The sequence below is a fragment of the Lethenteron reissneri genome, chromosome 47 (assembly GCF_015708825.2).
Source record: "Lethenteron reissneri isolate LAM-NWPU_2019-01 chromosome 47, ASM1570882v1, whole genome shotgun sequence".
In the NCBI taxonomy this organism is placed as follows: Eukaryota; Metazoa; Chordata; class Hyperoartia; order Petromyzontiformes; family Petromyzontidae; genus Lethenteron; species Lethenteron reissneri.
Window position 1 is genome coordinate 3,861,394 of NC_083825.1, and position 58,208 is coordinate 3,919,601.

The 58,208-nt window shown below is 53.4% G+C and overlaps 3 protein-coding genes across 3 annotated transcripts in view; 2 read left to right on the plus strand and 1 right to left on the minus strand.

Moving 5' to 3' along the window:
• LOC133354431 (inorganic pyrophosphatase-like) overlaps positions 1–2,813 on the minus strand; it is a 7,628-nt gene extending 4,815 nt beyond the window's left edge. Inside the window, exon 1 of the mRNA XM_061571252.1 lies at positions 2,782–2,813. Coding sequence (XP_061427236.1) covers positions 2,782–2,813 — 32 coding nt within the window. The remainder of the gene's footprint in view (positions 1–2,781) is intronic.
• Positions 2,814–13,892: 11,079 nt separating this feature from the next.
• LOC133354344 (AF4/FMR2 family member lilli-like) lies at positions 13,893–44,012 on the plus strand. The gene is made up of 2 exons (XM_061571112.1): positions 13,893–14,028; positions 41,051–44,012. The coding sequence occupies exons 1-2, from the start codon at positions 14,008–14,010 to the stop codon at positions 44,009–44,011; spliced, it is 2,982 nt and encodes a 993-aa protein (XP_061427096.1). The 5' UTR covers positions 13,893–14,007; the 3' UTR covers position 44,012.
• A 21-nt stretch (positions 44,013–44,033) lies between these two features.
• Positions 44,034–57,931, plus strand: LOC133354339 (methylcytosine dioxygenase TET3-like). Its single transcript, XM_061571098.1, has 10 exons — positions 44,034–44,472; positions 48,228–48,318; positions 48,836–48,929; positions 49,911–50,119; positions 50,618–50,771; positions 51,400–51,489; positions 52,186–52,323; positions 52,757–52,909; positions 53,025–53,367; positions 54,021–57,931. Exons 1-10 carry the CDS (start codon positions 44,034–44,036, stop codon positions 55,691–55,693), a joined length of 3,384 nt encoding a protein of 1,127 aa, XP_061427082.1. The 3' UTR covers positions 55,694–57,931.
• Positions 57,932–58,208: the final 277 nt, after the last annotated feature.

Below are 58,208 nucleotides of genomic sequence, written 5' to 3' on the forward strand. Positions count from 1 at the left end.
GAAAGAACCAAGAAGATGAATCCCTGCAGTCACGAAAGCTTTAAATCGAAATACTACCAAGCAGTTCTCATTTATTTTGGAGGAACGATTTAACAATCTTTGTAAAACGCTCACATTAGGAAACGTTCTCGTGTTTACTAATAGGGTATTTTCCCCTTTTTTCTGGCAACAAAACTGACACCTTTTGCTCTAAAGAAAGCTGTCTCTGGTGTGGACCAATCAGTTTCAAGGACAATGCATACATTATCAGAGTATTGTTTTTTGTTTGCATTTGACTGCAAGTATTGTGGTTAATGTAAACATGATTCCTTGCAAAAGGTGTCAGTTTTGTTGCCAGAAAAAGGGGGAAACCCCTATTAGTATATTTTGGTACTGGCAAAGGAGGTCCCATGATGTTCTCGTGTTTGTTAGGACCAGTTTGCGCCCAGTATCTCAGAGGAGCTGAATATGCATAACTACCCCACAGATTAAGGATTGTACGTTTTTGTTGATATACATATGTAGGCTTTCACGACCCCAACATTAACTCACAATTACGTTTATTTTGGGTTAGATCGTGTAGCTGTAATGTCGCCGTGTAGGTATAATACTTAACGCTAAAGTAGGGCCACTGGAGCATTAATACGCCCGATTCATTGCGAACACAATAGCACGCCTTAATACAATTACCGATAGAATATAATCACCTTATTGCACTGATCAATAACCTCTCGATTATCAAAGTGGTTCATCTTGCAAGGCTTTTCCGATATCGGCATCTGCTGAATGACCCCACAGCAGGAAAAAATTTCACGCCTGATGATGATGGGTGTGATCTCCAGCGAAACGTCGGACAAAAATTTGTTAAAATTGTTGGACCTTTCAACATTTAGCACATTTGACGATTGGCTCTGTCGAGAGGTGGTTGGCTAATTAAATGACGCATCTGTAATCGAACCCCAAATACAATGTTGGTCATTAGGTTGTTCAGTAAAATATGTATCAGCTACTCGAGATTTAAAAGAAACGTTGCATTTTAACCCTGAAAATAAATTTGACTCGCATAGTGACCCGTGAAAGCGGATTAATTCACAGACCCAAATCTGAATCTATAGCGCTCACACTATCACCCCATCGCCATCCACTCATCGCCATCCTCCATCCCCACCCAATCACCCATCACCACCCCTATCACCAACATCACCACCCACATCACCACCCCCATCACCAACATCACCCCCATCACCACCCCCCTCCCTCCCATCACCACCCCCCTCCCTCCCATCACCACCCCCATCACCAACATCACGACCCCCATCACCACCCCCATCACCAACATCACCACCAACATCACCACCCCACCCCACCACCACCCCGACCACCCCCACCCCCAACATCACCACCCCCATCATCACCACCCCCATCACCACCACCCCCATCATCACCACCCCCATCACCACCACCCCCATCACCACCACCCCCACCCCCATCATCACCACCCCCATCACCAACCACCCCCATCACCACCACCCCACCCCCATCACCACCACCCCCATCATCACCACCACCAGCAGCCTCTGGGTGTCGCTGCGTTGGCGCGGCCGCCGCCGCCGCCTCTCTCCCGCAGCAGCAGCAGCAGCAGCTTGTGTAATAATAATAACAATAACAACATTAACAACTACTTGTCGTCAACGGTAAAGACGATGATGTTATTGGCGGTGTAAACAGCAGCTTGGAGGGGGGAGGGAGGAGGAGGCGGCGGGGGGAGGCGGCGGACCCGGGCGATGGAGGAAACGCGAACCCGCGCTGAAGCTGCGTCACACGCAGAGGAGACAGCGGCCCGGTCCCCTCTCATCCCCCCTTCCCATCACCCCGGTCCCCTCACCCTGGTCCCCTCTCATCCCCTTCCCATCACCGGGACCCTCACCCTGGACCCCTCACCCGGCTCCTCTAGCCCCAGACCCCTCATCCCAGACCCCTCACCCCAGACCCCTCATCCCAGACCCCTCATCCCAGACCCCTCATCCCAGACCCCTCACCCCAGACCCCTCACCCCGGACCCCTCAACCCAGACCCCTCACCCCAGACCCCTCATCCCAGACCCCTCATCCTAGACCCCTTATCCCAGACCCCTCATCCCAGACCCCTCATCCCAGACCCCTCATCCTAGACCCCTCACCAGGACCCTCACCCCGGACCCCTCAACCCAGACCCCTCACCCCAGACCCCTCATCCCAGACCCCTCATCCTAGACCCCTCATCCCAGACCCCTCATCCCAGACCCCTCATCCTAGACCCCTCACCAGGACACTCACCCCGGACCCCTCAACCCCGCTGCTCTAGCTCCAGACCCCCTCATCCCCCCGGACCCTCACTCTCGACCCCTCACCCTAGTCCCCTCACCAGGACCCTCACCCTAGTCCCCTCACCAGGACCCCTCACCCCGGACCCCTCACTAGGACCCCTCACCCCTCACCAGGACCCTCACCCCAGACCCCTCACCCCTCACCCTAGACCCCTCACCCCTCACCAGGACCCTCACCCCAGACCCCTCACCCTAGTCCCCTCACCCCTCATCCCGGACCCCTCACCAGGACCCCTAGACCCCTCACCCCAGACCCCTCTGCTGGGAGCAGCTGGATTCCGGGACCACGTGGACCCCCACGCATCTTGGACCCCCAACAACACCCCCAACAACAACACCCCCAACAAGGGGACCGAGTGGAGTGGGGGGCATCCACGTGGAGCGAGGGACCTGGGACGGGATGTGCAGGTTCGGTTCATTAACCACGTGGCGGTCACCTCGTGGTCACCACGTGTTCTGCCGTCACCATGCGCTCCTAACTCAACGGGTTCCATGGAGGTAGTAGTATCAATACTACAGGGGGGTTTATTTGAGGGCGGCTAAGATCGTGTAAATGTATAATTGTGTCGTTAAACTCGCCACCACCCGACACGTTAACGGGACGTGCCAATTCGTTACTAGCACAGCAACACATTTACAATCGTTATTTTTGTTTATTATTTAAGGCACCGTGCCTTAAGTTTTCGCAGTGATGTTGTTGCTGATGCTGTTGTTGTCTTTGTGTGTACTGTAATCCTAATTTAGTAAATTGCAGGTACACAAAACATGTTTTCCTATGTTACCAGGTAAGGCCCACTGAGATAATGTAGCAATATTGTTTTTGCCAGACGGTGACCTGGCCCACAATAATTGGTAGTTAAGCGAATTCGTGGCTTATCGCGTAGACATTTAGAACAGCCAAATCACTCTTCTTGGACGCGTGATGATGATGATTTTAAATGTGGAGGGGCACAAACCGGAGAGGACCCGGGGAAAAAATCCACGCGACCACGGTGACAGAGAGGCACCACAAACTCCAAATATACAGCAGCAGCAGGCGTCAGGGTCGGGATCGAACCCACGACTTCCTGTATACCAGGCGAGGTAGTTAACATCTCCTAGCCACCGTGATGATGATGAGAGAGAGAGAGACACGCAAACTCCAAATATACAGCAGGCGTCAGGGTCGGGATCGTACCCACGACCTCCTGCACACCAGGCGAGGTAGTTAACATCTCCTAGCCACCATGATGATGATGAGAGAGAGACACGCAAACTCCAAATATACAGCAGCAGGCGTCAGGGTCGGGATCGTACCCACGACTTCCCTACATACCAGGCGAGGTAGTTGACATCGAGACACCGTGGCGATTTTGTCAGCTAGCAATGGGACGATGTTTTGGCTATGTAGTTGTTGTTTTTACACTTTGGTATGGAGAACGGAGGACAAACCTATGCAGAGCTTGGGGGAGAACATTCAACAAACTCCACACTCACTGCAGAACCAGGAGTAGTACAATGTGAGCCCCATACAGTAAAGGCAGAACGAATCCACCTTTCCCATCATCTGTCCATGCTCATAAAAATACGAAGTTTTTTTACTCATCCCATTAGTCGCACACATTACGGCATTGGCCCTGAACACAAGCAAGGACGACTTTGTGGTGATGATCATCGTTGATGGTTCGGTTTAGCGTCCAAAAAAATCTGAAACTTCTGGAATTATGCACTCCCAATAACCACAGTGGTGTTTGTAAATAATACCTTTGCATGCCTGCCAACCCCTTATCTTATTACAGACCAGTTCATACCTTATTGGTCACCCCGTGCCCACTTATAAATCTCAACGTTAATCCTACAAAGTACCATCACAAGGGAGAAACACGAACAGACTCAACATTTTTTTGCCCGTATTGAAACGGCTGTACGCCCTTTGGAGCTGAAAACTAAATGTACCCTGTACAGGAATACAGGTAAGCCGTATGGGTTGACAGGTATGCTTTTGAAAAATATATTTGTTTCACGTGAAGAGATACGTGTGTAGGTTGGCTTTCGATTTAAAGCTTTCGTGACTGCAGGGATTCATCTTCTTGGTTCTTTCGGTAAAGTCACGTAGAAGGGAAATAATAAAATAATAAAAATAAAACAATGAAATACAATTCTCACGACGTTTCGGCCACAACGCAAGCAGCCGTCCTCGGGTGAAGAACAGGTCTGTCGGAAAGACCTGTTCTTAATGTTCAGACGCGTTTGAATGTTCAGATTCTGTCTTCTCGACAGACCTGTTCTTTACCTGAGGACGGCTGCTTGCGTTGTGGCCGAAACGTGAGAATTGTATTTTATGTTTTATTTTTATTATTTTATTATTTCCCTTCTACATGACTTTACCGAAAGAACCAATAAGATAGGTTGGCTTTGTCTGCTTTATCTTTTCCTTCTCAGGCCTGTGACCCCCTACCTAAGCCTGTGCTGTAAAAAAAAACACGTGGCGTCGAGAAAAATGGCCACCCCGAGTTCGAATTCAATTAGCACGGTCGGCTACGACGTACGGGCGTGAAAGAACTTCTACACACGTACAAAAGATGTACCCCAAATGTTGGCGTCGTTTTTGCAAAAAAATTCGTGTCTTTATAATCGGGAGAATAGTGTTGCTTTGGAGAAGGTGATTATGAACATGCCGCTTTAATTTGGGGGGTAGAGATGTCCTCGCTGACGAATATCTGAACAAGGGGCATTGGGGTCTCCTCCGAGGTCATTAAACGAGTACTTGTACCTGGGAGAGATAAAGGCGACCGGGCGTGGTGTTTCCCACCCGTTTCATGTGGAGTACCGCTTTTAATAGGTGCTCGCAAACAGCATTTGCTCCAACGGGGTCTGTTCAAGGCGATGCGGGGGTATATTTGTCTCTGTGTCAGAGGTCGCAATCGGGTACCCGATACCCGTACCCTACCCGATACCGGGCTACCCATACCCGGCCAGGTACGGGTAGCCGTTTGCGACCCTGGTGCGGCCGGGTACGGGTAGGCCGTGAGTCACTGGTGAGTCACCGTTTGTCACTCATTTCGGGTAGGGTACGGGTAGGGAACGGGTACGGCTGGGTACGGGTAAGGAATCAAAACCTGTTTGCGACCTCTGCTCTGTGTCGTGTGGATATACCACCAGGGGGCGATGCTGTTCCGCAATTCAACAGTGAGACTTCCTCTACGATATATCGCGATAGGACGATGTTTGTCCAGTTGAAATAGATGTTTTGTTTACCCGGGTGAGAACGTTAGGGACCAGGACAGGCGTACACCTCGGCTCACCCAAAATGAGAAAAACTAATGAAATACAGCAAATGACGGAAATAGCAATGGGAACAGAAACAACTTGGCACGAGAAAATGAAAATCTTGCACGAACAAAGTTTGCCAAACGCATTTGCAATCGTAATGGGAAACTGACGTCGTGGTAGTCGTCACGATGAAAGTTAATATCGTATCGTTAAAAAATTATGTCGTGGCAACTTGCAGAAGCGTCTCACGGAGTTGCGAGATTCTTTTTCAGGAGGATCCTGCCATGGTTTTTAAAACAAAAAACTTTTATTTTGCCAAGTTAGATCCATTGAGCTCTTCTTTAGAAGCCACCTGTCCACAAATTATAGCTCAACAAAATGGCTTGTCATGTGTTTCGCAGTAGGGGGGGCGATTTTTAATGTTTGTAAACCCAACCGTGTGATTTGCAGCTAATTTTTAAACACTGGAATGTGTGTTCGATGTTTGTTGAACTTATTTCGCACCCTACGTAGGCAACCTTGCGAATCAAGGTGCGGGGAAAGGGCAACAAACTTAAACGCAATGTCAGTTACATTTTTCGAGTGACCCTCCATTGCCTTTCACTCCTGGGAAACCTCATGATAATAAGTTGAATACAGGTAGTCCCTGAGTTACGATGATCCGACTTACGATATTTCGATCTTACGATGGCGATAGCGATACGACAAAATTGCCATCAACAACCTAACATCGTTAAAGTGTGCAGACGACGGACAGAATCTTGCGGAGTACAGTCCAATATGATACGTTCAATGCATGTATGATACGTAGCTTTAGCGATTTAATTTTAAGGTTTCCACGATACGATACGTTCAATGCATGTTAAAAGTTTTTATAGCAGATAGGATTGTTTCCTGAATAAACTTTCTATTAAATTGCGGTTCATATCGGTAGGCTAAAAATTTACCTTTTTTTTACTTTACATTTTACTGTGCAATACAGTTATGCAATTAATAAATACATACAGTATATAGTTTATACAGTACGGTACTGTAAATTGCTCTCTTTTGCTAAATTATCACTATTCTTTAAGACTCCTGGGTAGGCTAGGCCATCTTCGACTTACGATATTTTTGACTTACGATGGGGTCGTCGTAACGCATCTCCATTGTAAGTAGAGGACTGCCTGTAATAACATTTACTTACTCAGGAAGGCCTTGCCGAGTTCCAAGACTGTTTGCCAGGAGGACCCTGCCCTGGGATGTTTTGCCCGATTCCTTTTTAACGAGTGTTTAGTGTCTTGAAAGAGGAGTCCGGTAACACCCGGAGAAACCCCACCGCGTATCCGAGGGGACATCACTTCTAGGCCCGATGCAAACAAATTGATGAACCCACTTGCTGTACTGCAATATACTACCACCTCGCGGCCCAGTGGGTTAGGGAGTGCCGCGAATCTCTGCTGTCCACCGACCGTTTCCTTCACGGTGTGCTGGATTACTGGCATATGCCAGCTGAAGATATGCCACCCGGCGATGTGGTGGGTAAATCGGTAACAGCCGGAGATGGAGTTATGAGATCCGGTAGTTTACGCGAGTGAGAAAGAGTCGGGACATCCAATAGGTCTGGACATGGTGGAAGAGTAGGTTCACAATGGCTTCCACCATGGAGCTCTCGGTAACCAGCAGTGGCACGAGTAAGAAATTGCGGGGCTGAACCTTGACTCTACAGGTACAGTTCTGTGATAAATAATAATTTGATTTATTTTGATTTAAAGCTTTCGTGACTGCAGGGATTCATATTCTTGGTTCTTTCGGTAAAGTCACGTAGAAGGGAAACAATAAAATAAGAAAAATCTAATTGTTTTAGATTTTTATTTTATTTAATTGTTTTATAAAAATATAATTGTTTAATATTTTTATTATTTTATTGTTTCCCTTCTACGTGACTTTACCGAAAGAACCAAGAGCAGAATTGGATTCATGTCACGTCTTAATATTATGAGAATCATCTCTGCATACTGTACAGGAACAACTAGTTACATCAAACATTTCTGGATAAAACTCCTTAATTATCGCGGAGGCTTTGCCGCTGTGACCCAGCACGCGCACGGCAGTAAAACGTTACGAGTTGGATAGAATCCGACAACAAAAAAAACCCCACACGCTCTCGGTTAAACGCAATCAGAAATGCGGCTTTTTTTTTCTTCCAGTCTGTGGTTGCAGAGGCCGGAGCTGTGCGGGAGAGGAGCAGGACCAGGCAGGTTGCGTGCGGCTCACAAGCTCGACTGGCTGACGCTGCTCACAGGTGAGAGTTGGGGTGTCTGGTTCTCGTCACTCAGCCCCCCCCACCGCTCGCTACGCGCGTGCCTTTGCTGTGACCCGTGAACGCTCCGTTTGCGCAAAACGGGTTCGCGTAACTTACCCTTGGAGTTTAAAGCATGAATACGCTCGCCGCACTATTAAATGAACACTACCTTACAATGGGACATGATTTACGTGTGTATATGTATACCGTCTTCTGCGAATTACAAAGGTAACTTATTTCTTTAGAACTACTTTTTGCGTTTTGTTGTCCTTCCCCCGCACCTTTTGATTAGAACTGGTTTTTGTGTTTAGTGTGTTCTTCCCCCACACTTTTCAATTAGCACGGTTGGCTGCATACTCGTGAAATAATTTCTACATACATACAAAGTAAGATGTACCCCAAATGTTGGTGTAATTTTGCTAAATTACTGTCTTTTAATCGGGAGAATACAGTATTGCTTTGGAGAGCAGTTTTCTGGAAGATGATTATGAATGTGCCGCTTTTATTTCGGGCAGAGATGTCTTCTGGTAGATGATTCTGGACGGCCGTTGGCTTCTTCCGTCATCTAGGTGGTCATGTATCGCTATGCTATGAAGGAAGCGTGTTCCGGAAAAGTATTTTGAACACCTTGATCAAAGCTTCCGGAAGAATGCGTGTTATACGGCTTAAAAGTTGCACGCGCAACCTTTGCTTTAAAATACAGAGACTTAAAGCGTGACTTACAAACCAGAGAATACGTTCATGAGGCTGAAGTTTCCGGGAGGACTTACGTCTTTGGAGCTAATTTTAGTTTGTTTAATCCGGCTATTTTGTTCCATCTTGACTGATATTTAATACAGTTTGGAACAGAGCGTTGGCACTGTGAAATGAACTCTGCGAGCTCCGTTCATTCCTAACCACGGCTAACGTTACTGGCACGTCATATCTGACCTCCTGTGCGCCCTCTTTACCCGCACTAACCAGCATGGTGAAGTAAAGTCAAACAACCCCCGTAACCAACAATGCACAGGGAAACCTTAATCTCGCAGATGATTGACAAAGGACCATACATTGTAATACGATACAATTTGTATTTGTGCAACTTATAAATGTGACCATATCTTGAGATGCTGCAGAGGAACGGTGGGCATTGAATAGAGGCAGTCAGTCAAAGACGTAAGGAGAAAGGAATGTCTTTAGCCCAGACCTGAATCACAGCAGGGAGTCAACGGCACAGATGGCTGGAGAAAGTGAGTTCCAGATTATGGGGGCAGCAGAAGATAATGAGCGACCTCCCTCTGAGCAAAGGATGACTGGGGGTTTCGATAGAAAGCCCTGGGTTGCTGGACGGAGAATACGTAGAAGGGGTTTGGCAACATACGGCTTTTGAGCCACATGTGACTCTCTAAGCACTGCTTCATGACGTCAGTTATTAAGGACCGTCACGTAATTCACACGCATTGCGGCTCTTTTTTGCCGACTCCTGGACGAGAGAGGGAGATGAGTTTGTAGAGGAAGGAAGAGCGTGTGGAAGGGAGTTGAGAGAGATGAGAAGAGAGAGATAGGTAGGAGTGTCAAAATCACACGACTGTCGCTAGTCTTTAATTTGACATTCATGAAGAAGATGTGCACGTTGGCCTATTTATGTTCTTATGCAGTTGATGGTTGCTCCAGGGTCATCTAGGAATAATGTCAAAGCCAGGAGGAGTGCGATGTTTGGGTTTGGATTGAGGTGTTTGTGGACGTCCACGTTTGTTCATTTCTGTTTGCCGGCATTCTTCCGATTCTGGGTGAGATTCTAGGATGGTGTCAGTGCGATCCCAGAAGGGGGATCAGAACTTAAGTGAGCAGGGAGGTACATTCTTGAGGTCTTAGTTGATGATGGGTAGGTGGATGTCGTTGGCAAGAAAACATGTGAACTCCCTTTTGCAGTTTGCATGTCTCTGCGCATATTTGGTGACAGAATGTTCGTCAGAACAGGGAGCCAGGAGATTAGTGTCAGGTTCTTGCTTTGAATATCTGCAGAGTGTCTGTTTTGCCAATAAGGAATTATTTTGTTTTGGCAATGTTTAGCTAGAGTAGTTTGAACCGATCCAAGATGAAACAACATCAAGGCGGGGTGTGGGAGTAGCATGTCGATGTTGGGTTCATAGAGTGATTTTTTTATATTTGTAATTTATATAACACCGTGCATCAACATCTAATGGCAAAAATCTTTATGGAGAAAACAAAAAAAATGGAAATTACAGCAGATGTATCGCAACTCACGTGCCTGCACAAAGATTATAATTGTAATGTTTATACACTATGATTGGCCTAACTACCAAGTAATTATAAACATGCTACTCCTTGTCAGATTTTGGAAGCTAAGCAGATTTGGGGTCTGGTTGGTACTTGAATCGGTGATAGTCTGGGAATGCGAGGGTGGTGTGTGCTTGGACTGCAATATGGAGAGGGGGTAGTACAGCAATTGATGTTTTAATCCATCTGCGCAGAGCTTTGATTGTTACAACCTCTGCATCTTGAGAATCAGTGAGTCAGTCCATCGGTAGTTGGTGTGTGGTGGCGTAAGATGTTGGTATTTCTACCTCTTCCAATGCATATGGCCTGTGTGAAAGAGGAGGCCAAATTCCCTCTTGCAAGATATTTGGCCTATTGCAGGGCTCCAACTTTACCGTTTACTTTCATTCGCTTTCATGAGAATTGGCTCGACATCCCCAATGTATCACCCTCTTGAATTTTTTGTATTGAGACTGATGGTTTCCTGGATGAATGACGTTATCACCATGTGTTCGTTGATGACTCGTATAATCAACGCCCTTGTTTGCCTTGTGTCACGGTTTGTGGGTTTTCTGAGCTATAGCCTAGGCACTACATAGATATAAACTACAGGACGCCAGTCTGCAACCTCGCTCCCTCATCATAAACACGCCACGTGTGCGTGTGTTGCGTGCGCGTGTTGCGTGCGTGCGTGCGTGCGCGCGCACGCGCACGCGCGCGCGCTTGGTGAGCGACGGGTGTAGCGGCTAGCGCGCTGCGCAACTTTGAGTTCGATTCACGATCACGGCCAACACCAGTGACGAATAGCTGAACTGGTCCTGGGCCTTCCCTGGGTCGACTCAGCCTTTCGTGGGTTTCTGGTGCGGTGTGTAAAATAAATCGGCACCGGGGAGACAAAGGCGGCCGGGCGTGGTGCTGACCACTCACCGACTGGTGCGTTGTATCGGCCTTCATAGGTGCTCTTAAATATCACTTTTCCCAACAGTCTGTGCAGGCTATATGGGGGATCTTTGTCTTTTGGGATTCATATGTGATGTCTTGAGTTATGGGCCATCCCGTGCAGGGCCTGCCATGTGTGTATGTGCGATTGATAACCCCAAGGGGCCATCCCCACTGCATTGGGGTGAGGGGCTTGGGGGGGGGGGGATTGGGTTGTGGGAGCGTGTATCCCCTTTGCCTACGGCATACAAAATCCGGATTTTATCACACATGGCGTGTATGTGTTGGGACTTTGGTGCGTTTGGTCAATGGCAGTGCCGCAGAAGATGTTTTAAATTCATGGCAGAATAATCACGAGTACATCTTTGTTGTTCGCGCCGTTGTTATAGCGCAGGGTTTTCACGAAAGCACTACGCTTCACAGACGGGTATAGCTTATAGTAGCTTCACAGTAGGAGGCGATGTTGCAATGTGGTATTACCAAATGAGTGACCTTAGGGAGTTTGGCATGTAATTTTGACATTTTGCAAATTTCAATTCAAATGTAATTGCAAGACGAAAATTTTACGTCCGCTACAATGCAGCATTTATGGTTAATTCACCCGGGGTGTTAACCAGGGTGTCCGCTGGGCTCGCACCGCATGCCTCTGGGACAGGCGGCGAACGCGCGCTACAGCTCGGCAAGTGTGGATATAAAATTACTCTGAAAAAACGGAATTCATTTATTAGCCTGCGAACACTTTCGCTTCACCTGGGGAGCGAGAGCGGGTGCACCGCCGACGTATGTTGGTATCAAGCGCACTTCGGCGGGCGGCTTGCGCGCGATTGGTTCGCTCGTTTGGCATAGGGAGTGCGGTACCACGTGCCCGGGCACTCGCGTTGATGAATGAGCTGTTGCCGCGTGCTTGTTGCTTCGTGGGTCGGGCAGCGCTCGTGGAAGCAAGCGTGCGGCGCCTGTCCACGGGTAGCAACCCTTAAGCTCGGCCCAACATTTAATAAGTCTCGAGATTGCTTTGCAAAGACGACCAGACAACCCTTTACGGAGCTCTCTTCAGCATTTCCAGCCCTCTGCTCGAGGCAAAACAGACGAGTCAGTCCTGATCCTGTTGAGCACGGCTCTATCAGCGATGCGGTTTTTAGAGGGGGTGAGTCTCGTAAAAAGGTGATTAATTGAATAATGGGCCTACGGAGAATTTCGGCGATACGCATGTTTCAGAGGTGTTTGTGAAGGTGGGCCTTCAGCCTCATGAGTACCTCGTGCGGTGTGTAAAACATCACCACTGGGCAGACAAGAGCGGCCAGGGATGGTGCTGGCCACCCCCACCCCCTCCTGCGTCGTGCCGGCCTTCATAAGTGCTACTCGCTCACAACACTCGCCCCAAGAGCCTGTGAAGGCTACACGGGGGATCTCTGTCTTTGCCTGTGAAACAGACCTGGTTCGGGACACGCGCGCGTGTGGTCTGCTGCTTCCCACGCTTTCCGTCAAAGGTGGCCTCGTGGTCAGTGATGTCACCGAGGGTCTTTTTCTCAGATGTATTTTGTCGGACCGAAATATCCGCTGAGCTCAGCGTAGGCACTGGCTCGTGTACCGCTTATTGAGTGGATTGAGCCCTTCCAGCTCGCCGCTTGGAGAGAAAAAGAGAGGTAGCGAGTCTTCAATTACTACTTTTGCCTTTGCTTGTTTAGCTCCTGGGTCCAAACCACCACCCCTGGAGAGACACCGGCTTCGTTTGGCCAGCATAGCGAGGCACGGGCTCCACAATGCTCCGTGTTTACTGGAGTAGTACCTGCTGTGTAGGAGACACAGCGGGGGGCCAATGAATTGTTTGGCGTTTTTTGTGTACTGTTGTAAGTATTCATCCTCCCTAGGAATAATAATGATCACACATTTGAGGTCAATTCTGCTCCTTGTTTAATGAACAATGTTCCGCAGAGTTGAGCGTTTTGTGTTTTTCGAGACATTTTTTTTGTGAGTGGGGGGGGGGGGGCGCGATTAACACGCGGGAGCGAACGTCGGTGCCGGGAGATTGAGGGGCGTCCCCTTTAAACAACAAGTCACGATATTGTCTTTAGCATCCATGTGCCTCGCATGTGATCCGTGGCAGGTCTTATCCCCAGCACTGCGCCTGGGGGTTGCGTGGAGTGGTGTTTTGGGGGATGGTGCGCGGGTTGGGTGTGGGGTTAGGGGTGGAGGGATCTGTGCCTGGGGGTGGGGGGAGGGTCGGCTTGCGGTGTGGGTTATATGGAGGGTTTGACTGAGGAGGGGGAAGGGGGGAATGGAGGGGGATTGTCGGGTGGGTGGGGGGCAGTCGGCAGCCACCTCCTTTGTTTCCTAAAAAAGGTTTCGGGCAGAGACGGAGCCTGGGCTGTCGAGGCAGGGTAATTTGCAGTTTAGCAGGCGCGGGCAGAGCGAGAGCAGTGTGCTGGTGGAGCCACGAGTTGTTGGTTTCTGAGCGAACCGAATATCCTGGAAATACGTAGTCGTCGGAGCCGGAGCCGGGCGCTCGCATGCAAATGCGCGTGCTCGTCGCGAGTGCACGCGACCGTGGAATGCGTCGAGAATAAATTGTGAAGGGGGCCTGCTGTCGCTGCTGCTGCCACCGCTGCTGCTTGCGGGCTAGTTGTGGACAGCTGTGGGGTACGCGCGCGAGCGTGCGTGCGTCACCTCGCGCGCGTAACGCCCGCGAGAGAGTGAACGCGCGCACTGTGCGACCGGCTCGGAGACAGGGGGGGGGGGTGGAAGTAAGATGGCTGCTTTCTAGCACTGACGGGAGAGCAGGGGCAGAGAGAGAGTAGTGGGGGGGGGGGGAGCTGAGAAGAGAGAGAGAAAGAAGCGAAGAGACGGAGAGTAACACGGAGAGAGAGGCCACGGGAGGAGAGGCGCGCGGAGGAGCGAGCGAGAGGGAGGCGGCCGCGCCGAAGATCCTGACATGAGGCGGCGACGCGCAAAAGTAAGTGGGGGGGGGAATTCTTTCCTGCCGTTTTCGTCGTCGTTCGACAAAAGAGTCGCTGCCGGCCACCGCCGCCACTGTCTCGTCTCCACTGCTGGGCGATGGGATCGTTTTTTTTTGCTTGTGGGAGCCTTTGTGTTGAGAAAAATGCATTCCAACATGGCTGACCGAGTCGGCTGCACTGCAGGACAGTTGATTGTGTCGGGTGGGATTATTCCGCTCTCGTCGAGCAGTGGAAAGTCTCATTTGGCAAGGAGAGATGGGCCGCGTGGGCAGTGAATTCCAGTTCTCTGTCGAAATGACCACCGCGGCGGCTGCCGAGCGGAGCTCTGCGAACCGCTCTGCGCTCTTGGTGTGAACTGCCGTGCCGAACGTAACGTCGGTCTCCTCGTTTGGGGATTTTAAAGTCGCGTGATGCTGCACGGTTTAGTTGTTCACAGTTTCGTCTTTGTTGGCAGATTTTTGGTCGGGGCAGCATGGCGTGGTTTGTGTGGCACTTTTGGATGTGCGCGGTGTGACATAATGTGGGCATTGTGACAGTTGAATTCGTGTGACAGTTGAGTGACAAGTTGAGGCCGCACGAGTGTTGGTTCTGTGGGACACTTTCTCAGCCTGCGGCATACAGGGCTGCAGTTTGTGCCGCGTGATCTCCTTACCCTGCCTCCCCCACCGAGTGTTTGTCATTTGCCACTTATCCGACAGCTGCTGATGTTTGCACAGATGTTTTGAGCGTGCTTTTTGAATGCTCCTTTGCACTGACTTGGTAGAAAAGTCAATTTGAGCCGGTGCCTTCCGTCTCAAACTCAGATGGGTTGCGATTCCACGCCGTACGCTCGGTTAAAGACGCGACGTTTGACCATCGTGCGAGCCGCCACCGCGGTCTGTGAATGCCATAAACCCACGGGGCGCTTGGCTGGCTGCTAGGTCGTACTGCATGTTTATTATGTCCCCCGTGCTATCGCAAGAGGTGTGCCGGTAACCCACTTTCTCGATGGCTTCCGCACCACGCGCGCCGCAAAAGTTTCGTCCGCGCTCGCTCACTCGCTGGCGCACGTGGTTCCAGCTCCTTGCCGGAACGGCACTTGCGCAACGAGTGGGAAGTGCCGGGAGGAGCTGAGCCTCGTGGAAGTGAACCTCGGGGAGAGGGGACGGCACCGGCTGGCACGCTTCTCCGCATTCCCGCCGGTGGCTGCCGTTTTACTGAAGGGGTAATTGTGAAATTATTTAACGCGGTGATAATGGCCTCGCCCACGTCATCTGAGCCGTCCGAACGGCGTTTTTGGTGTTTTAAAGCTTGTTGTTGAAGGGAGTTGTCCAGAGGCACCGAGCGCCGTCGCGTGAGTGACGTGCGCGTGCTGTCACCCGCTGAAGCCCCCTGTGTGCGCGTGTTTTGTGGATACCCGGCGGCGAGGTTCACGTGCTCCCCGCAGCGCTGCGCAGGACGCGCCTCGGTGTATTCCCCTGTGCGAGATGATTTAACGCAAAAGCGCAAGGGGGCAAGCACTGGTTTTTCGTGGTGGGGGGCGGGAGAGTTCAGCTTGTGTTTTCTTTACAATCCAACTGCCATTGCTTTGTTTTTGACTGCCTTGCAAGTGTAAATGCGATTGCTGTTGGGTTCAAAAGGTCACCATGGCAAGATTAATATTTAATTTGGCTGACCCTGAGGTATGGGCCTCGGGTTTTGATAACTGGGAGGCAATAATAATGAGGATGAATTCTCGTCTTTTTCAAAGCAGCGTTTCGGAACGGTGCAGAAACTCCGCGCGCGTTCCTGTTTAACTTGCGTCCGCACCCATGGGTACGGCTGTAGGATGCTTGCGATTTGCGCATCACTAATTCATACACGCGTAGCCGTCGCACCAAGGGATCGTGTTTTATCCGACCTGTAACGGCGTTTACTTGGTCGTGATGCACGGATGCCGAGAGGTCGTTGGGGGGGGGGGGGGGGGACGACATGCGAACTTTGTGAAGCCCGGTTATCGCTTCGCCGCTCCTCTGCTATCGCATCTCGGGATGGACGCCGTCGCTTGTGAGAAGGGAGCTGAGGCTGGTTGGGAGCGGGGGAGGGGGCAGTCTGGCTATTGAATACATTTAAAGGAAGACGTGTTTATAAACGCGTTCAGGAGGCGTCGGCTCCGCATCGCAAGAAACCCTGTCGGTGTTTAAGGAGTGGGGGTGGTTTTCGGTGCCTCTGTTATTCTAACACCTGGTAAATGTGAATGGGGTGTCCTCTGGATGGAGGGAGGTCCTCCGTGTTGAGGCCGCAAGGAGGTGTGGGCTCGTATGGAAGAAGAGATTTATTTGTTGTTTGTGGGGGCTGGGCAGAGGCAAGCGGCAGCGGTGGTGGGAGGGAGGACAATGGGTGGGGCAGAGGGGGGGGTTGAGCTAAAACTGAAGCTGATTGCAGCTGCATGAATATGCAAGCCTCTTTGTGCTGTCCAGGGGAACGAGTAGTGTGGAGGAGCAGAGGCAGGGGGGTGGGGTTGTGGGCGGTGAGTAAGAAATATTTGTTTTGTTCAAGAAAGACAATCCGCCCTACCTCCTTTAATGATTCTGTAGGGGAGAGTTAGATATTAGACAGCAAACAAAGGCTGAGGTTTTTCTAGGCAAATGTAATTGGCAGCAACTCTGCTCCTTCTCTTCATCCTCCTGCCCCTACTTCAGGTTCGGGCGAATGTAGCACATCATTAAATTCGCAACATTCACACTTGTGTTTGTGTGTGTGCGTGTCGTGCCCAGTCAACTCCCTTACACCTGACAGCAGGCCCTTGCTGTTATTGTCCAGGCAGAGTGGATAGGAGGAGGCGGGGGGGGGGCGATTGGGTGGGGGAGCAAGAGAAACGATTGCGCTTCGACGTGCCACATCAGCCTCCCGTGTACGTCCGCACGAGTTGGCGTGCCTCGGGCCTCCGGATATTCTTAAAAGCCTCATAGGATGAATGTTTAGGTTTAGTGTCACGCGGTCGTGTATAGACGTCATGAGTGTGTGTGCGCGTATCGTACGAAAGTTTGGTGCGCGTGTCACGTGACGGTGTCTTTGGTGTGCGTGTCACGTGACGGTGTGTGTGTGTGTCACGTGACGGTGTGTTTGGTGCGCGTGTCATGTGGCAGTGCTTGGCACGTGGTCGTGGGTTTTGGTGCGTGTGTCACGTGACGGTGTGTTTGGTGCGCGTGTCACATGGCAGTGTTTGCGTGTCACGTGGCAGCATGTTGAGTGTCACGTGGCGGCGTGTTTGGTGCGCGTGTCACGTGACGGTGTGTGTCACGTGACGATGTGTTTGGTTCCTGCATGTCACGTGGCGGCGTGTTTGGTGCACGTGTCACGTGACGGTGCGTTTGGTGCGTGTGTGTCACGTGACGGTGTGTTTGGTCGTGTGCGTTTATGCATTTGCTGGGCGGACACTGGCGCTGCAGCTACCCCTTTTGGGGATGGGGGGGGAGGCTGGTTATCACCCGCCCGTGTCTCCGGCATCGAGCCGCGCGCGCACGCGAGACAAACTCTCACGCGCTCCCAGCGAGGGGCAACTCACCTGCGTGCCGCCGCTAGGAGATTTCCCTTCCTGCCTGGATTTTTCCTCGTCGAAACTGGAGGTTTCACCGCTCCATTCCCATCTTGTATTGATGGTTGACAGGTTCTAAAATATCAGATTGCGATGTCAAAACCCAACTCCAGGTGGTAATCCTGCACCTCCTTTCGTGAGTGAGCCTTGGATCTTGAGGCTCGGCGAACGGAGTTGACCATTGCGTGTGTTTCTTCTTGATGGTTATTTTGTTGTGGACGGTGGTGTAGTTGTTGGGGACAAGCTAACCTACGGTAAACACCACATTGACATTCGTGCATTCCCCCCCTCCCCTGTTGAGGACTCACGACTACCAGACACTGACTGTTTCGTCTCGTCCACGCTGCTTGCTCGCCCGCTCGCCCACTCATTCACCTGCTCGCTGACGGACTAACTCGCCCTCCCGCTCAATCGCCCAGTTTCTCACCAGACTGCAGGCCACACCAATTCTGTTTTTTCTTCTTTCTGCTTCTCTCCTCGCACAGGTTCGCTAGCAAGCTATTGCAGCGCCGCACCTTTACGTTCCTCAAACATCTTGCGCTGCTGGTTTGTGGAAGGGCCCAGCCTAGGACAGAACTAGTCGCAGTTCGTGCTGTGCTCTTAACCAGTTAGGCCAGACTTTGATAACAGCGTCAAAGCTCAACGTGTCTTCATACTCCGAACAAACGTGGTCAAGCGAAGCAGAGATCTTCTTTTCCTGCTTCGGGGCACAGGGGTCTAACGAAGTGGGCTCCGTGCCCACCCCTTTCAACCTGGCACTGCCCCGCTGTGTTTTACAGGTGCCAAGTAGCACGCTTTTGAAAGCTTCACCCGAAATCGCAATTGCTTAAACCTCATTTTGTTCCGGTGGTGGGGCAGCAAGGATTAAGGAGGTGGTGGTGGGACGTCTTGCTTTATTTTCGCTTGATTACCTGCCCAACGGATGCTACACCTTGGGTTTTTGGGAAGGGGGGGGGGGGGGGTCGTGACACGCACGGTTGGTTTCGTTTCAACTCTGGACCTGGGACACGAACGACTGCATGTCTAGAACCTGGCTGCACCGTGGCGAAAGCTCAAAGCTCAGGTGTCTCAGTCGGCTCCTCCGCATTGAAGTTTAACTGGACGCAACGTTTACTTCCTCTTTGAGTCGTTGGTTATGTCTATACGGACGGGGCGAAAGAATGACGAAAAACGCAAACGTGGAAGCGACGGCGGTTGCAAGTGGCAATGTCGACGGGCACGTGTAACCGAGAGTAGATCGGCTCTCCCGTGGAATCGGCATGTTTGGTGCAGCCGGCGCGGTCGGGGTCCGGCGCAGGGTTCCGCCGCCGTGCGGCACGGACGGGAGAGACCTACACGTGGTCTCCGGCACGTGGTGCGCGCGCACGTGGTGACGGTGTTTACAAACGCCCGGGTCTGCGCAAGCGCGTAACAAGCGCGCGTGGCACGTGAGCGCGCCACGTGGTTGAGCGCGAGACTTCTGGTGGGAGTTTGGCCGCCTTCGCTTTGTTGAGCGCCGCAACTTTTCGTTTCATCGACCCGTTTGGAGGAGCTTCCAGGAGTTTTTTGCGAAACCCGTCTCTCTCGGGCGTCAACAGCGGCGACAGACGGAGCGTCGCACTGTCAGTCCGACGCGTTAATGGCGCCGTTGTAAATGTTTTAACAGGCCTAGTCAGACTTTGTCTCTTATTTGACCATATATACATTCTTTGATGTTTAATCGGATGTTTTACATATAACCGCGAGACGGGGGCCGATCGCTGATGATGATGGGGCATGCGAATGCAAGGAGGTGGGAAGAGAGGAGAATGCAGGTCACTTTAGAGATGGAAGAGGATGAGAGTGCAGGTTACTGAGGAGGTGGAGATGGCATGTCATTGTGAGGAGAGGGGCAGTTCACCGTGGAGGTGGTGGAGAGTGCGGTTCACCGTTTCGGAAAGGGGTACATCACTGTGAGGATGAGGAGGAGCATAATGAGAAGGCAGGTCACAGTGAAGAGGAGGATGAGGGGCCAGTCACTGTGGAGGGAGAGAGGCAGGGGCTGCGCTGGCGGGGTGGGGAAGCGTTGGGATCTCTGGTGAGACCACCGCTCGTGACCGCTACCGGCGGTCGTGATTGCATTTGCGATGTCGTACCGGTGCGAGTTTTCGCGGAGTCTTGTTTTTCAAGCTGTTTACCGTTGACTTGTTTGTCCGCTTCGTTGAACGAGGGGGTTGTGTGGCGCATGTTGAAGGAAGGGTCTTTGCCTCGAATAACATCTTGCAGTTCGCAAGCGTTGATTCGAGCAAGCCTGGCTGCTGATGAGATGCTGTGTCGAAAAAGGGCGTTAATGTTTTGTGCAAAGTAAAAGACTTGTCATTTTGAGGCGGATATACAGATGTGTGAAGGAGACGTATTTCCCAGCAAACATGGAACGTTGGGCCATCGTTGGCCCAACGGTTCCACGCCGCATGCCAACGTTGGCGAGTTACCTTGGTTTGACTGATTGTTTAAAGCCTCCGATTCAATTCGGAAGTGTTCTTATTGGGTCCTGTATATACGCTCCTCACAACCTTACGATGGAAGAGCCGCCTGTGTTTTCTTTGAGAGCTTCCCTGCCTTTCGATGGGGCCGTGGGGGGTGAGGGCTTATTAACTTGGCCGTTAAACTCTGAACAAGAGCAGCCACTGTTGCACAGAGTAGTAGTGGCGGCCATCCACCTTTGCCACGCGGAGTCGGTGGTGTGAGGCCAGGCGCTCGCACGAAGATTGCAGTTGGGAAGACTGCGATCCAGACTTCCAGACCCCCTTTTATCTTCGCAGAGTCCCACAGAGCCCCCGCCTCCCCCCACGCCGGCGCATTTGTGGAGGTGCGACACCAACGCTGTGAGCGAGCGGCGCGGTTTAGCGCTGTCTGTTAAATTACCCTCCCGTGCCGGCACTTTAAAAACACAATCCCCGTCGGATTAGCGGTGACGTAGGCTCCACCGAGAGGCCCGTGGAATTGCGCTCGAATGAAAGCGGCGGCGCAGAGCGCGCCGGCTGCACGGCGCCGCCGCTCGCGACAAACCCCCCCCCCCCCCCCGCAGTTGCTCGTCGAGGCTGCGGCCAGAGCGGTCGTTTGCCAACTTCTTCGACAGAATCGTACCAAACGAGGACATCAAAGGGGGGACGAGTGCCAACCATGCCTTGATTTCTCTGTCGGGTAGGTTTGTCCGTCCAAACTATCTTATTGCGACACCAACGCGGGAACGTCTCTGCGCGTGAGCTGATTGCGTTCCGAGCGTTGCTGTTATATCCGAAGCTGCCGTTTTCATTACGACGTTGAAGTGGCATTTTTCGCGTACGCGCGCGGTGTCGGAGTTGAACAAATGATCACCTAAATAATCATCGTGCAAATAACACGGCACGATTTCAATTCTGCCTGCTAACAAACATTTTTTAAAAAACGGCACACGTACCAGGGTTTTCCCCGTGCGTGTCGCGAAAGTCGTGCGATGTAACGTTTTGTGTTTGTCAACTTCTTGCCCCAACCGAGTTGAGGGCGCGTGCACACTCGGGCGCGTGATTGCGAGCCTGCGCACACAGGAGCTGGTCCTTGGCGAGGCGCTCGTGCGGCCCACGTGCCCGTGTTTGCAAACACACGTCCCACAATGCCTTGCGGCGGTGACGTAGGTGCCGCTCGGAATGTGATGAGTTGGTATAACTTGGCGGCGCGCATTTCAGCCACGGTGCGCGCGCGCCTCTTTAATAAAAATACATATAGCCTTCTAATTTATAAAATATATAGCTTCCTCATTTATAATACACATATATATAACGCCCTTCATTTCTTCGACATTCGCTTATGCGTGAGAGCAAAACGTCTGCAGTTAAAATGATTCCTTCGCTCTCAAAATGGTAAAAATGTATCGGTTTATTTTTTTATTCTCCTGCACCTAAAGTGTCATCAGCTGCCTGCATTTGTAATTCATTAGTCTGAAATGACTCGTTCGTATCCTTCCTGACGCTCAGCGCGATAAAAACTTGGCAGACTTATTTGGAAACGTTACTTTCTATACTTATAAGCACGGGCCGGACAAATTCGTAATGTCAAATTGTGGCTCTTATTGGGTTTTAAAGGTCAAACCAAAGCTAGAGTCTGCTTTGCCTCCTTCCCAGACGCAACGAAACACTTTGTTTTAATAAAACTATGAAGAAATAGCTCTGGCATAAACATGAATAGCTACGTTGATAAAAGCCAGAATAACACTGGACTGCTGCATACATCGGCCCTCCTTGTTGCATGGCTGGCAGTGTGCGTGTTTGCATGCACGCGCGTGTGGGTGTAAGCCAGGAGAGGAGGAGATTGATTGATTAGGAGCAAGAGACAGAAAATGGAGGCTGCTCTCAGCTCTGCGGCCAAACAAAATGGCTGCTGTTGAAGGGAGTCTGCGGCGGGTGTGGGGAGGGGGCGGTGAGGGAGGGTGGAGGGAGCACGAGCCGTGGTGGAGGAAGAGGAGGGCTGAGTTATCTCAAGCACTGCGCAACAACCACCACCACGGCGAGCTTGCAAGCCTTGCCACACCAGCTGTTCTAAAGCAGCGCTGCGGTGCAAAGGTTTAGCGGTCCGGCCGTTAAGGCATGCACGCCTCGTGCGTGTGATGCACAAACACCCCTATGTCTTTGCACGAACCATGTTGAGCCATTGAATTGGGTCGGGCATTTGGCGTGCACCAGGCAGATGTGTGTGCGTGGTGCTTTGCGCAAGCGCCGTCGCGGTGTTCTCAATTAACCATTTCGTTTGTCACTTTTCTCACGGTGGCGATGCTCTTCCTGAGATTCGAAAGGAATGCACGAGAATTTATTTGCAAATCTGATAATGCTGGTGCGACAAATCAAACCCGCCGAACTTGACTTCTACTTGACTCCTTTCAACTCGTGCGGTGTACCGGTAATGGCGTTCGCGTTTAAAAATAGCGCTTTGGTCTTTTTTTGGCACGCGCGTGCCCGTCACGTTGACAGCTCGGCGCTTGCGCCCACTCGACAAGGTTGGGGGGGGGGCAGCAGCTCCAGGGAAACGTGGAGATGTGGCGGCCACCCGCTGCCGGTGGCGCGGAGGCGGTAGCGACGGGGAGGCAATCGCGCCCCGTGCGAATCGAGCGGCCTCAACCGGCCACGTGCGCCAACGCAGCGCTCATTCGCACGGCTAGCTCCGGCCGGCGCCCGACGCCACCACGTGCCGGAGTCCACGTGGCTCCGCGCTGGCCCCTCCTCTGCCGTCCGCGTCCCATCACCGGTCGGCCATGTCACCCCGCCGCACTCTCGCAGTCGAGCCGTGGTCGCCGAGCGAACGATGAAGACGGAGGTGGCGACGTTGGGGTGGGATGCCGGGTGGAGGAGACGTTTGGCGTCGCTAGGAGGAGGAAGGCAACGCTCGCTCGCTCGTTTGCTCGTTCGCTCCTCGTGCGCGGCGCAGCGCTCGCGTGACTCCGCTGCGTGGTGCGGAGCGGATCGCCGCGCACTGTCCGCGCGGTTAGCGCCAGCGCGTTCAGGGTAAGGCAAGAAGTGCTAAACGCCCGGACCGGGGGATTTGTACGATATTTGCAGCAGCGGCGGTTTTTATATTTCGGTCGCTTTGTTGTGACCACCGTGTTGTGTGATATGTTTTTTTTCCTTCCTCTGCTGCGGCACCATTACCAATGGAGCGGTTTCATCTGCGCCTGCTCGTTTGGCCAATCCCCGCAAGGACACCTGTGCATAGGGCGCATTTCATCTCGTGGCGTTTACCCGCTTAAGCATTAGCAATAAATAAAAAGCGCATCCCTCAAAGCGTAGCATTTCATTTCACGGCAGGCTGCCGCGATTCTACGCAAAACACTTAGGGTTCGACTCCTGTCTTGGTTCGTGATTGCTCTGGGTCTCTCGTGCGTATCGTGCGTGTGACTGCTGAAACAACAACAAGGAAAGCTGGCCGGTTGTGGGTTTTAAAGCCGGCATGGGTTCCGCATTCCTCCTGGGTGCAGGGCAACGTGCCGTGCCCCCAGCGCTGGGGGGGGGGGGGGGGGCACAAGTTCTCCGCCCAACCTGGCCACCCGCGTCCGCGCAGAGCACTTCGTACCTTCTTGAACAAATCTTAGTCCCGTTTCGTGGAGAAGCATCCTGCGTTTGATAGCTTTGTGCTCGTTTTCGTCGCGTTTTATGATAGGATTTTTTTTTTTAGCATAGGCGACGGCCACATTGAATCATTTGCGCACTTGATAGATCGGAGCAATTCTGTCCGATGGGAAGCATGGGAAGGGCCTGGATAAATGTGGTTATTCGTGATGACTTCATGGGACTAACAATTATGATATTAATCGTAAACCGTTGTTGTTCCACTGCTGCGCGAATTCTTTCCAAAGCCATCGCCGTATTTCAAGGCCGTTTTCCATCTCGCTCTTGCTCCCGTGAGCCGATGTCACCCGCTCCATCTCCGTGGCGGGTCCTCCTCTCGATCGCATTCCCTTCTTCAGCTGCCTTTCCTCTCTCTTGTTCCATCCGTCAGCCATTATTATCCCTCCTCGCAACGCGTCCTGCCCCCTCCCTCCTCTCTCTCGCCGTTTGATTTTAGCGCGAGCGTTTGCACCGAGTACGGCAACAGCTTTGTCATTTTGCAGAACGCAACAGCAGTGACGTCGCCGTCATTGCAGCGCGGCTGAAAGCCTGCTTAGCAGATACGGGCCTCTGCAGCGGCGCGCGTCACCGTCTCTCTTGCATCACAGCTGCAGGTTCGGGCCGACGCGTTGGTCCTGCCTTGCGCGGGTTTTGCTGCACGCAGGCAAGGGCAGCCCCTTGCTTGGTCCATGTGCATGTGTCGGCGTTAATTTCCTTTCCGTGCAACATTTCACCTTCCGTTATGAAAGCCATTCATAAAATCAGGATTGTGTTTTATTATTAATTCAATCCACGCATCTGTTGTCCATGCTTCTAATACCATCATCGGTAAGGTCGCACGGACGTATCTCAAGGTTCGGCCGTTCTCTTGGTGGAGGGGACCCATGGAGGCGTCCGGCACCGTCGGCGCTGTGGGGTGTTTCCGTTTGCCGTGGACGTGCACGTGGCCGAGCTGGCACCGTGCGTGCGCCGTCGTTCCCCGCCACCCCAAGGCTGGCACTACGGGATCGTGTGAACAACACGGCCGTGCTCCGCCGTGGCCACGAGGGTTGTCGGGTGGCAGCCGTTGATGTTTGCGGAGAGGATCTTTGTATACATCTCGGGTTGCAGAGCAAAGGCCCCAAAGGCCTAGAATTCTGAACGGCCAATCGCTAAACTACACAACTGAAGGTGTAGTAGATAAATTAACAGTTAACGTATTCGTAAACAACACTGCCTTAAAAGGAGTTAATTTTTTTTAATATATAATAGGCGACAGCACGTTGAATAATGTGCGCGCTGGCTAGATCAGAGTGTAATGTGTTTATAGATCAATGCGTGCATGGTCGTACGAGAGCGAGGCTTGGAGAGGGCCCTGGGTAAGCTGATGGGCACCAACTCGCTCGAGTCCACCCGAGTGCACTCGGACAACGCGGCATCATTACCATGTCTATGAGAGCGCTTAAATGTGCTTACGCACCGGTCAGAATTAAACGGCAGCAACAGCGATGGGTTGCCACCTGTTCTGGTTTTCCAAGGATCGCCCATTTCTCTTTGAGGTAGCTTCCCACTGCCCTGTGAAATCTCTTTAAAGTCTTCCATTGACATGATAAGTCACTTTTTTTTTTCTATTTCGGTTACGTAATAATAATACGCCACAACGCATCCACGTGCTCTTCTCTCATCCTCTTCCCATTATCTGTGTCCTGGTGTTGTTCTGTCTGAGGTGGCAACCTTCGTGCAAAGTGAGCATTGTGCACGAACGTACAATGCTGCGTGTGGCTTGGGAACAAACGTTTCCTTGAAAACATTTGTCAACCGGCTGCCATTTGTGAGGTATTACTTGCAATGCATATTTTATCGTGGTCCCTTTTTTTAGCCTTGCAGTTTTATCGACCGCGAGCCCATTGTTCGCAGCGTGCTGCGCACTGAGGGGAGTGTATCTCGCTTACAACCGCATGCGCGAACTAGAGTCCTCTTACGCGAAAACCACTCTGCTTCTGGACGGCTCTTTCTAACGACGCACACGGCGGGGAGAGCGTTTTGATGCGTGATTCCGCAAGGCGCGACGGCGCCCGTGTTATACACATATATATAGACGTGCGGATTTTGAGCATTTTGTATCCGACCGTCCCGACGCACGGCGCAGGCGTTGGAATACGCCGCCGGCTTCGGCGGGTTTTTATCCAAAATAATCTGGGATTAGGAGCTCAGCGGGGGGGGGTGGTGGTGGTGGTGGGGGGGGGTGTGTTGGCCCTGTGCTCGGTACTTGCTGCAGCAACCCGTGTGTGTGTGTGCGTCGATGCACAGTCAAGTGTGCGTACGTCTCAAGCGTGAGCCCGGCTCGTACAGTGCGGACGCGAGTCCCGAGACGGCGAGCAGGGGCACGGCTACGCCCGCCGCTGAGGTCAAGGGAAGCCGCTGGCGGCGGCTAGCTGTATGTGGGGGGGGGGGGGGGAAATGAGGAAAAGGTCAACAGGCAGAGAGAGAGAAGAAAGGTGCGCTCGCTCATAGTGGATAGGCCGGCCGACAAATCGACGTGTCGTTCCGCTGAAAGGGAAAAGAGAAAATGGTGGCAACAGCTGCAGTGGCTGAGCTTGTCACTGAGAGCTGCAACAAAATGGCTGCCCGTGCCGGGGGAGGGCTGCTCTGCTCTGCTCTGCTGCAGGGGGCTGCGGCGCGGAGGCTGCAGCTGCGGACGCGGGGAATCGATGCGGCCGCGCGCGGTTAAACGTGGTAGAGGGGGGTTCGGGTTGTGGGGGGGGAGTGGCTTTGCCTCGACAGCGTCGTGCTGCACAATTCGCGGACAAAAGCGTTTTTTTTTTAATTCCCCGTTAGCAGGCAGAAGACTACAAAGCTGTCGGTTCTGCCAGCGTTGATAGAGAAAAATTGTGAAATATTGCTTTGGTTTTCTTATTGATACGAGGGTATGGCACGCAGAGAGACTAAATATAATATTCAAAGACGTTATTTTATATAACGGTCCATCTTGACTTTCAAGCTACTTATTGCCACCCGGTGTATTGAAACGATGAGAGTTTATTTTAAGCATGTTTAGTTCAATGCCTAATTGTCGCAAGTCCTTGCAAAGCTTCTCAGCCCGTGCTGATCGGGCCGTTACCGTGACGACCGTAAATGACGTAACTTGTCAATGATGTGATTCTGCCGCTCCGCACGTCAGGGCTGGACTCGCACGGACTGGAGCGTGCACGGCCGGCAGAGACCGATGCCTCCCATGATTGATCTTCCTCGCCATCGCGAAACACAAGCCTCGGCATTGGCCGAAACGTACGGGAGACGCGCCTCGCTCACCCTACGGTCGATGCGCATCCACCCACGCCGAAGGACCTTCACGCGGTGGGGGAGGGTGAGGGGTGGAGGGAGCCCGTGGTTTTGTCAGGCGCCGCCTGGCAACTTCTCCCCGGCAATTATTCCATGGCAAATCGTGCGTGGTTACGAATCACCATTACAGTGCTCGGAGACCTTCCCCCCCCCTCCCAACTTCCTTGACCACCAACGTGCTGCGTAGGATTACCACCGCTGAGATAAAGACAACGGGAGATCGTAGGAATAAGGATATCGATACCGTAGCAGAAGGGACAAGTGGATGTTAAAGGCATTGTGTTGAGTGGTTGCAGCGTCATTGTTATTATTATGCAACTGACAAACGGCGGCTTTTAATGTCCGGGCAAGACTTAGATTTTCCGATTCCCCTGGAGACCCACCTCAAAAATTGCACGGTTCTGGGAAAAACCAGGACAGGTGGCAACGCCCTCCACCGCTGCCTTCTTGGCGTCCATAAAGGTGCCTCTCCTATGGAAAATCTTGACGCTTTTTTATTTTCTGCTCCTCCGTTTTGCAGTCGTCGGCAAAATTGGCCAACTTCAGCGCTGAAAGAAACACCGAAAACAATTATTCCTCCAAAAAACGCACAAACATCCCGCCGTGTTGTTCCGTCGACGCGCCGCGAAACGCTGACGGTGCGTTGTGCAAGGGACGACTGTTCGAGTGCCGCCCTCGGAGCGGCACGGCGAGCGGATGATCCATGCCCCCCCCCCCCAATGTGGGGGGTAGTACAGCGGTGGGGGGGGGGGGGGAGGACCCGCTTGCGCTCCAGGATCTACCGCTCCGTCCTCGTCTACGGCTCGTGCCGCGCACGTGCTTGCGCGTCTACGCTTGCGCCGCGTGACGTCAGCGGCGCGCCTCCCCCTCCCTTTGCTTTCGAGGAAACGTCGAGCGGAGAAGCTGCCCCTCCACCCGCCCGCGCGGCTCCACTTGGCTCGGCGATGGAACATTAACCCCTTTCCCACCACACGCACGTACTAACGTACATGTAAGCGCACACGTCACCTCCGTCGGGGTCTACCCACGCCTGCGATTCATCGCGGAGTGAGCAACCGTTCCAGCTATGGCTGCGATCGTACGATTGTAGAAAAGTAGCTGGCGGACGCGGTCGCGTTTTTGGGAAGAATTCTTTAATGACTCGTCCTTTGTGAATTCGGACAAACGCAGGTAAGTGCACAGCAAAGTTTAACTTCGTATGATGTTCATAATCACCGGTATACTTTCGCTTGGTGGAAAGGATTCGAAGGCAATAATTTCATTCCACTGCCACACTTGGTCCCTTTTAGTTTATTTATTTAAGCTGCGCGGGGGTTTTTTCCCGTATGTGGTTCTCACGTTATGTGTGCATGGCGGTTAATATAAATGTCGTACGATTCGTGTCGTAAGATTTAACTTTCATTGATGAACGCACACGTGCGTGCACAGAGAGAATTACAAAAATGGGCAGACGTTTCAGGTGATTGCCCTACTTCATTGCATGGAAGGTAGACTCTACGCTACTAGTGTTTTTTTTTTCTCTCTTCTATTTGTGCTACCGACAGAGCTGCCGGTGCAGCGTGACCACGACGAAGCGAGTCTCGTATTGCGTGCACCCATGACGCGCCGTGCGAACCGGCACTCGCAAACGCCGATTGCTCTTTAACCCTGGAGGAATCCGAACGGCGACGGAGCTCTTTATTGTTTTGTTTTGCTACGTATGTCCAGTAACGTTCGCCGCCGCAGCACGCGCCACACGCACGCCAGGCCAGCCGAGCGCGAGGAGCGTGCGCCAGCGGTGTGTGTCCACCGGGCACCGCACACGCGTGTACTGCGGCACGATCAACGGCTCGCACGCGCGCAACCCATTGCCCGATCAGATGCGATGGCTTGTTTTTGTGGAGAGGAACGCGGGGGGGGGGGGGGTGCCCCCGATGGGGGTTGGGAAGGCTGCGAGGCTCGCCGTGGGAGCTATCGTGCCGGGCGTGCAACAACGTTGGCAATAAAACCCACGGTTAACCGCGAATTACGTGATAATTAGATTAATAACGCGCCCTTACACAGTGGGCCACGGAACGCCAGGCGTAATAAAGGAGGAAACGATCAAAGTAATCGGAGAAAAGACTAAAGAGACAAGATGGGGAGCTGGAGGGGAGAGGTCTGTTTTCAACGTGCATTGAAATCGTGCAAGAGCTCCTATATTTGAGAATAGGTTTTCCCCTTTTCTCTGGCGACAAAACAGGTGTTAAGATGTTAAGACACCAAACTGAAACCTTTACAAGGAATCATGTCTGCATTAACCACAATACTTGTGGTCAGATTGCAATATATGCATTGTCTTTGAAACTGATTGGTCCACACCAGAGACAGCTTTCTTTTGAGCCTCGTCTCAAAACGGTGTTAGACCAGAGGACGCCAAAAGGCGTACAACACAAAGACAATGCACTATCAGAGTAATGGGAGTTCGGGTGATCAGCTACATCATGGGACCTCCTTTGCCAGTACGAAAATATGATAAATGGGAAAACCTATTCTCATATTTTGGTATTGGCAAAGGAGGTCCCATGATGTCGATCCTATATATTTATATTTGTCTAAGGTTTTTATACGTCAATGCCACCGTCCACAGGACTACTTTCATTTAGCATCCTCCCACAGGTCCACTGAATGTGTGGCTAAATAGGGCATAGGTTATTTTACATTAAAAAACGTGTTTTGTTTTGTTGCGATTTGTTTGCAAAAAGAAAAACATTCGCTACAATGGTGACAAAGAATCGCTTCTCGTTCTAAATCTCGACCCCTGAATTGTGACCATTTCACCGACTCTGAAGGGGGGGGGGGGCAAAATTGTTGTGCCCTCTAATCTCTACTGGGCCCTGCGAAGGGGGAAAAAAATGCCATGATCCAGTCGTACGTGGCACAGGAGGGTTGTCTCTTGCCCCACATTGCACGGCGATTGGCAATTCGAAATCGCGAGTTCCAACCAATATAGATATTTGAAGGTAAACGAGCAGCCATGCAATGGCTTGCTCTCATGCCACTGCTGGCTGGAGTCCATACGGGTTAGCCTGGCTCCTGGGCCCGCCAGCCCTCGGTGTGGGGGGGGGGGGACTGGTAGGGTACTATTATCAAAGCTGCGCTCAGGATTACGTTGGTCCCACTGCTGACAGTGTGGAAGGAAATTAGCGGAGCTGTTTGTGCGTCAAGGGGGAATCGTTATGTAAAGCCGCTGTTCGGTGGCTGATGAACTGAGGTCTGAGCCGTGAGAGAGGAGGAGGGGGCATTGCTTTTCTGTAGTTACCGTGTAATCTGTAGGATTTGTCTTTGTGGACCGTTTTGGTTTGCAAGGTGATGCTTTCGAAAAAAAACGCGCATGGGTGTAAATATTACTTCGCATCGCCAATAACTCGCGAACAAGCGCCGTAGTCCTCCAATTAGTACGCTTGGCTACGTACGGTACGAAAAAAGTTCACGCTCGCGCACAATCGTATCGCCCGCGCGCGAAGGACCCATTACTCAGCAGTGTGTCGGTGACGTGGGTGAGGCTTGCAGGCCGGGCGAGCGAGCGAGGTGGGCGACAGCGAGCGTGCGTGCGATTGGCTGGCAGGGCTTGGAAGCAAGCGGCTACGTAGGGAGTCTCCCCGTGTGGGCGGCGTGAGACCGGGGAAGCCCTTCCGCCGCGGACGGCGGTGACGACACGAGCGTCGAGGGGAGCGCCGCACTCCCGGTTGGTTGCGCCGCCGCAAGATCGCGCGTTCGCCGAGCGTTCTCCGCGTTTGTCTTGGCGTGTCGCTCGCTGCGGACTCCGCGTCCCGTGCCTCCTTCACAAACCTATTTTGACGAAACCAAACTCGAGGGTTGGAAACGATTTGCCAAACTGATCCGGCAAACGCGGTGAACGGTTTGTTTAGTTGGCGGCTCTCGGCACGCGCGCACTGAAAGGGAGTTTCTTCTCGTTTATTCTGTTTACAGTAAGTTCTGGCAGTGAGTTTTGTGTAAATAATTTGACTTTTTACGCTCGTTAGTTTGCACATTGCGTACACGCTGCAATGGCCTGTGACTGCCGCCACTGCCCGACGGTCTTGGGCCGAGGTTGTCGCCGTCCGAGAGCTAAGAGAGCTGCTTGGCTCAATGGGGCCTCGCTTGCTGAAATAGTCTGTGCGAGTGACTTGAGATTGGGACAAAAAGATGTGACAGTGTGACCTCATGTTCCGTGATATTGGCCAAAACTGTGCCGCATTTAAATCTGGCTTTAAAAACCGCGATCTAGTGATATTAACAGAAAGGCAAACTTTGGTTTGTCAAACAACACAAGACGGAAGCTTGTGTTGCCTCCGAAACGTCGTGATTTTATTGTTTTTATTTATTTTTATTTCATTTTTTACCTACGTGACTTTACCGAAAGAACTAAGAGTTTGAGATTCCACTTGGTGCTGCATCTACTGACCCCTTCGCAATGCTGTGATCCCCCTGCTCACCTGGTGAGCTCCGCTCACCTCATCCACCCGCTCACCTGGTGAGCCCCCCGCTCACCTGGTGAGAGCCGCATTCGGTTCCCACTGTGCACGAATGTTTGTGTCGCGCTCGCCCATCGTGGGCTGCGACAGCCGGAAGCCGTGGATAGGAACGAGGCAGATCCTGGAACGGTTGTGCGCTGGCCACGGCGGTGAGGTGGACTGCGGCGCCGCACCTGTGCGGGCCGCGTCACGGTCGAGTTGTGTTTTTAAAAGGACTTGAGTAAAAAACACGTGGCCACGTGTAGGGGGGGGGGGAGTCATGGGGCGCGGTACAAACGAAGCGTTTCACAACGGGGTGTTTGCTGAAGGAGGGGGCAGGGGCGTGCGCTGCAGCAGGCGCTTGCAGCAACAGGCACCGCAAGCCGGGCTTGTCGAAACAAGTTTGGCTATTTATAAGCCGTGTTGTTGTGGGCATGGTGTACCATGTGTGTGCGTGTGCGCGAGCATGAGCGAGGAGGGGTTGCTACTTGTCGCTTCGGGAATGTATGGACACAGCTGACCAGTGCAACGCTCGCACAAGCAGCCCTGCCCGGCACAGTTGAAAGTTTCTCAAACGTGCGCTTTGTGCGCCGTTCCTGCCGCCCTTGACACCTGTCGCTACGATCCGCTTCGTACGCGGCCCCGATGAGTGGACACCCTTGTGTGGGATTCTCCCAACGCCATCTTTTAAAGATTTTCCTAAATTACTATGATAGTTCGATTGCTCATGCGGGGTTTGCTTTTAATGACCGATGTTTCTTTGCTCACACCGTGGGGAAGTTGGGGGGTGAGGGGGAGTGGGTGAAGTGCAGGGGGAAATGCTGTGAGACCACCCCGAGTCACTTCCTGATTTTGTTGTGAAAGGGGAATGGTTGAGCAGGCTGGCCACTCTGTTCCGTTTGCGTAAGGGGACATTGGTTGTTATTCGCCCTTATCGTTTCCTTGCAGAACGACCCCCCCCCCCACCCCACCATCAAGGAAAGGAAAAAACGCGACAGTTGTGAGTTTGCGTTCGACTCATTTCCACCAGAGAGCCGCTTTAGTTGAGAGCCGCAGGGCCTGGGATGGACACCCCGTGGAGCATGACCCAACGATTTTGAGCTCGGCGCATTCGGCGAACGACGGACATCTGCATTCGGCCGTTGCCGGCGGGTAGGGCAGCCGCGGCCTCTGCGTCTCGCGTGGACGGGAACGGCCGCGGTAACCCATCCGTGCCTTGCACGTTCCGCTCGTTGAGAAAATAGCTCGGCGAGGAGCCGGAACTGCGTTTCACGTCGACCACTGCAGAGTCTTGAAGGTCGTCAACTGCCAAGGCAGTTAGAATGCCAGACAGATGGCTAAGCTTGTTTAAATACCCTTCAGAAGTAAACATTCGGACAAGGAGGCTAATGCTGATACAAACCCTGGGCTTGCCCTGCTAGTGTCACAGTTGAGTTTTATTGCTTTGTCTAGCTTTTATGTTGACTTGGCATTAATGTTTGATGGGCATTGACCCACGGTTACATGTACAGGTAGTCCTCCACTTACGATGGAGATGCGTTACGACGACCCCATCGTAAGTCGAAAATATCGTAAGTCGAAGATGACCTATAGCCTACCCAGGAGTCTTAAAGAATAGTGATAATTTAGCAAAACAGAGCAATTTACAGTACCGTACTGTATAAACTATATACTGTATGTATTTATGAATTACAATACTGTATTGCACAGTAAAATGTAAAGTTAAAAAAACAAGGTAAATTCGTAGCCTACCTATATGAACTGCAATTTAATAGAAGGTTTTTTCAGGAAACAATCCTATCTGCTATAAAAACTTTTAACATGCATTGAACGTATCGTATCATGGTAATCCTAAAATTAAATCGCTAAATCTACGTATCATACATGCATTGAACGTATCGTAATGTATAATTGTACTTTACTCACCAAGATTCTGTCTGTCGTCTGCATACTTGAACGATGTTAGGTTGTTGATGGCTACATTAACTTAGGCTGGAGATGCGTACATCCTGGCAGCGTCCCAACGTACAGTATCGTACGTACCTCGTGCGCTGCTGCGTTTGCCTGCCGCGCGAAATTTAAAATATTTTTCAATTTTGTCGTATCGCCATCGTAAGATCGAAATATCGTTAGTCGGACCGTCGTAACTCGGGGACTATCTGTAGTTGTTTTCAGTCTAGTTGCTCTTCGGTTGTGCCGTGGTTACTCCTGTTTACCATCCACAACGTTGAGTGGGAGATGGTGCTTGCAGAGGGAGAGTGACAGACATCTGTTAGGCGTTGAAAAGCTGAGTGGTGATGGGCCTCTGCACCAGGAGCTCGGCGCACTGGTGCTCAGTGTTGGGGCCCGGCATCCCACGTGACTTGTCCCGTGAACCCACAGGAGATTCTCCCAGATTCCTTCGGAGTGTTCCGCTCGGTCATCACCATCGCAGGCAATGGAAACGACAAATTAAAATCGAGGACTTGTAACCAGATTGCAGCACTCACGCCTGCACGTCGTGACCGTGTGGCCGGCGGGCGAGAGTAGCCACCCGGTTCTGTTGGTTCGTTTGCAATTGATAAACTTGCACCAACGTCGCTTCGGCGCAGACATTCTGCTCGCGTACATTGCAGTGGCGTTGGGCAGACGAGACATTGGAGGCATGGTGCTCGTGTCCTGTTTTACAGCTGAGCCAGCGATGGAAATTCCGCATTCCTGCCTGTGGCGGGAGGCGAGTTTATTGTAAGTCACTCGCTCTGCCACCTGAGCCGATGATCCGAGACTGGCTCAAGTCGGCATCTGTCGTCGTACCTGACTCGCGGTCGGTCGATGAGCCTTCCCCCCCCCCCCTCGCTGCCCGGTGCGTGCCCCTCCGCCGCGTGGCAGCGCTCGTGTGTGGCCGCATGTTATTTGAGTGCCAGGTCATGCGTGTGCTTACAGTTGACACGCGTGAGCCAAGTCACGTGTTTTGCGCGCGTGCGCGAGGATGTGATTTCAGCAACGTCTCGTTACCTAATCTCCCTCCGCCGGTGGCAAAATAGATCCCTGCGCCCCTTGTCGCGCCAGGTCTTTTCCTCCCAATATTCCACCTCAATTCCAACATCAACAACAAAACCTCTCGCAGATTGCCGACTAACGAGGCTTCGTCACTTCCGATAATTCGTCGGGCAGTTGTGATATGGTTTTCAAACGAGGGGGCACAGCAGTGCTCCATATGGTATTTTTTTTCTAATCGGCTGAGCAGCTTATTCCCGAGTCTCTCGGATTACGGCTCAAATTAAACAGATTTAATGGTTGGGGGGGGGGGGGGCGGCTGTGGTAGCTGTGGCACATAGCCTAGGGGGGTGGCCCTCTGATGGCTTACGTGTAAAATAAGAACTGGGACAAATCTGAATCTCTCACATCGTGCAGGGCATGGGAGTGGGTCAGGCCGGGAGACGGGTGGGGGGAGGAATGTCTCTGGCCCCCTCGTGTTCCTCCTTTCGGACCGGCCCATCCGGTCGGTTGTCTCGAGCTGTTTTGTTGTTGTGGTCTCTCGCGTTCCAACCAGAATGTTGGTGAGTTGGATAACGAATTGGATAGAACACACAACCGGGAGAAAATCGGTGTTCATTTCGATCAGTCAGGAGGCTGTTGTCGTGAGACATGTGGGCAGCAGGCCTTCCCATTTGTTGTGCCAGGGTGGAGCAGCTGACTTTCCACACAGTTTTTGTGCTTCCAAGATTCACAAGCCACATGTGGCAATTGCAGCTGATTTTTTAAGTGAGCACGTTTTCCGTCAGGTCGAACCTTGCCGAGGGGGGACGGTGTCCGCTTCAGGCTTGCCAGCTCCCTTCTTTTGTCAAGGCGCTCTTCCTCCTCCCTACCCAGTTTAATTAGACGCTCCAAGCCCAGGACGTGTCATTCAGACTCTGTCTTATCGACAGACCTGTTCTTCACCTGAGGACGGCTGCTTGCGTTGTGGCCGAAACGTCGTGAGAATTATTTTATTATGTTTTTTTATTTTATTATTTCCATTCTACGTGACTTTACCGAAAGAACCAAGAAGATGAATCCCTAATAGCGGATGAGGGGAGAGCCAAATGTGAATGGCATCGCATTGCTGAGTGGGTTATTATTTATTATCAACTCGTACTCTTTTTTTAGCGTTCCGGGGAAGACTCGGAAAATTTTCCAGGACGGGCAGCCACGTAAACAAGAGGGGGACGATCCTGGGAAAACCAGGGGGACGGGTGACGACCCTCGTTCTCTTCGTGAATGAGAAACGAGTGTTTCTTCCCCCCTCCCCACCGCGGGAGGGCACAGTGCAAAGTGCCGTCGCTTTGAAAACCGCTCGCCTCGTTTTACTTCTTACATCTGCATGCTTTACACTTCTTTGAAGAATTTTATCCGGCGCCCGTCGTTTGCGACACCGACATTCGTTCATTTTTCCACCGCATTGATGCAGACTCATCAGCGCAGAAACATAGCGCAGAGCCAGGCCCATGCGCCCCCCCCCCACATGCCTGCTGACTGCCCATCCCCCCCCAATCCCTCCTCCCCAACCCCCTTCTTTCACCACCCTCTCTACCCCCTATCCTCTCCCCCGCACCCCCTGCGGTGTGGTCACACCCACTGCTGGGAGTGAAGCCTGTTGTTGTTGTTGCCGCCGCTGCTGCTGCTGCTGCGAGTGGCTCACGGTGTCGAGAAGCCCTCCCGGCAGTGACAGTTGCGCCCGGCGGCGGCGGCAGGCGGCCGGCGCTTCAAGGTCACGGTGACTGGGGGAGGGAGAGCGCCGTCGTGCCCACGGGTTCCGCTCGTCCCCGCGGTCACACCCCCCCACTCGCTTCTCTCACTCGCCCGCTTTCTCTTGGCCGTGAGATTTTTAAAAACACAGCGACTCTGAACGGCCTGCTGATACCGGAGCGATCGGCGGCTCAAGTTTTGTTGCCGGATTTTCGCAGCCGGGTTCATGGACTCCCGTGTGCCGCATGCGCCAAACTCGCCCCTCTGTGTTTTTACTTGTGAAGGAGCGAGCAGTGGTTGTGTGTTGGTGGTGGCGCGGTGGTGATTGTGACAAAGGTGGTGAGTTTATAGGAGACATTCCATTTCAGTAGACTTTCTACCCAGTTGTAAAGTTCAACAAACTTCTCAAGAGATTGCCAATTGTTACACTTTTGTTTACATTGCTGCAGACGCCCCTTAGGTAATCCTGGTTGCAGCTCGGCTCACCTTGTTTAGAATGAAGTCATTTATGGTCATTACGCAAGCCTCCGTGCGCTGCGTGTACACACGTGCGAGGAAGCAGTTTGGACAAACCTGCTACACATGAATGTGAATCCAGGGTACACGTGAATAAACATTCACGCGCGTGGACGTACACACAAACCACGCGCGGATGAATCGCTTGACCGCCGTGTCGTAGTCTTGAGCGCAGCGGACGTTTGCGGCGGCGGCGGCGGGCACCTGATGCCAGAAATGAATCGACTCTTTCACTGCCGAGAGGCGAGCGGCGCGGACGCCGCGGCTGGTAAACAGCCCGCCAAGATACCCCCCCACCTCCCGCCCGCTCTGGCGCAGCGACGCGTGGATTATTTTTTTGTTTGAGCCGAAGACGAAAGTAGCTTCCACCGTGCAGATGAGCTATGCTCTGTCGGTGGCCCTGATCCAGCGAACGTGCCAACGTTGGCCGTGTGGGTTGGAACTATTGGCACAACAACGTTTTATGTTTATTGGGGGGGGGGGGGGGGATGCTCAGGCCAAATACAGAAATATGTACCAGAAACAGGTTCATCTTCTGGGTTCTTTCGGTAAAGTCACGTAGAAGGAAAATAATAAAATAATAAAAATAAACATACAATAATTCTCACGACGTTTCGGCCACAACGCAAGCAGCCGTACTCAGGTGAAGAACAGGTCTGTCGGAAAGACGGCATCATTCAGTCGCTGTCTTTCCGACATTCAGACGCTGTCTTTCCAACAGACCTGTTCTTCACCTGAGGACGGCTGCTTGCGTTGTGGCCGAAACGTCGTGAGAATTATTTTATTTTATTACGTTATTTTTATTTTATTATTTCCCTTCTAACCGAAAGAACCAAGAAGATGAATCCCTGCAGTCACGAAAGCTTTAAATCCAAACAGAAACAGGTTTTCACACGTCGGGGCTGAGGGTTGGCAGATCACGCAGCGAGACGGGTAAAACTCCCTGCTTTTGTTGGTACCATTGTTGTCAATTGTAAATCACAGTTTCATGCAGACGAGGAGGAAGGGCGGCGACAACTTTGTTTAGGCCTTCACTGTAAACATAGCAATGTTGTCGTGGGGGTGGTGTGTTTGGGAAGGGGTGGTCCCGTTTGTCGTCTTAAGTGTCTCCTTAGTTAGGGTGGCTCGGAGGTTCGCGTGCAGAGAGAGGGCTGTGCCAAGAGCTTCCTGAACATCGTGCTCGAGTTTTTATTATTATTCATATTTACGTTTCTAATGTCTGACGGTCACATTTGTACTTTTGTGTGCGAGTTGCTTTCTGCAGCAATTCGTACAGTAACATATATGTATAGTGTAATTATACACTGTATCACAGATTAGTGGGGGCGGGGGGAGGCAAGGTAATTTGCCAGAATCTTTGGTAAACAGGGTAAAGATCCAGGTAGAAAACCACTTGGGAGAAAATCCCTCCCCACCCCCATCGGCCACACAAGTTATAATCTTGCTCAAGCTCTACAAAGTAAATCCAGAGATTCATTCTCCCTATCTGCTGTCCTACCACAAAGATCAAATCTCCTGAAGCCCCCCCTCCTCCCTGCCCGATCTAAGTGCGCACTGATTTTTGTGGCCGCTACGGCATCCTAGGTGAGATTTTGGTCGGCTGTTTAACAACTTGGGAGTTATACTAATGGGGTTTTCCCCTTTTTTCTGGCAACAAAACTGACACCTTTTGTAAGAAATCATGTTTACATTAACCACAATACTTGCAGTCAAATGCAAACAAAAAACAATACTCTGGTAATTTATGCATTGTCTTTGAAACTGATTGGTCCACACCATAGACAGCTTTCTTCGGAGCCTCGTCTCATATGGTGTTCGACCAGATGACGCCAAAGTGATATTCATGTTTATATTTGGGAGTTGCGACTCCGGCGCGTACACAAAGACATTGAGGCAGTAGAATGGTATGGACCGTGCTTGCCTAACGTATTCACTAAAACCACAGATCGGGGTTTGCGGAGTCAAAAAATATAATTTCTGAAGTCAATACGGGTTAGATGAACGTACAGCGTGCAGCTATTTTTGTAGGTTTTTTTTAGGCATTTAGGACAGACACTGCCAGGTTCTGAAGAAGATGCGAGCTATCCTCAGATGAGGCTATTAGCTTTAATGAGAAACGTGGCTCCTGCAGTCTGATCACGAGTACCCGGTTTGGAAGATTGAGGTGGGTAGTGGACTTTGTATACTTGGGCAGTAATGTCCATATTGCCAGGAGGCTTTGAGAAGGAGTTTGCAGAAGGTATATTTGTTTAGCGGGGCTTGTGTTAGATGCACTATGGAAACTAGATGCGATGGGTAGGCCAGGTGTGTAATGCACAGGGCAGTTGATGAGGCGGGAGTGATATCCATGTTTATAGATTTTAAACTTAAGCAGTTTGATAATACAAATGTCTTTGCATTTAAGGACAGGTGTCTTGAGGCGGATGCTGAGAATATCTTCGCAGGACAGGAGGAGCCATGCAGACGTGATTGTTGTGGTTATAGGATGGGGGGGCGAAAAACCGGTTGCGCTGGGTTGGACGTGTGATGGGACGGGGTGCTCAAATCAGGTGGCAGCCAGCCCCGAGCCCAGCGAGTAGGATCACAATTCCCGGTAAGAAAACAGTGGGTTGAGGTTGTAGTGGACCTTGTGCAATTAATTTGTAAAATTCGGCAGTAAGCAGCGGGGGGGGGGGGGATGGGGGGGGGTGCTGCTTTGAGATGGATTTCAAGAAGGTGCATTGTTTTAGCAACACTAGGGTGTTGACGGGCGGCTACGGAAGCCACTTTGCAAGAGAAGAGGGAGAAAGTATTTAAGTGCGAGCAAGAAAAAGGGACATTTTTAGGTGGGAAGAGCCAGCCGCTCATCGTTCGGGAGATTCTCCAGAACCTTGCAAGGGTGGGGGGGGGCAGGAGCTCCGATCAGGTGGCCGGGGCCCAGCTCCCTCTCGCAGCGCGCGTCGTCACGTCTCCCGCGCACAACGTTGGCTCAGTATGCATCCCGCGGCGCTGTAATGTGCACCGTCTAGACCGGGCTTTTGTCCGATTGTGTTGCTGCGCGCTCGTGATTCTTGTGACGCAAGCGGCGAGTGAATTGAATCTCCTTGAGTTTACTGGCTGTCCCCCCGACATCAGATGGGTGCCCGCGGGTGGGGGTGTCGGCGTGGGGGGTGGGGAGAACTTGGCATCTACTTAAATTTCTTTGTAAATTAGCTTTTTGGAAAGAGGTTTAGTTAATTCGTGTCTTGTTTATTAACTTGCGCTTTTGGGGTGGATGTGGGGAAGGGTGGTGGGGATGTCGGAGCAAATGTAACTTTCCATTTCATTGCAATGATTAAAACATGAGAAGAATGCCATTCTCTGGATTATAACACGAACCCCCAGCTAATGCTTTGAAATACGGAGGAACGAAAAATGTGCCTTGTAATCCGGGTGATGCAGAATCGGCTTTACACAATCACCCTGGCCTACCAACGCTTAGCCGTGGTGTTTTTGAGGTCCGGATTTTAGTTGCCGGAGGTGTCTCGTGACCCAGGTTGGTGTGGTGCCTTCATTGACTAATGACCGAGCCGAGAGATGTTTAGACTCTGCACCATTGCAGAGAGAGAAAGCCCCCTGTGATTGTGGTGGTGATGGTCGTGTGAGGCTGCTGAGTTTGGCGGATTACGGTGGGAGTGTGGTGGTTGACAGTCGGACTGAACTCGCTGTGTGCGCCACCATGCTCCCATTGCTTCTGCCAGCTGTGCTGCCATTTAATTTCATTCGCCTTGCCTCTCCGCTGGTATTACTTGCGTGATGAGATGTTAACTACCTCGCCTGGTATGCAGGAGGTCATGGATTCCGACCCTGATGCCTGTATATTTGGAGTTTGCATGTTCTCCCCGTGCTCATATGGATTTTTCTCCGGGGAGTCCGGTTTTTCCCTCCACATTTTAGAAACATGCGTTTAGACTTTGGCTGCTATACATTTCCACGTGATAAGCCACTTTGTTGAGCTGTCATATGCGACCAGGTCGCTTCCGAAAAAGAGCTACATAGCTCAGTGGGGCCTTATCTGGCCAACAGTTTTTTAGTATATATGTTTTTTTAGTTTGCGTTGTGAAACACGACACAGTAACTGTACTCCATAAATACCACTGCTGGATAAAGGCCTCTCGTGCTCCTTCGATGTAATCATCCACCCAGCACCTGCAGATGAGCTGATTTCATCGCTCCATCTCCTCGGTGAATGCCCCCTCGGCCCGTTCCGCTGTGTCAGTCACAGAGGTTGTTGGATTATACTTCGCCACACTGGCGACGTATAATCCGTGTTTTCTGGCCCGGGCCGCACATCTGCAACGTGTGTGTGCGTGTCTGTGGTGTGTTTTTGTAGGCAGCTGCAAGGAGCAAGGCCGTCAATGGCTCGAGGAAGTCACGACCTCCGGACCCCGCGGGGCAGTCCAGCGATGGCGCCCGTGACGCAGAAGATTCCACGCCGCCAGCCGCCACCGCCGCCGCAAAACCCGGCCAGGAGCCGCCGCTCGCCGCCCCCTCTCGCTCGCCATCCCCGACGGCGCACCCTCCTCCCAACGGCCTGGCGCACGAGAACGACACTCAGGACGACTTTCAGGACGATTCCTCTCAGGGCAAGGAGGTGGTGGTGGAGAACGGGCAGCCCGCAGAGCCGGAGCAGAATTGCCATGGCATGAAGCGGCACATAAACGGTTCGTGCCCGCAGGCGATACCGCCGAACAAAAAGCCACGGTTGGAGGACGTGGAGCTGGACCTGCTGAGGTTGGCCGACAGCCTCGCGCTGGCGGCGGAAGGCGGCGAGGCCGCCGCTGTCAACGGCGGAACGGGCGAGTACCCGCCCAGCCCGGATGACGGTGCCAAGCGGGCTCCCAGCCCCATCGTCACGAACCCCCTGCTCTTCCTGTCGGAAGCAGCCTCGGCCCAGCAGGGATACTGCAAAGCCACCGCGTGCTCGGAGAGGAAGCCCGAAAACTGCGACTGCAAAGGCCCGGACTGCCCCGACTTAACGGCGGCCGCCGAGAGCGGGAACGACTGCGAGCGGTCTCCCGAGGCTGGCGGCAGCTGCGCCACTCCGGAGCCGAGCGGAGCCGCGCCGGGCCCCTCGGCCCAGGCTTCGCTCGGCAACGGCGGCGTCGGAAACTCCGCGGCGGCGTCCGGCGGCAGCGTGCCAGCGGAGAGGTGCAGCTCTCCTGCCTTGGCGCTCGCCGGCGGTAAAAACAAAAAAGGGGCAAACGCTCACCTCTCGGGTTTCTTTCAGAGCTTCCTCGACTTTGCCCTGCAGCAGCAGATGAGCCCCGAGCAGGCGACGGCGGTGAAGGCGCTCGCCGAGTTGTCCAACGGCACGGGAGCCCAGTTGGCCGGCGCCGCGCCCAAGCAGTCGGCAGGCAAGGGCCGAGCGGGCAAGGCGGCGAAGGCGGCGAAGGCAGTGGCGGCGGCGGCAGCGGCGGCGGCGGCAGCGGCGGCAGCAGCGGCGGCGGCAGCGTCTCCTTCGCAAGCGAGCAACGGCGTTGGCACGTCCAGGCAGACGCTGGCGGAGCTGTGGCCCGGGCCTCTGCAGCAGAATCAAGAGGCGGCAGCGGCGGCGGCAAAGCACAAGCAGCATCTGCAGGCCCAGGCTTCTGCACAGTACTCGCAGAAAGCGGCGCAGCACGGCGCGGCTGCGCAAAATCACCAGCAGCAGTCCCAAGCGCTGGCGCCAATGCAGGGGCAACCGCCGCAGGGGCAGTCGCTCCTACAACAGAAAATTCTAAACGATGCGCACATCGCACCCCTGCTCGTGCAACCGAATCACAGCTTGATGAACCACCAGCAAGAGCTGCACTCGCAACTTCACAGCCAACATCTTGCTCAAGAGCAGCAGCTTACACAGCACCAGCAGCAGGCGCAGCAGCATCAGCAGTTCTTGCAGAGCCATGAGCTGGCACAGCAGTATTCGCATCATCAACACAATCAACTGCTTCTGCAGCAGCAGCTGCTTCAGGATGCCCAATCGCAGCAGTGCAAGTGGCAGCAGAGCGCAGCATTGGATGCGCAGTCACAAGGCCACACAAACGCCCACGGCCAGGTCTCCGACGGAGCCGCCTCCGTTGCCAAAGAAGACGACACCCCCGTGCCCCGTAATAACCTGCACCAGCCGGCGGTCGCTTCCTATCACGGGCAGCCGCTGTCGATGGGAGCGGAGGGAGACTCGGAGCAGAGCAGCCGCCCCTACTCAGAGCTGTCCGAAGAGGTGCTGCGAGGTGATGCCTCGAAACAAAGGTGCTCAGAGCAAGCGACCACCAGCAACCAGAGCAGCACCCGCTCGGTCATTATGAATCACGTGGCGTCCGTGTGCTTCGACGCCGACAAAGGTAAAAGCCATCGTACGTTTATGGGACTCGACGCCGAACGATCAGGGACTCTCCAAGGTGCTATTACAAGCCGACGCAACTCGAGCGACCCAGCGGAGGAGCACGGGCTCCTGCAGTCGCACCTGCTGCCTCAGGGAGGCCAGCACGTGATGCACGCCCGCCCGCAGCACGGCGAGCGCGACGCGAAGAACTCGGCGGCGCAGGCGGCGAGCGAGCGCTACGGGCAGCACTGCGAAGGTTCGCAAGATCCCCAGGGCAGCCTGTCCCTGCTTGCGCACGCTTCCGACGTGCAGGCCGCCCGGCAATACTACGGCAGCAAGAAGCAGATGCATTTCCAACAGCCGATGCCGCAGCAGATGCAGCCGTACAAACACTCCGAGGTGGAACAGAAGTCGCTGGAGAGGCTTCTGCAGCAGCACATGCAGAGCGGGGATGAAGGGCTGTTCCAGAAAGTGCTCGGGAGCGAGCAGCAGCAGCAGCGTCTGCAACAGATGCAGTCGAAGGAGCACCCCGCGCAGGGACACAGGGACAAGGCAGCACTCAAGGGGCAACATAATTCAAGTTACAAAAGCGGCCTGTCTCGCAGCAACAGCATTGGTTTTCAACAAACATCTGGGCCGGGAGAGCAGCAGGACAAACGAGGCTCGTCCATGAAAACATCCCAGCCGGACAACGGAGTGATTTGCTTCTCCAGTCGAGGTGCGAGTGGCCACGACTTGGGGCACAGAGTGATTCGCAGTGGTTCGCCGATGTCGAGCCGAAAAGAGCAGCAGTCCTCCGTGCACGACCCGAACAACGACGACCTGAAGGAGATCATCCGGCAGCTCGAGATAAAGATCGCCGAGGATCCCCGAGTCGTCGGATCATTTGTCGCAGCGGCAGCACCACCAGCAGCAGCAACGGATGGACGTCTCCCACCCGCAGTCGTCTCGCCCGGGCTCTGTCCGCGCATCCGCCGATCTCCCGGCTAACCAGACGCCAACGCCGCACAACATGCGTTTGAAAACCGAACCCACGCCAGCCGAAATGTGCCACCGAGCGAGCAACGATTTGGGGACGCACGGTTCGACGCGCGCTTCCTTTTCGTCCCCGTCGCCATCTTCGCTGCCGCCGTCGTCGTCGTCCGTGCCGTCATCCTCGACCGTGAAAGCTCACCTGGCGGCCTACCTGCAGAGGCAAAGCCTCCAGGTGAAAGTGGAGAGCTCGGGGCCCATCACGGTGCTGTCCACCCTGGCCGCGTCCGTGGGGATGGACGGGGAGGAGGACAAGGGGGCCACGCTGTCGGGAAACTCGACCCCTGCCAAGCAGCCGCCGTCCATCCTCAGCAGCTTCCTGGAGTCCCCGCTCAAGTACCTGGACACGCCGACCAAGAATATCCTCGACACGCCCACTAAGAAGGGCCAGGTGGACTTTCCTCCGTGCAGCTGCGTGGGTGAGTACGGGACGCCGTGGGAGAAACGGAGTAAAGCGTGCGTTCGCGCGGCGGCGGGCACCCTGCCAGCAGCAGCGTCTCTTTCCGTGTCAGTGTCACCGTCCACAGGAGGAGTCGGCGTCGTGGATAGTATACGTGTGGGCGCCGCGGTGGGGAGATGTTAACTACCTCGCCTGGTATACAGGAAGTCGTGGGTTCGATCCCAACGCCTGCTGTATATTTGGAGTTTTTATGTTCTTTCCGTGGTCGCTTGGAGTTTTCTCCAGGTCCTCCGCGTCTTTTCCCTAAACATTTAGAAACATACTTTCAGAGTAATTTGGCTACCGCTGTACATTTTCACTTAATACGCCACTTCGTTGAGGCATCGTTTGCGGCCAGGTCGCTTACGAAAAAGAGCTACACAGCTCAGTGGGGCCTTTACCTGGTAAAATAAAAACAATTGTTTGGCGTACTCCCCACAGGGCCACGAAGGGCAGGCGCCACATCTTATGAAAGTGTAGACTGGCGAGGGGCCCGTAAGGCCACAGCGGCACAGGAGGATCCCGCGAGGATAGGGCAGGGTGGCAGCGGGGGGCCGGACCCGTGTGAGCAGTTGGGGCCTGTCTCGTGTAGGCGGTCGGCCGTTACTGACGCGCCGCGTCTCTCTCTGGCGCTGCCGCCGCTGCGAGCGAACGGCTCCAAGTGGGTCACTCGGTCGACGCCGCCCAAACGGGGCGCCGCGCCACGGAGAGTTGGGCGCTTGACAAGGCCCAGCCTCTCTCTGTGTGCGTGCGCGCGAGTATGCACAACGTGTTCGCACGCGTGCCGCGTGTGCGCGCGCATACAAAGACAAAGATCCCCCGTATAGCCTTAACAGACTGTAGGGGCAAGTGCTGTTAGCGAGCACCTATGAAGGCCGGAACGGTACACGAGGGGGTGGGTGGCCAGCACCACGCCCGACCGCCTTTGTCTCTCTAGTGGCGATGTTTACACACCGCACCAGGTACTCATTTCAGGCTGAGTCGACCTAGGGGAGGCCCAGGACCGGTTCAGATAATCGTCACCGGTGTTGGCCGTGAGCGGGAATCGAACCCGGGTCGCCAGGTTCATAGCACAGCGCGCTAACCGCTGCACCACCGCTCCCCAGCACTACGCCTGGCCACCTTTGTCTCCCCAATGGCGATGTTTACACACAGCACCACGTTCTGATTTGAGGCCGAGTCGACCTAGAGAAGGCCCAGGACCGATTCAGATAATCGGGGTGTTTGCCGTGAGCGGAAATCCAACTCGGGTCGCCGGGTTCGTAGCGTTGCGTGCTAACCGCTCCACCACCTCTCCCCACAAACGCACATACCCCCCCCGCACACGCACCTATGTGTTCACATGCACAAACACACACTATCACGTGCTGAATTCTCGAGCTTTGCAACTGAAACCATGTGTCCCTTTTAGCTACCACGTGCATTCATAAATCGTGGCGTGCAATGACGATGGCAGATAATAGCTGGACCCCCGAATACCTCTTTTCCACTGGCACATCCGAGCCGAGCCATGACCAAACCCCATGGCATTCTGTCAATAAGACATCTGAATCTGGCCCGGAGCCAAGCAGGTCCAGAGGTGGGGGGGTTAACGATGGATTGTGTGTTACGTCAAATGGCCTCACCATGTCACCGAAACACTGCATGTGACATTTACAAATTATGCTCTCGGAGCACAAAGTCAAAGATCTCCAGTATAGCCTTCACGGACTGTTGGGGCAAGTGCTGTCAGCGAGAACCGATGAAGGTGAGCACGGGGCACACACCCATATGCTTGGCGTAGATTTGAAGCTGTGGCACTAAAGGCAGTTATTGCCACATAGTGCCCTCTGTCGACAAAACATGAACACAGCAGACATGCACAGCAGAGACACACAGCACAGATCCAGTAGGGCTTGAACAGAAGCAGGAGCACGCAGACACAGAAATTGATCAACGTTCCTGAAAAGTAACAGAAAAAGGCCTGGAAATGTTACAAGCCCTGCTGATCCGTAGCTAATTTCCTTCCTGCCACCCGTGTTAAACGACCTGTCACCAATTAAACTGGTGCCAATCAGCAAATCTTTCACGGTGCCGTTGGCGTTTGCAGGTGCTTTTAAATCAGCCGGAGCATATCCATTATTCAAGAAGCCACCTCTGGCATCAAGCTGTGTTAATGACTACGGCCTGATTTCTCATCTGTCATTTACGTCCAAAGGTGTGGCTGCTGGCTTATCTTCAAAGCTAAAATCTAAAACACTTCAGTCTGGTTATAGCCACAGCACCACCTTCCACAGGCCGCTCTGATTAACATGAACAGTGTTATACTTGTGAATATGGACAAGTAGGTCATGTGCCAGAGTAGAGATTAAGTACCACATAAGGTGTATAACGTTAATTGTGGCGTTCACATAATTCACTTTGGCCACATCAATCACTTTATGCCACCTCAGGTATTACCGACAGGTGAAATATCTGGTCTGGACTCATGGCCTACGAGAGACCATTTGCCATACAGTCCATTTTAGGTAGTTTCTGCAGCCTTTCACATCATTGCATTGCCTTTCCCGTCATTGGAGCATCTGGGGACGGCCCATAAATGGATGCCATTGCATGTTTCTTATGTATCCCGTTGGGTCTTGTGAAGAATTCAGAATTTGTATCGAGCTCGCGTATGCAGTGCGCATGGCTTTCCACAAGGGCTCCATGTCAGGCCCCGTTGTGCTCTTTGCGATCTGGGCAGTTGTCTGCGCGACAGTTGCTGACGCGAGGAACGCCATCCCACACCGGGCTGTGTTCGCCCCATCCTGCATTGGATTGGATGGATGCATTTAGGCATTGATGCTCATCGCCCAATAACAGCCCAGAGCCATCGGTGGAAATTCCACAATTCTGTGTTCTGGATGAGTCTCTCCAGAGGGATCAACCACTGTTGAATTCTCCACAAAGTGGTTTCTTATTTTATCGACCCCCTGGAGAGGTGATGGACTGAGTCGACCCCCGACCAGGATTTAAACTTGCGACCTTCAGATTGCAAGCCGCTCGCTCTGCGGCTGAGCCACCTGGCCAGTTCATGGAACTAACTACCCCGTACGATCCTTCTCGGACACCGTGATCAGCGAACTCCCGTCTGCGGGCGGTGCAACCAAACCCATCCGTCTGGTGCCACCGATGGAGCTGTCGTAAACTTATCTCAACTTTCGTGACACAGACACCCATTACAAGTTTGGCCCTGTGCTTCACTGCCTGGTGTTAACTCGGACCCCCGTACATGTTTACATTGGGTCAAGAACATGTGGGCAGTCGGCCCGGGGCGCAGTGGGTGGGGGTAGTGGAGGGGGTGGGGTGTCAGTGATGGTGAAATGATGGGAGGGTTGAAACTGCCTTTCAAGTGTTTCGGTCAAAGGTCATCAATACTCCCGGCAAATGTGGGTGTGGGAATATGTATGAGACTGGAAGCATGGCTCGGTTTAATTGTTGTATATACATAACGTCGTCGTTCATGCAAATTCCATCTTATAATGAAATGGAGCCACAGATAAACGGGAAGGTAACAATTGCCCAAGCACTGCAATCCCCTATATATTAAGGTGTTTTCAGCCACCTAATGAGTGTTTAAACATTTAATTTCAAGGGGTACGCAATGAGCATGCTTTAAGAAAAAGGAGGGGGGGGGGGGTGAGGGGTGTTGTATATGGTTGAAATCTGTGTGGCGAATATCTGAGCGCGGTGTGACGACGATGCGCGATGTTTCAGATCAAATCATCGAGAAGGACGAAGGGCCCTACTACACGCACCTGGGAGCCGGCCCAACGGTGGCAGCCGTACGCCACCTCATGGAGACGAGGTCAGTGGCTCAAAGCCTCACGCGGTGTTTGTACGGGCCCACCAATTACCGCCCCCACCCCCCCTTTTTCCAGCGGCGCGTCAGAGCCGTGCGGGGGGGTCGCGCTCGATGATCCCGTGGAATTTGGGATGTTTTGACCCCACACCAGTTACATTGCACGGGGTTTTTTTTAGCTATGGGAGGAACACGGAGAAATCTCACGCAGAACGGGCAGAAGAACGTACCAACTACACGCAGAGACTGTGCCCCCGTCGGGGATCGATCCCAGATCCACTGCGCCCACTCTATATTTTTCCTTTTCAAGACCGCGGTGCTATATATGTAGATAAATGTGAAGTTATTTTTTCGTTAATTGTGCTTTTGTACACGCACGGCTGTCGCGACAGCAGTAGGATTTCCAAATAACGGTGTAAAATATCGAGGTGGATTGATTGAGTTGCCGTTTTGAACCACATTGGTGGCCAGGTTACCGTCTAATGCACTTCTGTTTGGGGAACGTGGCCGGCTCTCTCTGCAGGTTCGGTGAGAAGGGCAAAGCCGTGCGGATCGAGAAGGTGGTGTACACTGGGAAGGAAGGCAAAAGCTCCCAGGGCTGCCCCATCGCCAAGTGGGTGAGTGAACTATGAAACTATTTATAAACTACATATTATTTTCATTTTACCAGATAATGCCCACTGAGCTATGTAGCTCCTTTATCAGAAGCGACCTGACCGCAAATGATATATCAACGAAAGTGGCTTATCTCCTGGAAATTCATAGCATCCAAATACTCTGATCGGATATTTCTAAATGTGGAGAGAACAACCGGGAGGACCCGGAGAAAAATCCACGCGACCACGGGGAGAACATGCAAACTCCAAATGTACAAGCGTCATGGTTGGGATTCAACCCACGACCTCATGTATGCCGTGCGAGATAGATAACATCTCGCCACTGGCGGTGTGGACGGGAGAAGATGTGGCCGTCGTCGTCCTATTCGCACACACGAACCTCTTCCGGCAGCTTCTTGCGTGGAATTGCGCCGCAGAGTTTTTTCATTGCGAGCAAAAACGTCTTAAGGATGGCCCCACTGCGCCCCCTAGGGTGCATTTTTGTTTAAGGGTTTGATTTGGCAATTGAATTGATTTGCCAATCGAAGAGTGAGAGCCATATGCGCGATGTGTTGCTTAAGTTTGAAGTGTATTTTGTTTAACTAAGATGATAATCTTTAGTAGTTAAAAAAACGTTGAAAAATGTTGTTTGCATGAAGTGTCATCGGTAAAACAATGATACCAGTGCAAATGTTTTTTTAAAGCTTAACAATTTAAGCCAAAGCGTCGTCGCATAGCCAGCAATATTAACAGGGGGGAGACGTGGACATGACATAATTAAAATGACCTCACTTCGTATCGCGTTGTATTTTAAAATCAATCCAGAACAAAACCGTTTTGGATCATCAACCAATTTGTCTGTATTCGTGAGTGCCATCCCATCGCTGGCCTGCCAAGTCCTGCGCCTAGTGTGGCAGGTATGTATATTAGCAAGCGTCGGTGCTCTGCAAAGGGGCCTGTGTAAGTGAGCGGTGGCTGTGGCGCGGGGTGGGGGCCTGGCAGGTCCTGCGGCGTGCCAGCGAAGAGGAGAAGCTGCTGTGCATCGTGCGCGAGCGTGCCGGTCACCGGTGCGAGAATGCCGTCATCGTCATGGCCATCATGGCGTGGGAGGGCGTCAACCGGGGGCTCGCCGACCTCCTCTACAACGAGCTCGCCTCGACGCTCAACAACTACGGCGTGCCCACCTGCCGGCGATGCAGCCTCAACGAAGAGTGAGACCGATCGTCACGCAATGCGCGTTGCTTAAAAGTTCCCCGAGTTTTTAATGATTTTGTTTTACCCCAGGTGAGAACTCGAAGAGAGAGAGAGAGGGAACAGGAGGTGTAGAAGGCTCATTTGCAAAGAGCGTTGACCTGGTAGCAATTCGATAACCATCTATTAATTGCTTTTTCGATTTGCTCGGCTGCATCAGATGGTGGGAGGATCTTGCAACAGAAATGTGACCAGATTATGACGTGGCCTAATCCAACATTTTTTTTACGAATCATACTACGACGGTGATTAAATAAACAAACGTTTGACAAAATTGACGCTGCTGGGCACCAAACTGACTGAGTCTCGTTGTGCGCGTGTGCGCGTGTGTGCGTGCGCGTATGCGCACGTGTGTGTGTGCGCGCGTGTGTGTGTGCGCGCGTGTGCGCACGTGTGTGTGTGCGTGCGTTTGTGTGGACTCGTCGCGTCTGCCCCTCCTCCGCGTGGCCCGCCCGTAGCCGAACCTGCGCCTGCCAGGGCCTGGACACCGAGACTTGCGGAGCCTCCTTCTCGTTCGGCTGCTCCTGGAGCATGTACTACAACGGCTGCAAGTTTGCGCGCAGCAAGTACCCGCGCAAGTTCAAGCTGAACGGAGATGACAGCTCCAAGGAGGTGCGCGCGCCAACGGCTGTCGTCCCCCTCCCTACCTTCTACCCAGAGGTCGCAAACGGGTTTTGATTCCTTACCCGTACCCGGCCGCACCAGGGTCGCAAACGGGTACCCGTACCCGGCCGTACCCGGGTAAGGTACGGGTATCGGGTACCTGATTGCGACCTCTGGGATGAAGCCATGTTGCAGGCGTGGGTGGGTTGATTCTAGGAACTTGAATTGTGAGAAGAGACAAGACGTTGGGAAATGAGTGACAAATAGTTACTCACTAGTGACTCACGGCCTACCCATACCCGGCCGCACCAGGGTCGCAAGCGGCTACCCGTACCCGTACCCGGCCGGGTACGGGTAGACGGGTATCGGGTATGGTACGGGTATCGGGTACCCGGTTGCGACCTCTGAGGCGCGGTGATGTGACCCAGCCCGTGGCGCGTTCGCCGCTTGTGGCGGCGGTTCGCGGTTTGAATCCAGCGGCTGCCCTGATTCTAACGCTGCGGGTGCATGAACCGTAAATGTACGCGCCGTCTGCTTGCACGGTGGACGTTGAAAGGGTCCCTTGTTGTCATTCGCAAGAGAAGGCCAAGCTGCGTCGGCGTGGGTGGGTCACCGAGTTTGTGTTTTGCGGCGATAGGAGGAGAAGCTGGAGTCTTACCTGCAGGAGCTGGCAACCCACGTGGGGCCGGTGTACAAGCAGCTGGCCCCAGACGCTTACACTAACCAGGTATTGCACATGCCACCCACACGCACACCAATACCAATACCCGCCATTCGCCACTAAGTGACGGTGACGTCACCACGGTGCTTCTAACAGGCCAGGTGCACTTTGAGGCCACGTGAAGTGTCGAAGGCTCGCTGACAGGAGGTCTCGGGACAGACCCAGGTGACATGGGTTGGCTGACTGAGATGACTGGTAGATGCACTAGCTGTAACCCCTACTGTGCCAACTTGCTGTGTTTTAGCCACCCGGCGCTCCACTCATTGTTGTGAGCGTCGCTCCTCTGCCGTACGTTGTTGCTGGAGGGCGACTGCCTCTAACTACCCAGTAGCGTCCTTCATGAGCCTCTTCCATAGAGGCCAATCTTGACACCGCTGGTACCAGTCGTGCCCGTTTAGCCCCCTCTATGCGGCCTAACAGAAGCTGCTTGAGCATGCGGTGGCTGCGCATGCGGGCTACATGACCCAGCCAATGCAGCCTTGCCACACACACACACGCACACACACGCACACACACGCACACACACGGGAAACGTGGGAATTCACGCATTGTGATGTTGAGAAAGGAGCAGCCAGCGCCAAGGCGTGGTGGCTCTGGCAGAGGGGGGGTTGACTCAGCCCGCTGTTCGTCACTCGGAGCTTTCGTTTATACGGCAAGGCATGGCGCGACGCCGACACACCACTGCCGCCCTCTCCTGGTTAGGTGGAGCACGAGGTATCCGCCCCCGACTGCCGCCTCGGCCTGCAGGATGGGCGGCCCTTCTCGGGCGTCACAGCCTGCGTCGACTTCTGCGCCCACGCTCACCGCGACCAGCACAACATGCCCAACGGCAGCACCGTGGTACGCTTGCCAGTCCCGCCGGTGTCACCCCACCGCCCCCAATCCACCACCCCTCCCCCGTGAAAGCAACCCTGACCACCTTGCAATTTGTATTTGCACGATTTTTACAGCGCAAGGCTACTATCACAGAAGTGCCGTTTCACAGACGACCGTAGAATGTGGTGGTTTCATGGGAGGGTCGGTGGGGGGTGACGCTGGTGTCTTTTTTTTTCCAGTTGTGTAACTTGAGTGAATTTATTAAATTTACAACATTTGGGTCAAGTGCTGCTGGCGTGCGCGCGTTCCTTTTGTACTTTTTCGAATAACGTCACGGGATCTCCCAACGTCCTCTGTCAACCGGACGGGCGCTTAGCGTGTTTATATACACACACGCCACGCACGACGCCACGCACAACGCCACGCACAACGCCACGTATGCCCGCGACGCCACCAGGTTTGCACGCTGACCAAGGAGGACAACCGGGCGATCGGCGTGGTGCCGGAGGACGAGCAGCTGCACGTGCTGCCGCTCTACAAGCTGGCGGAGCTGGACGAGCACGGCGACCCCCACAGCCTGGACGAGCGCATTCGCACTGGCGCCATACAGGTGAAGACGGCGACATGCCGGTCACGTACAAGTAACAGTAACAACGGTCACACACTGGTATCATGCGGGTAACATACCTGGTGTGCGCGCGTGCGCGTCTGCCTCGCCATTGCAGGTGCTGAGGTCGTTCCCGCGCGAGGTCCGCATGCTCGCCGAGCCCGCCAAGTCCGGTCGCAGAAAGAAAGCGGAGGCGAAGCGAGCCGCCGCGGAGAAGCAGCAAGCGGCGGCCGCGGCGGCGGCAGCGGCCGCGGCGGCGGCGGCGACGGCATCGCCGGTTCAGCCGCACGGCCTTCCCAGTGCGGCGGGGGGCGACGTGAGGGCGGAAAGGTCGCAGGTCACGCCGGGAAAAGGCTCCAAGCATGGCGGCGGCATGGGCGGCATGGCCGACGCGCAGTCCTTCACGTCGCCGCAGCACCACTCCCAGATCCAGCAGCAGCTGCAGTTGGCCGCCCTCTCTGGTTTGCAACACCCTCTCCCCTTGACAAACACGGTGCAACGTCGCGTATCCCCGACCGACGCGTCGTCTCCCTGACCGATTGAACGCCCACACCCAGTGCCCGCAGGAACGCATTTCTCCGCGTGGAAAGCAGTTTGCGCTTTTGTAGTTGTGAGGTAACCAATTTGCGCGCGGCGTAAGCTATCGTCTACGGATGTTCGCATATCTCCTTTTCACGTAGTCTGCCCACACCTCATTGCCCAGCGAGTTGGACATGTGACGTGTGCTGTATGCGGAATCGATCCGGAGGTCATACGTTTCTTGAATTGGATGTCCTGCGAATGTGGGAACAGAAACGAGGGGAGGGAATTTCCAAAGTTTGAGGCATTCGTGAGAAAATCAGGAAGAGATAGTGATGTGACCTGTGTACAATGTGGTGTCTTGGACACTTTGTGGATGAGATGAAACCGTAATGTAGACGCCTCCTCGGCATGTGTGGAGGAATCAATGAGTGTGTTGGTGGGGGGGACCTGCAGTGTGGTGTTTGAACATGGTGTGGATGAGACGAAGCGGTCTAAACTTGCTAGGCCGATTCATCACCATGCCGAGGCTCCGGTGGCGGCCGCGAGTCTTGAGTGCTGAGGGCGATTGGTTTCTCCGCGGTGTCCGATTCAGGCAACGGTCCTCAGCAGCTGGCGGCGGTGACGCCTCCCCTGTACCACGCGGCGGTGGACCCCCTGGGGCAGTACGCCGCGCTGCGCTATGGCGCGCACACGCCGGTGCCCAGCCCGCACTCGGCGCTTGCCTCTCCGCACTACCAAGGCACGCCGGCCACACCGCCCTACCCGCACGCCGGGCTCTACCCGTCGCCGCAGCCGGACCCGGCCCTGCCTCCGTACCACCCCTCGTACCACCACGCCCACCACCAAGCGCAGCTCATGGGGGCGCGGCCCACCCTGCCGCCCATCCACACGCTCATGCACCAGCACTACCCCTATCCCGCGGCAGCGTCCGCGCCGTCCCCTGGCTACCACGGGTACCAGGGTGCCGCTTTCTACGGCGCCTCCCCATTCGCCGTCTCGCCGCACTACGCCGAGGATCCGACCAGGGCGGCGATGGGCGGTTACGATCTGGGCGACGAGAGGGCGCAGGCCTACCTGGCGGCCGCGGCGGCCGCGGCGTACCACCCATCGGTGTCCCCGTGGGCCGGGCAGCTGGCGTCGTCTCCGCATGCCCACCACTCGCACCACCCGCACCACGCGCCCGGCGGCGGCTACCACCTGCAGCAGACGCAGGGCACGACGACGGAGCTGCCGCCGCCGCCCCCCCACGTGGCGTCCTCGCCGCTCAAGGTCGGCAGGGACGAGGCCACGCCGACCAAGAGGGTCAACGGGGTCATCAAGGGATTGGGCGTTGCCGAGGGCTGCCACCAGAAAATGGGCGACGGTGCGCACGCGGCGCAGGGTGCCGCCTCCCAGGTGGGCGCCGCTCACCAGGACGACCAGGAGGAGGTATGGTCGGACAGCGAGCATAATTTTTTGGATCGGGAAATTGGCGGCGTGGCCATCGCTCCCGCGCACGGCTCGGTGCTCATCGAGTGCGCCAAACGCGAGCTGCACGCCACAACGCCGCTCAGGAAGCCGAACCGCCGCCACCCGACGCGCATCTCCCTGGTCTTTTACCAGCACAAGAGCCTCAATGTGCCGCGGCACGGCCTTGCACTATGGGAGGCCAAGATGGCCGACAAAAAAGCCAAACGAGAAGCGGCGGAGATGGCCGAGCTGGAGTCTGCCAACCACCCGGCGGCCGAGGGGGGCGGCGGCGGCGGCGGGGGGCGGCGGCGGCGGCGGCGGCGGCGGCGACGTGCCGGCGGCACCGTCCGCCGAGACCCCCGTCAGCCGGGCGCCCTCCCCATCCTCGTTGTCGTCGTCGGCGGCGGTGGCGGCGAAGAGGGTCAAGGTGACCGAGGTGAAAGAAAACGTGCTGGACTTCCTGGACTTGCCGCCGATCTCGTACGCGATCAAGGAGGGGATCCCCACGCTGCGCGCGCTCTCGCACGCCACCTGTTCCGTGACGACGGCGCACTCCAAGCCCTGCACGCACCTCTCCGGGAACTACTCTCACTTCGTGTGAGCGGTGTGGGGGGGGGCACCGCGGGGGGGCACCGCGGGGGGGCACCCCGTGGCGGCACGCGTCCGCTCGCGTTTCACCGATGTCCGCGCCGGCTCGTCAGATTCGTCGCCGTTTTTTTTATCAACAAAAATACACACGTGCACGAACACACAAACAAAAACATTCTCTCAAGTTTCTCACAGGTTGCTGTACAAGTATTGAATTACTGGTTGTAAAACTGAATCTCTTGCAAAACGTAAAAATGGCAGCTTTAGCCTGGAGTCGGCATCGACTTCTGAACGGCAGCTAACAACGAGACTCATTGGCACGCGACGTGGCACCACTGCAGAAGCAAAACAACAACAAAATTGTTTAAAATGTAAGAAAAAAACTTCAAATGTGTTTTATTTCTCGGGGATGGTGTCACCGCGTCACGGGTGCTTTGTGCGTTTTTTTTATTGTATTTTTTACATTCGGTTTCTTTCACATCGAGGAGCCTCCTCCTCACTTTGGGCTTTCGCCACAATTCAGGGGTGGAGTGGGGTGGGGGAAATGTTTCGGAATTACGGGAGAAAAAAATTAACCCGTAAAAAAAGTTTTTCACTATAAATCCTTTATATGCGTGGCGGCTAGAGTCCTCTCGTCCTCTGGCTTGAGATGGCTGCCACCTACGGGTCAGATGATTGCCTGCCACCATTAAGCAATTGGTAATTAAATATAATTTTTTTTTCCTAAAAAGTGTAAAGTTATGGAAAAACAATTTCACGAAAAGAAATTGTCACGCACAACGAGTCTGTGTGCAAAATGTCGATTGGATCACGGGAAGTGGGTTAAAAAACGACCGAAAGATTTGCACGGTCGCAAGCAAGCAAGTGAACTTAATATAGAGGATTTAAAAATGATTCAATCCTTGCAGGCGAAGGCGGCCTAGGAAGAGCTATATCTGCAGCCTCGAGTCTCGCGACTCCATCTGGGTCATTTAGCGTCCCCCCACGCAGGCTTCCTGAAAGATATGCAACGATTCCGTCGCGGCAAATTACAAACCCGGCGTGAAGTAATCGCACCAGCTGATTTAACAACCTCCGCCAAAAACTCATTGGGAAACGTGTCTAATTGCAAGCTTACTACTGTACGGTCCCAATTACAAAACAACAATACCTTTTTAAAATACACCAGCAATTAAACTGCAGACAGATGCTGCGGGGAATGCGAATGAGGCCACGGTTGTTGTTGTTGGTGATGGTGGTGGCTGCGCCTACGAAGCTGCCGTTGCAAGCGGTGGCTGGTGGATAGATTTCGGTGCTGGTTGCTTTGTGATGAGAGCAAGAGAGAGTGGGGCTCTTCCTGGCCATGCCTGCCAGGTACAAGATTTGGCTTCTATCAAAAGGATCTCCTCCTCTCCTGTGAGCTGACGATCTATTTCGACCGCCCATTCTGAATCGCAAAGTGACGGTGTTGCCAGTGAACGAAACGAAACAAATTCTACAACTGCAACCAATATTAAGACCTGCTTTAAACGTGAAATGTCTTTAAAAAAACACACACGTCGGAGGTGACATTTTAAACCACCCGATTCCACGCAGCGGTGCTTAACGGGGACGAGGGTTACGGCGGGGACGGGGTGCTACGTTTGCCGGTGCTCGTGCGGAGTCGGGAATGCCGAGTTTTCGTGGTTCTATGCAAGCGAGGCGTTGGGTGTAGCCGTGTTGGGGGGGGCGGTGGGGTGTGGGGAAGGCGGTGGGGGGGGCCGTGCGCTCACATCGATCGCTGCCAACCCCCCCCCCACGCTCCTGGTGCTGCCTCGTGCCTTCGAGGTTCACAGGCTCCCACTTACCCCACCATCCCCCCCCACCTCTGTCACCCGCGGGTGTTACTTCACTTCTCCGTCATCACCGTCGGCGGTCGTCATCATCATCATCGGCCGAGATTGCCAAGCGTCTGTTTTCATTATGTTTTATTTACTGTAGGCGACGGCGATTATGACGTCTACCGGTCAACAACGGTCATCGCAAAGTGTGTGACGCAACAAAACTCTGGTGCTGATCGGTCACTTTTGAAGTTGGTTTACATCAATCCGGTGCGTTTTTATTGGGTGTGCGGTTTGCGTGTTTTACCTTTAGCCTAGAAGACTTCTTTTTTGTCGTCGGTGAGGTGGGGTTTTTTTTTTACACATGTAAAATTGCATATAATAATGATATTGTGATTTTTTTTTTTACTATGTTTTGTCGAGGGATTTTACGATTTTAAAGCAAAACAGGCACGTAAACGTTGCTAATTAGGGTGTTGTGCGTGCGTGCGTTACAAGTAAGCGTATATTGGGATTTTCTAAGATTTCTCGAGTTTGCTGGATGCTATTGGTGCTCAACATCACAGGGACTTTGACTTGAGGAGTTTCGCGACACTGTCTAGAAGAACTGCGTTCATTACAAAGCGATTTTAATTTACGTTCAGTTGGCGGGGGGGGGGGGGGGGGGGGCCGGGTGGGGTGGGTGAGGATGGCGGCACTGGTGGTCAGCGTGGGGGGGTGCCCCCCCCCAAGCCCCCTTTCCTTCCCCGCCGGGGTAAGAGGCAGTGCCGATTGAGCTCCTGCCTTCCGTCGTGTGTAGTTTGTGTTTTTTTATGAAATTTTTTTTTTTTACAGGGTAGCGATGCATTTGTTAGACAAGTTGTCTTTATAATAATAAGAATGACGATGATTCTTTAACCGGTTACCATTGTAGATTTACAATTTTCTGTTAAAGAAAGCACTTT

Bases quoted from the DNA above. Each gene is read 5' to 3' on its own strand.
- LOC133354344 (XM_061571112.1), top strand. From the start codon at position 14,008: ATGAGGCGGCGACGCGCAAAA. The intron at 14,029-41,050 runs GTAAGTGGGGGG...GTGTTTTTGTAG, and splicing joins TGAGGCGGCGACGCGCAAAA to GCAGCTGCAAGGAGCAAGGC.
- LOC133354339 (XM_061571098.1), top strand. From the start codon at position 44,034: ATGCGTTTGAAAACCGAACCCACGCCAGCCGAAATGTGCCACCGAGCG. The intron at 48,319-48,835 runs GTCAGTGGCTCA...CTCTCTCTGCAG, and splicing joins CGCCACCTCATGGAGACGAG to GTTCGGTGAGAAGGGCAAAG. The intron at 52,324-52,756 runs GTACGCTTGCCA...CGACGCCACCAG, and splicing joins TGCCCAACGGCAGCACCGTG to GTTTGCACGCTGACCAAGGA.